At 53.9% G+C, this 70388-nt stretch overlaps 3 protein-coding genes and 1 long non-coding RNA gene across 4 annotated transcripts in view; all 4 read left to right on the top strand.

Annotated features, from left to right (window-relative positions):
- LOC146756034 (hydroxysteroid dehydrogenase-like protein 2) overlaps positions 1–26 on the top strand; it is an 11818-nt gene extending 11792 nt beyond the window's left edge. Inside the window, exon 8 of the mRNA XM_085524774.1 lies at positions 1–26. This exon is cut by the window's left edge and continues 285 nt beyond it. The gene's annotated coding sequence lies outside the window, so the exon portion shown is untranslated.
- Positions 27–13108: 13082 nt separating this feature from the next.
- Positions 13109–15678, top strand: LOC146756035 (uncharacterized). The gene is made up of 3 exons (XR_014937684.1): positions 13109–13463; positions 14012–14142; positions 15559–15678. It is a non-coding gene; the product is annotated as an uncharacterized LOC146756035 (long non-coding RNA).
- Positions 15679–15875: 197 nt separating this feature from the next.
- On the top strand, positions 15876–19048 carry LOC146756036 (uncharacterized). The gene is made up of 5 exons (XM_085524998.1): positions 15876–16027; positions 16792–16884; positions 17018–17128; positions 17441–17588; positions 17878–19048. The coding sequence occupies exons 2-5, from the start codon at positions 16857–16859 to the stop codon at positions 18926–18928; spliced, it is 1338 nt and encodes a 445-aa protein (XP_085381124.1). The 5' UTR covers positions 15876–16027; positions 16792–16856; the 3' UTR covers positions 18929–19048.
- Positions 19049–50798: 31750 nt separating this feature from the next.
- Positions 50799–52449, top strand: LOC146756037 (uncharacterized). The gene is made up of 2 exons (XM_085524999.1): positions 50799–50989; positions 51279–52449. The coding sequence occupies exons 1-2, from the start codon at positions 50931–50933 to the stop codon at positions 52327–52329; spliced, it is 1110 nt and encodes a 369-aa protein (XP_085381125.1). The 5' UTR covers positions 50799–50930; the 3' UTR covers positions 52330–52449.
- Positions 52450–70388: the final 17939 nt, after the last annotated feature.

The following is a 70388-nucleotide window of genomic DNA, read 5'->3' on the forward strand; positions in this document are numbered from 1 at the left end:
GATTAAACAATTCCTTCTTGAGAATACTTCTATTATGTAACTGGTGTTTTCCTTTCTTACACTCCTTTGGAGCAATGCAACACACCTGAAGTGGGTTTTCTTTTACATATTTGCTTGCATGCGTGCATGTCCCATAAGAAGTCTGGGAGGAGCAAATATCACCTTGCAGATCTTCACACAAACACACCCCCAGCCCAGACTGCCACAAACAAGGTAATCCCTCCCACAGCACCTGCGTGCAGCACCAGAAGGTTTAAACTACAACATGTTTACAGGCACATCACCTTCCCTCTTTAGCATGGAAAGAATGGAAACTCATGAGAAAAAGCACAAATGCTCTCTAAGGGGACAAGAGCACAGATCCTCCTCCTGGTTCAAGAGCACGTGCAAAGCCAGAGGTAGCAACCTCACAGTGTTGCCAACAGAACTGCTCAAAATGTAGGGCATTTTACTCCTAAGTATGTAGAGAATATTTCAAGACTTAGAATTTATTTTCTAACTCGTGCAATGGTCAAATAGTTTATAGTCTTCAAAGCCTGTGCTCAAACAAAATTATTTGTGCTGTAAAGGTTCCATCCCTGTTGAATTCTGGTAATAATACAGAGAATGTTGAATTCACTTATGCACTCTGCAGTCCCAGCGCCATGAAAAACATGAACGAACTTTCCTTTTGAGGTGACAGCTTGCCTGTGGCTGTGTGGTTGTTCCCACACTTGGCTACATTATGCAATACTGTATGTGTAATGCTGGTTGCAGCAGTGCAATCAGGAAGTATGCCTTAGGATTGCCAGGGCTGTTACATCTGGAAGGAGATGTAAGCAGATGTGGCTTGTTCTCATCTAGATAACATGAAGAGTATTGAGGGGATAGTGCAAGAAAAAGAATCTTTCAAAAGCAGTCAAACAAGTGCTTTGCTGCATGACCTGAAAGGGTGATGGTACCAGATTGTCTTGGTGTGAGCACATGGTAAGATTTTTGTGTTAATAACTAAAGACCGTTAGATACGCTGCTGTTCTCTGAGCTGAATAAACATCAGCTGGCGGTACCTCATGTATGAGCAGAGGATGGGTGAGAAGGTGGTGTGTTTGGAAACTGGGGGTGGCTGGGATCTAGAAGATGCAGAGTGAGCTGACAAAAGGTAAAGGTTGAAAACAAAATGGGAAAAGAGTTTTGCCAGTTCCTCAGCCGGTGACCCTCCTGAGAACTGAGAGTGGGGAAAAATTAATCAGATGAAATTCCAGCTCCCTCCCTTGAAGACTGACAACGATTTTAGAGGCACATGTTCATGTTGGACTACACCTCTTTTCCCCTATGAATAAAAAACCTTGCTGCCTCAAAAAACAGGGCACCTTACCCTTCTTTGATCCAGTCTTGCTCAGATCTGGAGGAGCTGGAGAGAGCTGCAGCATAAGTATTCACATATAGTAGTACTTTTAAGCACAACCTGTAGGTGACAGCAGGGCAGCAGCACCTCCAGTGCTGTGGGCTGCTCATGGGTGTGTTGCTCAATTCTATGCAGCTGGGAGCTGCTTGCAAAATGCTGAATGTGCTGTGACCAGCACAGTACAGAGCTTTTACTCTATCTCACTTTCTGCCTTCCCTCGGAATAATGCACCTACTCTATCACAATTGCATTTGTGTAAAAATGAATATTTGAAACCCTGTTCTTTTGGTTACTCAGCTGATCTCCATTCCCTTGTTAGCAGTCCTGTGTTTTTTTATGGCTTGCACCATCATTAGTCATCTGCCTGTGCTATAAGATTCTCCTTTATCTCTCGTTTGCCTACGCCATATTCCAGCATTTCCAGGAAAAGCTCAGGGTATTGAAATATCCTTGAGTGGTCTAAGTATTCTTTCAGAATATAGGAGGAAGGAATGTGCTTTAAGCACCCGCATCTAAGTAGCTTCTGCTACACTCATAAATTAGATCTAATCCAAGACCTGTGAATAACAGCTCCCCTCTGCTTTATAGTTTAGCTGTTCTTTTGGAAACCTTAATTGTGAGTATTGTGTGAGAAACAATTGATGCAATTACATTTGCTGGAAAGAATAACGACTGTCACTTCCTTTGGAACAAGAGGAAGTACACCATTTTGTGCTTTTTCTGTCTAATACAACAGCACATGTGAGATAACTAGTGACTAGATCTAAGGGAAGACATGTAATATGTTCTCTCCACAAGTAATTCAGCTTCAGCAGATCCACTGCAGTTACATTTTCTAAGGTACCTCAAACGAGATCAAGGCTTGGCTTTTCAAAAGATGCGTTTGCATGTGGGAGGGAACCTCTGAATGTTGTGCAATGAGCTGCAGCCTCTCTTTAGCCCCTAAATTAATGAAGATCCATGTAAGTATGTTCAGCACACAATCAAAGTGCTGCCAAAACAGTCCCATTTAATGCAATTATCAGCTACTTTGCACTGTCCATGCTTTCCCTTTGTTGGCACCTACAACACAATGCTGTCACAAGGGGAGCACGCAGGCACACAGCCCTTGGCAGCCCTTCTACATGATGCTGGGCAGAGGTGAAAATACAAAGAGGCTCAGTGAGGCAGGCACAGAGTGCCAGTGTCAGGTGCTCAGGTGGGGCTATGGGCATTCTGGGGACCTTCCCTGCCCAGAAAGTGTCTTTTTTGGCTCAGTGAGAGTGTTTTGAAGGCCCTCCAGGAAAGCATGATTTGGGAGTGGAAGATTGGTATGTCATGCTGGTCACACATCCATCCTAGTGCAGAACAGAGAGCATTCATTCACACTCCTACTACTGCTCCTTTAAGCTCTCCTACAGTCTGCAGTTCTGATATACCAGCAGTCAGCAAAGAAATCATAGCTTCTTCCTACTCATTTGTCTCTAGCAGTCAAATAAAACCATTTGTGTCAAACCTTTCTCTCTGTAGCACCTGCTTTGGCCTGGAGGCGTCTCCCTCAGACTCACAGATAAGCATGCTGGCCCTGAAGGATTCCAAACCATGGCTCTCACCACAGCTCCCCTCTCCCCAAGTTGAAACATACCTTTTTACAGTTATAAACTGCATGTAAAGATCATCATACTCGAATAGAATGCACATGTTTTGACTTAGCCAAATGGAACTGTGTGGTAATAGTTACTTGCAAAGAGTTTGCTCTGCTCTCCAAGCCATTTTGAAAGCTGTGTGCCTTGAAGGCCAACTGCTCTGATTTTAATGCCTCTTTTATCCATATTTCTGTGCCTAATTCAGTCATACTGCAAAAGTGAAGGTAGTTACATGGATTTACAGCACCTTTGGGTCTCAGCAGCAGCCTGGAGACACGAAGCACATGTGCTTGGAGACTCATACTGCCCAAGTGCTCTTTTCTTCACCAAAGGTCCTCTTCCTCAGTTAGAAGGTGCCATGGTGGAGCTGCAGGATCCTTCTTCGGGGAGATTTGATCACCAGAGTGAGGAGATGATTATACAGAATTTGTCCACATGGGTGTGTGTGCATGATGACACTAAGCTGAGTGGTGCAGTTGAAGGAATGCCATTCAGAGGGACCTTGACAGGCTTGAAAGGTGGGCCTGAGTGAACCTAATGAGGTTCAACACGGCAAAGTGCAAGGTTTTGCACTTAGGTTGGAAGAACCCCAGGCACCTGTACAGGCTGGGAGGAGTGGTCCTTGAGAGCAGCTCGGCAGAGAAGGACCTGGGGGTCCTGATGGATGAGAAACTTAACATGAGCCAGCAGTGCGCTCTGGCAGCCCGGAAAGCAAATGGGATCCTGGGCTCCATCAGGAGAGGGGTGGTCAGCAGGGATAGGGAGGTGATCGTCCCTCTCTACTCTGCTCTTGTGAGGCCCCATCTGTTGTACCGTGTCCAGGTGTGGAGCCCTCAGTACAAAAAAGACATGGAGCTGTTGGAAGGGGCCCAGAGGAGGGTCACGAAGATGATCAGGGGGCTGGAGCACCTCCCCTATGAGGACAGGCTGAGGGAGTTGGGTTTGTTCAGCCTGGAGAAGAGAAGGTTGCGGGGTGACCTCATTGCAGCCTTTCAGTACCTGAAGGGAACTTACTGCCAGGAGGGGAGTAAACTCTTGGAAAGGGCTGATAATAGCAGGACTAGAGGAAACTGATTTATGTTGAAAGAGGGAAGATTTAGGTTGGATGTTAGGGGGAAAGTTGTTTACTAGGAGAGTGGTTAGGCCCTGGAACGGGCTGCCCAGGGAGGTTGTGGATGCCCCGTCCTTGGGGGTGTTCAGGGCCAGGTTGGACAGGGCCCTGGGCAACCTGATCTAGTAAAGGTGTATGTTTGGTGGCCCTGCCAGGCAGGGGGGTTTGTTCTTCATGATCCATGAGGTCCCTTCCAACCTGGGTCATTCTGTGATTCTGCGATTCTGTGATTCTGTGATCTAATCCCCATCAGCCACACAGCAGCTCCAGCCCCATAGATCTGACCCATATCAGCACCACAGCAGCTCCAGCCCCATAGATCCGACCCACATCTACCCCAGAGCAGCTCCTGTCCCACAGATCTGCCCCACAGCAGCTCCAGCCCCATAGATCTGACCCATATCAGCACCACAGCTGTTCCTGCCCCATAGATCTGACCCACATCTGACACACAGCAGCTCCTGCCAAATTGATCTGACCCACATCAGCACGACAGCAGCACCTCTCCCATAGATCTGACCAACGACTGCCCCACAGCAGCAACTGCCCCATAGATCTGACCCACATCTGCCCTACAGCAGCTCCTGTCTCATAGATCTTAAACACATCAGCACCACAGCAGCTCCTGCCCAATAGATCTGACCCTCATCAGCCACACAACAGCTCCTGCCCCATAGATCTGACCCACATCAGCCCCACAGCATCTCCTGCCCCATAGATCCGACCCACATCTGCCCCTTAGGAGCTCCAACCCCATAGATCTGACCGACAGCTGCTCCTGCCACATAGATCTGACCCACATCTGCCCCAGAACAGCTCCAGTCCCATTGATCTGACCCACATCGGACCCACAACAGCTCCTGCCCCATAGATCAGACCCACATCTACCCCACAGCAGCTCCTGCCCCATATATCTTACCAACATCAGCGCCATAGCATCTCCTGCCCCATAGATCTGACACACATCACCCACACAGCAGCTCCAGTCCCATTGATCTGACCCACATCTACCCCACAGCAGCTCCTGCCCCATAGATCTCAACCACATGAGCCACACAGCAGCTCCTGTCCCACAGATCTGACCCACATCAGCTCCACAGCAGCTCCTTCCCTATAGATCTGACCCACATAAACCCACAGCAGCACCTGTTCCGTAGATTTGACACACATCATCCCCACAACTGCTCCTGCCCCAAAGATCTGATATACATGTGCCCCACAGGAGCTCCTGCCCCATAGATCTGACCCACATCTGCCCCACAGCAGCTCCTGCCCCATAGATCTGACCCACAGCAGCTCCTGCCCCATAGATCTGACCAACATGTGCCCCAGAGCAGCTCCTGCCCCATAGACCTAACCCACATCAGCCGCACAGCAGCTCCTGGTCTATAGATCTAACCCACATGTGCACCACAGGAGCTCCTGCCCCATAGATCTGACCCACATCTGCACTACAGCAGCTCCTGCCCCATAGATCTCACTCACATGTGCCTCAGAGCAGATACTGCCCAATAGATCTGACCCACAACTACCCCACAGCAGCTCCTGCCCCATACATCTGACCCAAATCTGCACTATAGCAGCTCCTGCCCCATACATCTGACTCACATATGCCCCACAGCTACTCCTGCCCCATAGATCTGACCAACATCTACCCCACAGCAGCTCCTGCCCCATAGATCTCACTCACATGTGCCCCAGAGCAGATCCTGCCCCATAGATCTGACCCACAACTACCCCACAGCAGCTCCTGCCCCATAGATCTGACCCAAATCAGCCCCACACCAGCTCCTGCCCCATAGATCTGACCCACATCAGCCCCACACCAGCACCTGCCCCATTGATCTGACCCACACCAGCCCCACAGCAGCTCCTGCCCCATAGATATGACACACACCTGCCCCACAGCAGCTCCTTCCCTATAGATCTGACCCACATAAGCCCCACAGCAGCACCTGTTCCGCAGATCTGACCCACATCAGCCCCACAGCAGCTCCTGCCCCATAGATATGACCCACCTCAGCCCCTGCCTCATAGATCTGACCCACATGTGCCCCTTAGCAGCTTTTGCCCCATAGATCTGACCCACAGCAGCTCCTAACTCATAGATCTGACCCACATATGACCCACAGCAGATCCTGCCCCATAGATCTGACCCACAGCAGCTCCTGCCCCATAGATCTGACCAACATCAGCTCCACAGCAGCACCTACCCCATAGATCTGACCCACATCTGCCCCACAGCAGCTCCTGCCACATAGATCTACAGACATGTGCCCCACAACAGCTCCTGCCCCAAAGATCTGATACCCATGTGCCCCACAACAGCTCCTGCCCAATAGATCTGACCCACATCTGCCCCACAGCAGCTCCTGTCTCATAGATCCTAACCACATCAGCACCACAGCAGCTCCTGCCCCATAGATCTGACCCTCATCAGACCCACAGTAGCTCGTTTCCATAGATCTGACCCACATCTGCCCCACATGAGCTCCTGCCCTATAGATCTGACCCACTGAAGCCCCACAGCAGCTCCTGTTCAAAATCTCTCACCCACATCTGTCACATAGCAGTTCCTGACCCATAGTTCTGAACCAAATCATCTCCACAGCAGCTCCTGCCCCATAGATCTGAACCACATCTGCCCCACAGCAGCTCCTGACCCATAGATCTGACCCACATCTGCCCCACAGCAGCTCCTGACCCATAGATCTGACACACATCAGCGCCACAGCAGCTCCTGCCCCATAGATCTGACCCACATCAGCCACACAGCAGCTCCTGCCCCATAGATCAGACCCACATCTATCCCACAGTAGCTCCTGCCCCATAGATCTGACCCACTTCAGCCCCACAGCAGCTCCTGCCCCATAGATCTGACCCATATCAGCACCACATCAGCTCCTGTCCCATAGATCTGACCCACATCAGTCCCACAGCAGCTCCTGCCCCATTGATCTGACTCACTTGTGCCCCACAGCAGCTCCAGTCCCATAGATCTTAACCACAGCAGCTCCTGCCCCATAGATCTGATGCACATCAGCCCCACAGCAGCTCCTGTCCTATAGATCTGACGCACAGCCGCTCCTGCCCCATAGATCTCACCCACATCTGCCTTACAGCAGCTCCTTCCCCATAGATCTGACGCATATCAGCCCCACATCAGCTCCTGTCCCATAGATCTGTCCCACAGCAGCTCCTGCCCCATAGATCAGATTCACATCTCCCCATAGCAGCTCCTGCCCCATACATCTGACTCAAATATACTCGACAGCAGCTTCTGCCCCATTGATCTGCCCCACAGCATCTCCTGCTCCATTGATATGAGCCATATCTACCCCACAGCAATTCCTGGCCCATAGATGTGACCCTCATCAGCCTCACAGCAGCTCCTGCCCCATAGATCTGACCCACATAAGCCCCTCTGCAGCTCCTGCCCCAGAGATCTCACCCAAATCATCTCTACAGCAGCTCCTGCCCCATAGATCTGACATACATGTGCCCCACAGCAGCTGCTGCTTCATAGATCTGTCCCACATCTGCCCCACAGGAGCTCCTGCCCTATAGATCTGATCCACATAAGCCCCACAGCAGCTCCTGTTCAGTATGTCTCACCCACATCTGCCCCATAGCAGCTCCTGCCTCATAGATCTGAGCCACATCATCCCCACAGCAGCTCCTGCCCCATAGATATGACCCACAGCAGCCCCACAGCAGCTTATGTCCCATAGATCTGACCCATATGTGCCCCACAGCAACTCCTGCCCCATAGATCTGACCCTCAGCAGCTCCTGCCCCATAGATCAGACCCACATCTGCCCCACAGCATCTCCTGCCTCATAGATCTGACCCACATGTGCCCCACAGCAGCTCCTGCCTTATAGATCTGAACCACATGTGCCCCACAGCAGCTCCTCCCCCTTAGATCTGTCCCACAGCAGCTTCTGACACATAGATCTGACCCTCATCATCCCCACAACAGCTCCTGCCCCATAGATCTGACCCACATCTGCCCCACAGCAGCTCCTGCCTCATAGATCTGACCTACACACTACATCCGGATCTCACTACAGCCTCCCTTCAGGAAGTTAGAGAGAGCAATGAGGTCTCCCCTGAGCCTCCTCTTCTCCAGGCTGAACAATCCCAGCTCCCTCAGCCTCAACTCATACGGCCTGTGCTCCAGACCCCTCACCTGCTTTGTTGCCCTCCTCTGAACGCGTTCCGGGGCCTCCATGTCTTCCTTGCGCTGAGGGGCCCAAAACTGAACACAGCACTCGAGCTGCGGCCTCATCAGTGCTGAGAACAGGGGGACAATCACCTCTCTGCTCCTGCTGGCAACACTGTTTCTGATGCAGGCCAGGATGCAGTTGGCCTTCTTAATATACAGCAAAGGAATCTCCTGAAAAGGAAACCAGAATATCTGGCAACATGAAACAAAGTTCTGATTCATAAAAGACTTGCAGCAAGGCCTGAATCTCTTGTGTAATCTGCTCTTGATTTATCCCATTAGCACTAGGTGGAATGCAGAAGCTTCCTGAGACGTGATAATCAAAACCTAGTCCAATGCCTTTAAAAAAGCCTTTAAGAGATTACTCCTCCTTGGCTGTTTAAAATAAACTTAGGTAATACAAAATGTTGGAAAATTTTTGGACAGCTCCCCAGGGCCGGGCTTTGGAAGGCCGTATTGACGAGAGTCAATCAAGCTCCGGCTGCAGGCGTATATGTGTGTGCCAGTTCTTTAACACAGTAGAAATCACAACTTGCTGCGTGATCAAAATTCTGCATGTGCTACTCCTGAACCCCAATTACTTCCAACGGTGTTAAATTACCCCTTGATCTCAAAGCTGAACAAAACAACAAAATGCCACACCAATACTGAATACATAAAAACAAACAACTCCTTGGGCCTCAAGGGGAGGATGATGCACAGGCCACGGCTGCCAGCGTGCAGCTGGGCTTCCCAGGGCAAACAGCAGCACACGGTGCATCAGAAGCTGAAAGAACCCTCAGGGAAGAGAGGCCAACTCAAGGGGCTGAGCACGGGACACCCTTCTTCCTGCCGGGCTGCTTCCCCTCCTCTGGTTTCTTTCTGTCAGTCCTCAGAGAGCAAGGAGATGCTCACAGCCTGTCACCAGCACTTACGGGTTGGCTGAAAGGCCACAGGTTGGGAAGACCAACAAGGAAACGGGGGAAAACCTGCACCATGTCAAGGGAGAGACGTGAAGCCGACCGCTTCATCGCCCTGTGATTGCCAGCCTGAGCGAGGGACGTTCTGACCAGCTACTGAAAGAGGCAGCACCAGGTTTAGAAAGTTCGCTTCAATTTTATTGCGTACAAGAAGATTTGGCTTGTATTTATTACCCCGCCCACACCCTAAAATGAAGCCCCAGTGCCCAGGATTTCCGCTTAGCAATCAGTCACTCAGCCTCCAGTCAGACCCAAGGAGAAGCCAAACCCCAGGGCTACGTCACCTCCTCCCTCTCCAGTCCCAGCCAGCCCTATTTCAACCTAACCCTACACTAGGCCTGGACCTCAAGAGACACACCCTGAAGGAACGCAGCGTCTCCAGCTCTTGCCGTGCACCAAGTCCTGCACAGGTGAAGCCCTCTTTGCTTCTAACGCAGCACAAGTCCTTCCTGTCCAGTTCACTTCCATCATCTCCACCGTCCATGACAGGGGAAGCACGGCTGTGCCGGTAAACTGGACCGTTGAGTCAGCAGCTTTTGGTGCCACCTCCGAGAAAGCGCTGCAGGTGGTTCTGCTGTCCTTTGTAGCTTCTTGCTCAGGCCATCATCGTTGCTTTCTGCTTTCCTTCTCGGCTTTCTTCCTCAGCTGAGCAGCGCTTGCCTTGCCTCAGCTTTCTTCACTCTCTCCCAAGTCTCAGTCCCCAAACTCTCCGTGTCATACAAGAATCAATTCGGAAACGCTCAGGGAACCTTCTCAGCTAACAACTGATTGGCGGCTCGCTTTGGGAGCTCAAGTCACCCTGCTGGGCACGTTGGGCTGCCAGAACTGGGAACCGCCTTCCTGACAGTCGGGCACACAAGAAACTCCACCCCTGTCTCGTTCCCCAAATCCCACACAAACCAGAGCCTAAAGCCCTTTCCTGCAAGGCGGTCCCTGCACGGGCGGGAGGACCCTGTGCCTGGCAGCTCATAGGGAGCAGCAGTAGCCACAGGATAAGACTGAGCTGGCACCTCCAGGCTGCTGGCAACAGTTACAGATGGTTCCCTCCCACCCAGTTGCCCGTGCCTTTCTCCTATCCCATGAGAGCACCACTTACTGCCTTTGGGAACTTGGAAACTGGCAGCATGATGGCCAGCACAGAGAAGCTGCAAAACGGCTCCGTAGAAGAGTCTGTGGCGCAGCATGTTCTTCATTAGCATGGGCTCAGGGATCTCAGGTGGCCAGAAATGCAGTTCAGCAGCCATAGCACAGACAGCCTGCTGCTCTACTGCTCTCATGGGGGCTGCCTGCTGTGAGGGGGGAAAAAGAGGCATCTTTTTGTGTGCCCCCGTGGCGCAGGTGGTAGGAATGCTGCATTGCAACACCGGGGCCCGGGTGTTCGAATCCCCCTGTGGTGCAAGTGGTAGAAGTGCCACCCTGTAGCACAGAGGCTGGAATCCCGGGGGTTCGACTCGATGATCTCTAAGGTCCCTTCCAACCCGCACGAGACTATTACTATTACTATTACTATTATTACTCTCAGGCACTGTGATGGAGTTACTTCCTGCTAGAAACATTTCCAGGCTGACTTAGAGAAGTGCTCTGAAGCTTGGTCACCTTGGGTACCGACCTAAGAACAAAGAGGGACAACAAACTTGCATTTCAATTGCCCTTTAGCGCCCGCCTCGGAGAAGAGCCCTCAGCCTTCAGTATTGCTGCACTTACAGGTGAGGGGAAGAGAAGCAAGAGGACGGGTGGGTGTCAAAGAAGGGAAAATTTACCAGGCAAGAATAAACCTATCCCTGAGCTCCATCACACACATGTGAATACTGCCTTACTAATATGAACAATAACATCATTCACACAGCTAAATTTACTCACATTCACGTACCTGGTTGTGGACATGTTCGAGGCCTCGCTGCTGCTGTGCTGTTCAGCGCCGGCCACAGCAATAAAGCGTGCAGAAAGCCCATCTGTTGCAGACAGAGGAGTGAGCCGTGCTTAACCAACACTGCTTCAGTGCACGCTTAAAGTAAGACACACCTACCTTGCGCTGGCCATGCAGGAAGCTCGTGACGCAGCTCCAGACTGCTCTCCTGAGGCCCAGCTTCATTTCACGGCCACTCACGCTCTGCTGCTGGACATTCTGCAACGGAAAAGCCACCGGATGCAAATCCCATCCCTCGCAGATGGCATCAGACCTCCGCTCTCATGGCAGTCGCACTCACGGCTCCGGGGGAGAAAGCAAACGTGTGCTTACCGAGCGAGCGCTGTTTGCTGCCAGCTGCTGGTAGGAACCCACGCCTAACCCTACAGTACCAACAGTAACCTATGCCTAACTCTACTATGGGAACAACAATCTACTCCTAACACTAAAGAATGAAGAGGAACAAACTCCTAACAGGAAAACACCAACTACTAACACTAAACCTACTCCTAACCTACTCCTAACACTAAAAAATGAACAATAAGCAATGCCTAACTCAAAAACACAAACAATAACCTATGCCTAACTCAAAAACACTAACAACAACCTACACCTAACTCTAAAACTAAACTAAACCCAAAAACCAACTATAGAAACAGGGACTGGAACAAACAGGGTAAAGATGGGACTGGGGGCCCACAGAATGTGGCTGCAGAATAGGCCCAAAGGAGGAACAGATGTTACAAAAATGCCACCCACCTAATGCAGGGGGCGGGGGCTGTGCAGCGGGTAAGGAGCTCAGCTCCTGGACCAGCCACGGTGGAGCTGTGACCATGACAGCGTGGGGCCTGACACGGTGGTGTGGTGCCAGGCCAGCTATGCCATGGGTGGATCCACCTCCATGGGCTCCTCTGGAGGTGGATCCACCTCCATGGGCTCATCTGGAGGGGGATCCACCTCCATTCGCTCATCTGGAGGTGGATCCACCTCCATAGGCTCCACATGGGTGGTGGTCACGGGGCTGGTCCAGGCATGATGGAATATGGCTCTCTTACCCATCCTCTGCCTGGTGGTCATGGCGGGCCCCCTCCTCCTTCTCACTCCTAGGGCCCCCAGCTCCATCCTCCCGCCTGAAACAGGGAAAACTTCTACCCTAGCCCTCTTAGCTGCCGACATGGCTGCTAACTGCCACAACTGTCAGAGGCGAGTGCGTTGCGCGCGGCAGCGGTGACCAAGGTGACGTGGAGAGGGTTCTAAAATGGCGGCCGCACTGCTGGCACTGGTGTTCCACATAGGATGAGGAGGGGGCTGGTAATAGCAGGACAAGGGGAAACTGATTTAAGTTGAAAGAGGGAAGATTTAGGTTGGATGTTAGGGGGAAAGTTGTTTACTAGCAGAGTGGTTAGGCCCTGGAACGGGCTGCCCAGGGAGGTTGTGGATGCCCCGTCCTTGGGGGTGTTCAGGGCCAGGTTGGACAAGGCCCTGGGCAACCTGATCTAGTAAAGGTGTATGTTTGGTGGCCCTGCCAGGCAGGGGGGTTTGTTCTTCATGATCCATGAGGTCCCTTCCAACCTGGGTCATTCTGTGACTCTGTGATACTGGTGTGTGGCTGTTTGTCCCAGCGCGCTGACCTTTTGTCTTCAGGTTCACCAACAAGACTGTAACTGATTTATGGAGGAGGCAAGTGATGGGTGCTACCGTGTGACAATCAACATCACTTTGTGGACATTTGAAAGCACCTTCCTCCAGAGCTGTTCACCTCCAGAAGAGGGTGCTCAGAAGTGTTTACTGGCAGAAGATCTGGCAGCTGCCCCCCCCCCCAACAGGCCCCAGCCCGGCCTGAGCCACGTGACAGTGACAGGAAGTGCTTCCTGCAGGCGGCGGAGAGCACTTCCGGGCCATGGCGGCCATGAGCGGGGCCGGGAGGAGCGGGCTCTGTGCTGCGAACGGGGTCGGGCCTCGGTGCGGGGGCACGGAGGGGCTGTCGGGGGAGGAGCTCGCGGCGCTGCCGGCACCCAGAGGCGGCTCCCGGGCGGCTCCACGGTCTCGCTGTGCTGCGGAGTCACCCGGCCGGCCCCAAAAGCCTGGAGGCAGAGCCTGAGCCGGCCCCGGCCCGGATCGTGTGATGCGGCTCCGGCCGTGCTGGGCTGTGCGGCACCAAGAGGAAGACGTCCGTTCGTTTGCCGGCCGCTCGCTGGCTGTAAGATCCGGGTGGCGCCGAGGCCCGGTTAAGAAACGGCGTGGATGAAGGTTTGTACGGATGGAGTGGGTCTGGATTGCAGTGAGCGGGACGAGTCCGGGCTGCGGTTTGGCGTGGTTGTGTTGGTTGCTTTGAAGGGCTGCCGTCATAGGGCGGAGGGAGAGGGAGAGGGAGGGAGCTTTGAACAGTGAGGGCAGTCAGGAGCACGTCGCGTTTCTGCCTGCTGTGTTGGCGCTGCCGTAAGTCTTTGGGTCCCCAGGGAGGCTCTCCCTGGGGGTGTCCCGATTGGAAGGCAGGATTCAATCCCGCCGCAGCCCGTCCATGGCAGGCAGACGCTTCTCTCCTCTGCTCATGGGACTCAGCAGTGCCAGGGGTTTCACAGCGCGTGTTGCAGTGGCTGGCAGCCTCCGTGTGTTTTTCTGTTGCAAACAGGATCCCATGGTGGAGCCGAACTAGAAGCAGACGTTGGTGTCTTGTGGCAGGAGCAAGGGCAGTGGAAGCGCTGCCCAATGCCGGGCGGTGGTGACTGCTATGAGAGCAGGGGTCTGATACCATCTGTGTGGGATGGGATTTGCATCCGATGGCTTTTCCGTTGCAGAATGTCCAGCAGCAGAGCGTGAGTGGCTGTGAAATGAAGCTGGGCTTCAGGAGCGCCGCCTGGAGCTGCGTCACGAGCACCTTGTGTGTGTGCTGGCCATCATGCTGCCAGTTTCCAAGTTCCCAGAGGCAGTAAGTGGTGCTCTCATGGGCTGAGAGAAAGGCACGGGCAACTGGCTGGGAGGGAACTGTCAAATACAAGATACGAAATGCTAAAGTATTGATGCTACAGATAAAGCTCAGTTTGCATTTTTGTTAGAGTCTGTGACAACAAATACAATGTCCCTGAAGAAATGGCTTTTTTGGCCATTAAAAGACAAAATGCAATCTTTTGATTTGCACAAAGCAGTAAAAACAACACTGGAGCGATTTTCTTTATCCTTTGACAGAGTCTCTGGGTCTTTAATGTCCCTTCCCACCCAAACCATTCCACAATAATATATTTCCACAATGTAAATGTGAAAATATCTGCCATGGTCTCCTGCTGCTCTAGATGACTGGGAATCCTCAGCGTCCATAACAAGCCCAGGGGGAGCCTGGTCCTTGCGGTGGAACAGATCTACCCAGTGGGACACGCTCCCAGTAATTCTTCCCCAGCAGCCTGGCACTCACCCACTAAGGGGTGCCACAAGCACCCACTCTATGCAGCCCTGCTGCACAGGAGGAGCAGCCCGTGGGGAGGCCCAGCCAGCAGCCTGGGGATGTGAGGTCACTATGCCCTGCCACATTGCTGCCTTGTGCCACAAGATCACAATGCCCAGCTGCGTGCTCTAGGTGTTCTGTGCCCCAGTAGCAGCACTCGTTGTGGCTGTAGCAGTGGTGATAGCAGCATGGCACGAGTACTGGGGGCCACGGCCCCCACCTGCCTTGCCGTCCTCCTACTGATAGCCATGTGTTGTCAGGAGACTTGTGCTGCTCCAGGGCGAGCAGCAGGAGCAGGTGGGTGGGCAGAGATGGAGTAAAAAATAAGCGGAAATGAGAGTGAGAAGCCCAGGTTCTGGTTCCAGTGGCTCTGTGCCTTATAGCCCTTAGGCTGCCTTCGATAGGGGCGGGGGGATATTGGAAAAGGGGGACAGGCAGCACCACAGGAGCTGGGCAAGGGCATGAGGAAGCCCTGTGCTCCCACGGCTCTGCCGCTGGCTGGGTGGAGCATGCTCTTCATCCTGGGGGTGTCCCAGGGGAGAACGTGGAAGGTGTGTGCTGGGAAAAGCATGAGCATTTCTGCTCCAGCTGCCTGATGCTCCCCATAGAAAAATCCTGGTTCCCAACAGAGACCCCCAGCTGTAGCCCAGTGTGTTTCAGGCACCTTTTCTTTGTATGCTCTTCCACGTGGTCCCGGAGGGGTGCTGCATGTGGCCAGGAGGGAGCATTTGTAAAGCTGCCGAGTGCTAGGCTCCAGGTCACCCTGGCCCCTCTATAGCTTTGGCCATCAAGGCCTGAGTCTCCCATTCTGTTACCTGTCCCCTTCCCTGGCCCCTTCCCTGTCACTAAGGGAGAGGAAGATCACAGCATGCAATGGGAACAACCCTCTTCTGTTCTTTCTTCTAGATGATGACATTGGTACTCCTTCCTCAGATGACTGGAAGGAGACTGCTTTTGTGCCTCAGGGGAAACTCCGAGGTAAGTTGTGAGTGTCTGTTTCCTTGGAAGTCGAAAAATTAGTGCTATAATAGCTTATTTGGGTACGTAAGGCTCTCCAAAGGTCTTTCAAGTCTCTTTGTGCTTTGAAGGTCGTACACAGATCAGTCATTAGTATTTCTTTACTTGGAGAATTGTCACATTTCAGTGGGAAGGCGGCCCTTGCCAGTCTTTGCTCCTATTCCTTTGCTGTTTGGGCCATGTCATTCCCTGACCTGCAGCCAGTCCTCACAGGTCACTGCAGGAAAAAAAACAAGGCAGACCCCAGTGCGCAGTGGAAGCTCTCCTCACCAGTGTCTGATCACTCTTGTGCCTGCACGCCCCTCTGGTGCATTTCAAAAGCAAAGTCGCGTCCCTGAGCCTGGGGTGGATGCCAGAGGTAAGTCACCAGTCTTCATCTCATGATCTTTGCTCATATTTGGCTGTGGAGGTTCAGGGGGGGTTCATCTTTTCACTGCCTGGTGATTTATTCCCCATGAGAAGCTTGGGTAGTCACTGTTTCTTGGGTGCTGCATGCTCCCAGCATCCCATTGACTTTGTCTCCATACATCAGAGATCTCCCCACTAAAAAAACCTTGAGGGGCCAAATGTTCTTCTATGCCTTCTCTGAAGATTGTTTAACATGGCCTGGAGAGAGTATCTGGAAAGCTGCTGAGTGCCAGCCAACTGCCCACCTGGCTTCTCTGCAGCTTTGCAACTTTTGACCCAGGTCTGAGTGCCATGTCATCACCTGAGCCCCTTCCAGTCACTGCAGGTCCCTAAGGAAGAGAGAAATTACAGCATACCATGTCATGAGATTTTACTTCCTTTGAGAGATGCCAGCTCACAGTCCTAATGTCAGCCAGGCGCGTCTGCAGGTGTGAGTGAGAATGCACACCTGTGTGTGTGTGCCCTGCCCTCGCACAATGCCCTGGTCCCATTCAGTGATGCCGTTATGCGTTTAGGTAAGCTGCAGTGTGTGGTGAAAAGTTCTCATTCTTTGGTTGCAGAAGTGCCTCCAGGGAAGGCCGTGCTAAATCCTTAGTTGTGCTGGAACCCCACAGGCATCCCAGGGGTGGCTGTTGTCGTTACTGACTTCACTGAAAAGACCGTTCAGTTTAATACCTTGTTTGTCTGAAAGTTATCTTAATGCTTTCTGTTTAGGTCCTGAGAAACAGAAAGAGGCCCTGGAAACAGGAAAATATCTGCAGACACTGCCCCCTCTGCTAATGAAAATCATGAAGGACAAAGCACGTGGTAGGTGTATTTCCGTCTGTTCCCTGAAAGGCTTGTGAAACTGAATTTCTAGAAATACATGTGGAGAAACTGCACCATCTTCCTGATGAGAAGCAGTTACTTACAGTCCCACTCCCTTACCTCCTTTCTAAAGAGACAGGTGGAGCACCTATGCGCTGGCTTGCATTTTGGAATGGCAGAGTTCGCACACTGACTGTCCCCCTGAGAGTATTAGAGGCCATGCACACAACAACTGTCACTCCAGGTAAGGGCCGCTCATAGAGCTCCGTGGCCATGGTTAGAGGTTGCTCCCCTCCCACAGCAGCCAGTTCCCAGGGACTTAGGAACTTTGTCCTTTTGGGAACTAGGCCACCAGAACCACATTCAGCAGATAAGGAGAGGAAACAGGACCCTCCATAGTACCTCCTGTGCACAGACCCTGCATTCCAGAGCTTGCTGTGCTTCCCCTGAGCCACCAGGCACAACAGCAGCCCAGAGCGGGATCCTTCCTGTGGTTGTTCTTGTCCACGTCACTCAAAGCAGCAGCTGGTGAAACAGATCCACATTGTTTTTCCAGGTGCGGATGGTGAGGAACACGCAAATGCCGCAGACAATAATTTTATCAAGAAGTACTGCCTGGGATTTGGTGAGGCTATCTTCGTTACCATGCTGATGGCAATGTTTTCGTGCTATCGTCTTGTCCGACAACGGAGGCAGATAAACCAGTGAGTTCTTGATCACCCCCAACCCCATCCTGCCCCCTCTCTTTACTATAGGGATCCTGTGAGCAAGGAGGCATTTCTAGTTAAAGCAGCATAGAGAAGCCAGTTAGTTGTTGCCTAACACTGTCTGAGATTGACACTGTCAGACATTTAACTGGTCTCGCCATTCCTGCTGCATGTTCTTACTGCTGGGCCTGAGACAGGCCGGGAGCTGAGGGTGGCTCTATCATGCACTGTGAGGAAGGAGAGCAGGGGGTTCTCCTGTGCCCTCAGCACGTTTCTCTCCCTGCAGGCGCCTTGCTGAAGATGCTGCAGTCCAGCATATTGCCCGCAGCAACCTCATGCTTGGACAAACAGCTTGCTCGCCTCAGTGCGCCGCACAGAAAAGACGTGGCACAAACAACCGGTGCCTGTGCAGTGACAATCTGCCCACCAGCCGCAGAGCATCACCAGAGCGGCCCCTGCCAGGCCTGACGGCTGTCGGGCTCAGCTGCCCCCAGTGCAGCCCCCGTAGCCCACCAGCCCAGGCTCCGTGGCCCCTGGGAAGTACATCATGCCCAGTGGCCCCTATCCACCTTGAGCATCAACACCTCTTTCAGGGGACAGGAGGGACCCACCTGGTTTGGAAGCTTGCAGTCATCGGCTGGCACCCAAACAGCAGCACCCTGGCATCAACACCACCCTCCTGTCCCCCACCACCATCCTTCAGGGGTTGGCAGTGGCTCCCTCAAAGTGTCACCCGCAGGCAGCCACTGCCTCAGGGAAGCTTGAGAGGCCTGTCAGCCTCCAGCACCATCTCTGCCCTCACCCTCCCCTCCACCATCCATCAGGGGATGGAAGCGACCCCAGCAGAGTATAGACCTGGGGACATCATCCAACAGACGGACGACCATTGCCTGGGGGAAGCCAACTGGCCCAGCAGCCCCCTGTCCCCCCCAGGAACTGTCACCAACTTTCCTTCACCATCCTTCAGGAGGTTGGAGCAGCCCCCACAGGGTGGCAGTTTGAGGGCATCATCCGACACCCAGAAAACTACAGCCAGGGGAAAGCATACCAGGCCCCACAGCTCCCAGCCCCCCACAGCACCAACTCTGCCCTCCCGCTCCTCTCCTCCATCCTTCAGGATGTGGGAGTGCCCCCCCCCACAGGGTCGGCATGGGGGCAACACCTGTAAAACCTCTGCCTGGAAAAAGTATGACAGGCCCAGCAGCCCCAAGATCCCCCCAGCACCACCTCTCTCTTCATGCTCCTCTCCACCATTGGTCAGGGGGTGGGAGCATCATCACTGGTCAACACAACAGGGGGTTCTTTCTTTAACATCCTTATTACACCTTCCGAACTGAGTATAACTTTTCTACAAAAATTCTCAGCACCACAGATGATCATATTCAAAACATCTATGACTATATGGAATATAGATATTGTAAATTAATTCAATAAAATTCAACAACAAAACAAAATAACCAAGAAGCTGCTTCCTTCAAAAGGCAGAGTATTCTGACGAGGAGAAAACAGCAATACTAACATCACGTCACAGCGTTGCCATCAGGGCTCAAGCTAAGGCAGCCAGCTGACCAGGGCAGAACTTGTGTTAGATGCTGCTCAGTGACAACACCCATAATGAAGTAGCAAGGATGTGAAGTGTAGGAGACTACTTGCGCTTATCACATTCTGTCTGCTGTAACAGCACTACTCAAAGATTTCTAATCGGGCCAAGATGTTTGTGAAGCAGCAGTTTGTTCATTAGTGCCATCATGGCCGCACACCCCTACTGACTGTTGGGCAGGGCTGCAGTGGAGAACGCCCTCCACACACAGTCCTGGGCAGGCAAGGGCTGTCGCTGCACAGTGCCACACGCTCCTTGCCATCTGCACACACGTGGGCTGGCTTTGCACTGCCAGGCACATCGTCTCGCCTGGGCACTGCAGGTCCTCGCTTGGTGGTATGCAGAGACAGCGGGGCCAACAGATGAAGTTATCTGTGTTGTGTGCAATACTTGTATGACTTGGGAGCTGACAATCCTTGTGGTTCTCTGTCCTGCTCCAATTTATAGGAAGGAGAGGAGTTCCATACGTGTATGGCTGAGCATGGTTCAAATGTTGGAGGACGGACGCTATTACGATTTAGGGTGATTAGGAAGGGAAGGCGGGCAATAGAAAAGACAGGAAAAAGAATCAAGGAGTCTTTATAGGAAGCAAGAGGGAGAGAGAGTCACCACCATGGATCTGACGTGTTTAGTAGTTCAGTCATTGATCTTCAGTAGTGGTGGGTCATCAGGAGTTGTTGTTCCGCTGACGATGACTGTGACCACGGCAACAGTTTCCAATGATAGTATAAACTTACAAATAAGTCCAACGTGGTTCAGTCAGCTCTCCTTGGTGTGACAGCTCAAATCCAAAATGGTTGAGTCAGCTCTCCTTGGAATGGCAGCTTCTGGCTCTGGGATTTCATCTGGACCTTGCAAGCAGACAAGAGGAAGCAGGGACGCCCACCTGCTTCTTGTTCTTCACCGGACACGATGGTATCATTCCCCAGTTTTCCCATACCAAGCTGGAGCCAGATCTTCTGCCAGTAAACACTTCTGAGCACCCTCTTCTGGAGGTGAACAGCTCTGGAGGAAGGTGCTTTCAAATGTCCACAAAGTGATGTTGATTGTCACACAGTAGCACCCATCACTTGCCTCCTCCATAAATCAGTTACAGTCTTGTTGGTGAACCTGAAGACAAAACGTCATCACGCTGGGACAAACAGCCACACACCAGTATCACAGAGTCACAGAATGACCCAGGTTGGAAGGGACCTCATGGATCATGAAGAACAAACCCCCCTGCCTGGCAGGGCCACCAAACATACACCTTTACTAGATCAGGTTGCCCAGGGCCTTGTCCAACCTGGCCCTGAACACCCCCAAGGACGGGGCATCCACAACCTCCCTGGGCAGCCCGTTCCAGGGCCTAACCACTCTGCTAGTAAACAACTTTCCCCCAAACATCCAACCTAAATCTTCCCTCTTTCAACTTAAATCAGTTTCCCCTTGTCCTGCTATTACCAGCCCCCTCCTCATCCTATGTGGAACACCAGTGCCAGCAGTGCGGCTGCCATTTTAGAACCCTCTCCACGTCACCTTGGTCACCGCTGCCGCGCGCAACGCACTCGCCTCTGACAGCTGTGGCAGTTAGCAGCCATGTCGGCAGCTAAGAGGGCTAGGGTAGAAGTTTTCCCTGTTTCAGGCGGGAGGATGGAGCTGGGGGCCCTAGGAGTGAGAAGGAGGAGGGGGCCCGCCATGACCACCAGGCAGCTGGGTCAGATCTCTGAGGCAGGGGCTGAGGTGGGTCATATCTATGGGGCAGGAGCTGCTGTGGGGCTGATGTGTGTCAGATCTACAGAACAGGTGCTGCTGTGGGGCTTATGTGGGTCAGATCTATAGGGAAGGAGCTGCTGTGGGGCAGGTGTGTGTCATATCTGTGCGGCAGGAGCTGCTGTGGGGCTGGTGTGGGTCAGATCAATGGGGCAGGAGCTGGTGTGGGGCTGATGTGGGTCATATCTATGGGGCAGGAGCTGCTGTGGGGTATATGTGGGTCAGATCTATGGGGCAGGATCTGCTCTGGGGCACATGTGAGTGAGATCTATGGGGCAGGAGCTGCTGTGGGGTAGATGTTGGTCAGATCTATGGGGCAGGTGTAGCTGTGGGGCATATGTGTGTCAGATGTATGCGGCAGGAGCTCCTGTAGTGCAGATGTGGGTCAGATCTATGGGGCAGGAGCTGCTGTGGGGTAGTTGTGGGTCAGATCTATGGGGCAGTATCTGCTCTGGGGCACATGTGAGTGGGATCTATGGGGCAGGAGCTGCTGTAGTGCAGATGTGGGTCAGATCTATGGGGCAGGAGCTGCTGTGGGGCAGATCTATGGGACAGGAGGTACTGTGGTGCACATGTTGGTCAGATGTATGGGGCAGGAGCCGCTGTGTGTCAGATCTACTGGGCTGGAGCTGCTGTGGGGCTGATGTGGGTCAGATCTATGGGGCAGGAGCTCCTGTGGGGCACATGTATATCAGATCTTTGGGGCAGGAGCAGTTGTGGGGATGATGTGTGTCAGATCTACGGAACAGGTGCTGCTCTGGGTCTTATGTGGGTCAGATCTATAGGGAAGGAGCTGCTGTGGAGCTGATGTTGGTTAGATCTATGGGGCAGGAGCTGCTGTGGGGCCTATGTGGGTCAGATCTGTGGGACAGGAGCTGCTGTGTGGCTCATGTGGTTGAGATCTATGGGGCAGGAGCTGCTGTGGGGAAGACGTGGGTCAGATCTATGGGGCAGGAGCTGCTGTGGGGAAGACGTGGGTAAGATCTATGGGGCAGGAGCTGCTGTGGGGGTGCTGTGTGTCAGATCTATGGGGCAGGAGCTCCTGTGGGGCACATGTATATCAGATCTTTGGGGCAGGAGCAGTTGTGGGGATGATGTGTGTCAGATCTACGGAACAGGTGCTGCTCTGGGTCTTATGTGGGTCAGATCTATAGGGAAGGAGCTGCTGTAGGGCGCATGTGGGTCAGATCTATGGGGCAGGAGATGCTGTGGGGCAGATGTGGGTAAGATCTGTGGGACAGGAGCTGCTGTGTGGCTCATGTGGTTGACATCTATGGGGCAGGAGCTGCTGTGGGGAAGACGTGGGTCAGATCTATGGGGCAGGAGCTGCTGTGGGGAAGACGTGGGTCAGATCTATGGGGCAGGAGCTGCTGTGGGGAAGACGTGGGTCAGATATATGGTGCAGGAGCTTCTGTGGGGTAGATGTGGGTCAGATCTATGGGACTGGAGCTGCTGTGGGTCTGATGGGGGTTAGATCTATGGGGCAGGAGCTGCTGTGGGGGTGATGTGTGTCAGATCTATGGGGCAGGAGATGCTATGGCGCTGATGTTGGTAAGATATATGGGGCAGGAGCTGCTGTGGGGTAGATGTGGGTCTGATCTATGGGGCAGGAGATGTTGTGGGTCCGATGTGGGTCAGATCTATGGGGCGGGAGCTGCTGTGTGGCTGACGTGGGTCTGATCTATGGGGCAGGAGCTTCTTTGGGGCTGATGTGGGTCAGATCTATGGGGCGGGAGCTGTTCTGGGGCAGATGTGGGTCAGATCTATGTGGCAGGAGCAGCTGTCGGTCAGATCTATGGGGTTGGAGCTCCTAAGGGGCAGATGTGGGTCGGATTTATGGGGCAGGAGATGCTGTGGGGCTGATGTGGGTCAGATCTATGGGGCAGGAGCTGTTGTGTGGCTGATGAGGGTCAGATCTATTGGGCAGGAGCTGCTGTGGTGCTGATGTGTTCAAGATCTATGAGACAGGAGCTGCTGTGGGGCACATGTTGGTCAGATCTATGGGGCAGGAGCTGTTGTGGGGCACATGGGTATCAGATCTTTGGGGCAGGAGCTGTTGTGGGGCATATGTCGGTAGATCTATGTGGCAGGAGCTGATGTGGGGCAGATGTGGGTCAGATCTATGAGGTAGGTGCTGCTGTGGAGCTGGTGTTGGTCAGATCTGTGGGGCAGGAGCTGCTGTGTTGCTGCTGAGGGTCAGATGTATGGGGCAGGAGCTGCTATGGGGCCTATGTGGGTCAGATCTGTGGGACAGGAGCTGCTGTGGGGCTCATGTGGTTGAGATCTATGGGGCAGGCATTGCTGTGGATCTTATATGGGTCAGATATATAAGGCAGGAGCTGCTATGGGGCAGATGTGGGTCAGATCTTTGGGGCAGCAGCTGCTGTGGAGCAGATCTGGGTAAGATCTCTGTCGCAGGAGCTGCTCTGGGGCAGACGTGGCACATATCTATGGGGCAAAATCTGCTGTGGGGCTGATGTGGGCCAGATCTATGGGGTAGGAGCTGCTGTGGGGCTGATGTGGGTCAGATCAATGGGGCAGGAGCTGCTGTGTGGCTGATGAGGTTCAAATCTACGGGACAGGAGCTGCTGTGGGGCTCAGGGGGGACAGATCTATGAGGCAGGAGCTGCTGTGGGTCTGATCTATGGGTCAGGAGCTGCTGTGGGGCTGATGAGGGTCAGATCTATGGGGCAGGATCTGCGGTGGGGCTGATGTGGGTCTGATCTATGGGCAGGAGCTGCTGTGGGGCAGATGTGGGTCAGATCTATGGGGCAGGAGCTGCTGTGGGGCAGATGTGGGTCAGATCTATGGGGTATGGGCTGCTGTGGAGCTGATGTTGGTAAGATCTATGGGGCAGATGCTGCTGTGGGGTATATGTGGGTCATATCTGTGGGTCAGGTGCTGCTGTGTTTCTGCTGAGGGTCAGATCTATGGGGCAGAAGATGCTGTGGGGATGATGAGGGTCACATCTATGGAGCAGGAGCTGCTGTGTGGTAGATCTATGGGGCAGGAGCTGTTGTGAGGCTGATGAGGGTCTGATCTGTAAGGCAGGAGCTGCAGTGGGGCATATGTGTGTCAGATTTATTGGGCAGGAGCTGCTGTAGGGCGCATGTGGGTCAGATCTATGGGGCAGGAGATGCTGTGGGGCAGATGTGGGTAAGATCTATCGGGCAGGAGCTGCTGTGGGGCTGAAGTGTGTCAGATCTATGGGGCAGGAGCTACTGTGGGGCAGATGTTGGTCTGATCTATGGGGCAGGAGCTGCTGTGGGTCTGATCTATGGGTCAGGAGCTGCTGTGGGGCTGATGAGGGTCAGATCTATGGGGCAGGATCTGCGGTGGGGCTGATGTGGGTCTGATCTATGGGCAGGAGCTGCTGTGGGGCAGATGTGGGTCAGATCTATGGGGCAGGAGCTGCTTTGGGGCAGATGTGGGTCAGATCTATGGGGTATGTGCTGCTGTGGAGCTGATGTTGGTAAGATCTATGGGGCAGATGCTGCTGTGGGGTATATGTGGGTCATATCTGTGGGGCAGGTGCTGCTGTGTTTCTGCTGAGGGTCAGATCTATGGGGCAGAAGATGCTGTGGGGATGATGAGGGTCACATCTATGGAGCAGGAGCTGCTGTGTGGTAGATCTATGGGGCAGGAGCTGTTGTGAGGCTGATGAGGGTCTGATCTGTAAGGCAGGAGCTGCAGTGGGGCATATGTGTGTCAGATTTATTGGGCAGGAGCTGCTGTAGGGCGCATGTGGGTCAGATCTATGGGGCAGGAGATGCTGTGGGGCAGATGTGGGTAAGATCTATCGGGCAGGAGCTGCTGTGGGGCTGAAGTGTGTCAGATCTATGGGGCAGGAGCTACTGTGGGGCAGATGTTGGTCTGATCTATGGGGCAGGAGCTGCTGTGGGGCTGATGAAGGTCAGATCTATGGCGCAGGAGCTGCTGTCGGGCTGATGTGGGTCAGATCTATGGGGCAGGAGCTGCTGTGGGGCTGATGAGGGTCAGATCTATGGGGCAGGAGCTGCTGTGGGGCACATGTGGGTCAGATGTATGGGGCAGGAGCTGCTGTGGTGCTGATGGTGTTCTGATCTATGAGACAGGAGCTGCTGTGGGGCAGATGTGGTTCAGATTTTTAGGGCAGAAGGCTCTGTGGGGCAGATGTGCGTCAGATCGATGGGGCAGAAGATGCTCTGGGGCTGATGGGCTTCAGATCTATGGGGCAGAAGATACTCTGGGGCTAATGTGGGTCAGATCTATGGTGTAGGAGCTGCTGTGGGGCACATGTTGGTCAGATCTATGGGGCAGGAGCTGCTGTGGGGCTGATTGGGGTAAGATCTGTGTGGCAGGAGTAGCTGTGGGCAGATGTGGGTCAGATCTATGGGGCAGGAGCTGCTGTGGGGCAGATGTGGGTCAGATCTATGTGGCAGGAGCTGCTGTGGGGCAGATCTCTTGGACAGGAGCTGCTCTGGGGCACATTTTGGTCAGATCTATGGGGCAGGAGCTGCTGTGGGGCAGATGTGGGTCAGATCTATGTGGCAGGAGCTGCTGTGGGGCAGATCTCTTGGACAGGAGCTGCTCTGGGGCACATTTTGGTCAGATCTATGGGGCAGGAGCTGCTGTGGTGTAGATGTGGGTCAGATCTATGGGACTGGATCTGCTGTGGGTCTGATGGGGCTAGATCTATGGGGCAGGAGCTGCTGTGGGGGTGATGTGGGTCCGATCTATGGGGCAGGAGCTGCTGTTTGGCTGATGTGGGTCTGATCTATGGGGCAGGAGCTTCTTTGGGGCTGATGTGCGTCAGATCTATGGGGCAGGAGCTGCTGTGCGTCTGATGTGGGTCAGATCTATGTGGAGAATGTTTATGCAGAATGGCTTCATGAGAAAGGACATGAAGAGATTCCACTAGTTAAATTGTAAAAGAATGAACGTGATTAAAGACAAAGACGGTCTATCCTAGGGCCGATCACGGGCTAAGCAGCTATGGAGAAATCAGGATGTGAAAAGACGGGGTATGTAGCTAAAGATGAAATATGTATCTAGAGGCAAGGATGGCCTGAGGGAAAAGCAAGATGTGTAGCAAGGTGTAGACAGAGCTGCAAAGAAAAAGTATCCATAAGACTAACCACAAAGGTCAGATGAAGTAATGTTTAACCCACCTATCCTGAGCTTAACTTTTCCAATATACATGAACTTATTACTGATTGTATAAATGAGATGCTGTAACACCTAATAAACGAGACTTGTTGACCATGATAGCATGAGACTTGGCTCCCGCGGTTTCTTCCAACAAAGCTGTGTTACAGAAAGGCAGAATTTCTATACGTCCTTATCAAACTAGTTTTTTCTTCTTTTAGTTTGACTCCTGACTTTAACTTTGAAATCAGACAAAGACCTTACAGTAGCAGACGTATCTGATGAAGAATTCACCATTTGTTTACTGTTACAGCATGAAATGATTTGTAAAATGAGTACAGAGCAGGTAAAGAACATCTACCATGTGAAATCAAGGATCATCCATTCCTGCCCTAAACACACACTTATTCACCGAAAAAATTCTCCCTCTACATATCCAAAAGCTGATTTTAACAGAAATCAGAGCATAGACAGAAACACACAATCAAAATTAAAATGTTTCTTTGTGAGTCATTATGAAGTTAATAAAACATTTAATAAACACAGTGAGTCCGAGCTTCAGAGATGCTTTGTGTTTTTATTTATTTATCTAGCCGGAAGAATGTACACACACATTTCCTTGGACTGTGGTATTGAGAGATACATTAAAGCAATCAAGCTGAAGTATAACAGAAGTATATCTAAAGCACCTTTCTTGAAGGACGGCAGGATCACTGAGGATAAGATAATACAGAGCCATAAATGAGAAGGATCAGAAGGACCAACCAAGCTGTATAGCATTTCAGAGTGTAGCTGGTTCTTAGAAGAACGAATGACTCTATGGTTCTATGATTCTGTGACTTAAGGTTGGAAAAGACCACTGAAGGTCATCTAGTTCAACCATCAACCCACTCCCAGCATGCCCACTATGTCCCTCAGAGCCACATCTACACGTTTCTTGGACGTCTGCAGGGATGGTGATTCCACCATCACCCTGGGCAAACCTTTCCAATACCTAATGACTATTTTTGAGAAGTTGTTTCTCCGAACATCCAGTAGAACCTCTCCTGGCACAACTCTAAGCCACTCCCTCTTGTCCTGTCACTAGTTACACACAAAAAGAGGTTGAACCTCACCTCACCACAACCCCCCTTCAGGAAGTTGTAGAGAGCAATGAGGTCTCCCCCCAAGCCTCCTCTTCGCCGGACTAAATACCCCCAGCTTCCTCAGCTGCTCCTCACAATACTTATGCTCCAGACCCCACATCAGCCTCATTACCATTCTATGAACATGTGCCAGGGTCTTTCTTGTAGTGAGGGGGCCCAAAAATGAACACAGTACTCAAGTCACAGCTTCACCAGTGCCAAGTACTGAGAGATTATCACCTCCCTGTTCCTGCTGGCAACACTATTTCTGATACAAGCCAGGCCTTCTAGGCTACCAGGCACACTGCTGGCTCACATTCATCTGGCTGTCAACGAACACCACCAGAATCTAGATTCTAGCCACAAGCCTGCAAAATGGAGTGGCATGATATTGTGATCAAAGTGCAGTAGCTGGCACTTGACTTTATTGAAGTTTATACAATTGCCTTCAGCCCATTGATCCAGCCAATTCAGATCCCTCTGTAAGGCCTTCCTACTCTCAGGCAAATCAACACTTCCTTCCAGCGAGGAGTCATCTGCAAACTCACTGAGGATACACTCAATCCCCCCATCCAGATCATCAATAAAGATATTAAACAGGACCTACCCCTATACTGACGCCTGGGGAAAAAAAAAAAAAAAGTCAATTAATGAAGCTGGGAAACAGCACAACATTAGGCACCTCTTTGTATTCTAAGTGAGACAAGAAAGAATATTTTCCACTTTAAATTCACAGTATGTAATTAGCAACAGGATAATAGTTATCTATAAATACCTACAAAATCCTTTTACTGAAGGCTTGTTTTGTTCTGGAGACAAACCATCTGTGCATTCCACTCAGAATCTGTATTTACAAATGCTCTGACTTATGTCATTGATATCAGATCAAAAGAACCACAACCTAAAAACTGCTAACAAAGATAACAACCAGCTTAAGTCAATCTGCATATACTAAAAGTTTAACTCTCACTGGGTTAGTAGAAAAAAACTACAGTACTGGAATGTAGAGGATTTTACAGACACTTTACACCTGTGTTTTTAACTGTGTATCTGAAGCCCAGGCTGCCCAGCAAAGCCACCAGGTGGCACGAACACATAGTACCAGAGGTGCTTTCTCTCACCATCCCTCAGCAAAGGCACTGCCCCAAAACAAATTGTGCGATCAACCTACCAAATGACAGAAGCACAAAATCATTTATCTGAAATGAATCTGAAAATATCTGGCAAACCAATACCCTTCATAAAAAGAGGAAGAGATGATTAACAAAAAAAATACATTCTATTTCCTCACAATTATTGGGTTCAACTTCAGGCATCTTTTTATTCACTCAACATATCCTTTAAAAATCAGGTCACAGTAGCAGCCCCTGTTTTGTTACACAAGATGAAGAGCAGTCATGCCCTGCCCGGCATTAGAGTTCTCATCACCTGTTAACTCATCTGCGAGCTCATATGCAGCAATAATGTATAGATCAATCAGGAAATTAAAAAACAAATAAAAAACCAGCAGGATGCCATAAATGTTGTAATGATTCAGCAACAGGAGATAGTATTTAACTATTTGTGGCATTCGACTCTCTAAGACAAGATCAAACCATTTCAGAAACAATAAATGTCAAAAACCCTCTCAAATCTGTATCAAAGAGCATCAAGACCTCCAAAACATTGTACCCTAGAGCTTAAACTCTCAGGAAAGAAGATGACATATACATACAAGAAAATACTTTAAGGCTGTCAGAGAGAAGGCACCTACTACATTAAAGCATTGCAACTCGATCCTTGCAACACTGCAGTACTTGCAGTCTTTACAGTTAGCTGAATTCCATTTCTAGACCACCAGAAGAGCAGTAGAACAGGTGCCATTTGTAAACAGCGAGCTCTTCAGGAGTACAAGATGGATATTAACACTACCCAGCAAATGCATGCCTTGGGCAACAAATACATGAGCTCTACTTCACAGCGTCAATTGATGTGATATCTAAAGTATTCATAAATAATATCCACATATACTATTGGTTCCATTTAAATCTAATCAGAACTTGGTACAGTGTATATTAAGAGTAATTGCAAAAACGGCTTTCAAGTTAAATTTTTCAATACATGGTCCTTCTACAAGGAATATAATGATTGCACCCAAAAAATTCAAATAGCATATCCATGCATCATTTAGATTGCTAAGAGGGATTATTAACTCTATTGACAAATGAAATGGTTGTGACAAAAGACAGAAAGTACTGATCACAAAAGAACATTACGTGCGTGAAAACAGAGGACACTCAAAGTCCATGACGTGTTAAATCACCACTAAGATCATCACGTCCATCTATCAGAGACAAACATGAACTTTTATTGAATACTACACGCCATACGTGTTTTGCATGTGTGTAATGGCCAGGGAGACCTGAGGGGGATCATGGGATCACATGGCTGAGGCCCCGCTCTCGTAGGAAACACCCATGCCAAGCACATGAGATGTGGGGAAGGGAGAGGGCAGCGGCACTGGGAAAAGCCCAGAAACTTGAGCTGGGGCTGGAGCACGTGCTGCGGGTGAGGACGGCTCACTGTGATGAGCCAGCAGTGGACTGCGGCATCGCTGTGAGACGGGCAGTGATGCACCCAAGCGAAGGTCAAGCGAAGGTGATGCCCAGCAGCTTGGCCAAGCCATGGTTGGAGACATCACCAGGCAACAACGGATTGTGACCCGATAGGCCGCACCGGCTTTGATGCGGGCGCAGCAGCTCAGCCCAGCAGTTCGTGCCTGGCCTCCGACCGAGCGTGTGTGCGAGGACTGGAGTGTGGACAGGGCGAGCTTTGGTGCTGGAAAGTGCTCTGGGTGCTGTTAGCACAGCTCCCAGCGGCCTTCTCAGAGCCATTTGTTCTTTCCCCGAGCCTGCCGGGAGCAGGCAGACGGGACATCCTAGAGAAAAAAGCGTGTGCAGCAGCACAGGTAGGTGGCACAGAGACTGGCAGCGGGGGGGCACAACTTGAGGGACCCTTCCCAGGCCGGAGTCTGACTAATGTCTCTTGTCCTCTTCCAGCGTGTCACCTGCTGCTGCTGCTGCTGCAGCGTTAGTGCTGGGGAGCACGTTACCATCTCCCGCTCCCACTGGCCCACCGCAACTGGTGGAAGGATGGAGGCAGAGTTTGAGACCCGCTGCCCCGTGTGCCTGGAGAACTGGGACAGCGCAGCATACGCCATGCCTTGCTGCCACCAGTTCTGCTTCCGCTGCATCCAGCGGTGGACAAGCACCAGGCCCCAATGTCCGCTGTGCAAACGGGATGTGAAGACCATCATTCACTCCGTGCAAGCGGACGACAACTACAAGGAGGTGGAGGTCAGACCAGCTGCACAGGCATCCGTTGCTACACGGAGACCCGCACTCCACCACGCAGCCCGGCCATGGCCTGCAGTGCCCACGCATCCTCTGGGCGGCCTCTCCCCTGCCACCTGGGCTTCCCTCTTCAGGGAGCAGCCGGCCCTGCTGCGGCCCCTGCGGTCCTGGCTGCGCCAGAACCTGCACCGCATCCTGGGCACCGAGGGGCCACAGGCAAATATCCTGGTTGACAGTGTCATCTGGGCCCTGCTCCTCGTAGGCTTGGCAGAGGGGATCCTGATAGAAATGCTGGATCCTGACCTGCACGGCCACACGGTGACCTTTGTGAGGCACTTCATCGCCTTTGCGGTGCGGAGGTGCAGCCGGGTGGCAGGCCGCTTCCTGGGCCTCAACATCCCCCCTGCTCCTGGGGCACAAGAGGCCACAGCAGCAGAGCCCAGAGCTGCCACACCAGAGGAGCCACCTGTCCCTGGCTCAGCACCCTCCAGCAGCCCTGCCAGCTCCAACAGGGACGAAATGCTGGGCAAGGCAACACAAGAGGTTCGTGGGCATCCCAGCCGCCCACACGGCAACCCTGCAACTGTCACCACAGAGCAGGCAGCGCCTCAGGAGGAGCCAGGAGAGCCTGTGGCAGGGCCCTCCGGCACCAGCCCACCTGAGGGGACCCGGCGAGCCCCGAAGAGGAAGGCCGGCGACTCACAGGCCTCAGCACCATCAAAGAAGAGGCCACCCCGCCGGCAGCAATAGAAGAGCCCATGGGGCAGCTGAGGAGGCTGGGGCCAGGCAGCACCCGGGACACACACTGGCCCCAACGGACCCTTGTCATCACCGTCCAATTCAACCTCAAATAGAAAACAGAAAGATTGCAAACAATAAATTAGCATTGAAAAAAACTGAAAAACAAAGTGTTGGTATTGAGTGTTGGTATTGATAACAGCACAGCTGTTGACGCTTCCCCATCCTTGACGCTCTCTCCCCTTTTTCCTACTGCCGTGCAACTGCTGCCACTGTTGCATTCCAGACACGAACCCCACGGGCTTCAGAGAGGGCAATGGCAAATCTCTGCTCCTGGGGACCAACATGCACAGGCCGTGCTACAGCTGGGGTCAGCCAGCTGGAGCAGAACCACCAGTCCTGCTGGACACCAGGCTGAACCTGCAAGGAACCCACCCGGGCTGCCTTGCCGAACGCTGTCCTGGGCTGCGTGAGGCCAGGTGCCACCCGTGGGTGAAGGGCGGTTATCCCGCCCTCTGCTCAGCCCTGAGGAGGTCACAGCTGGAGCGCTGGGACCGCAGCTGGGCTACCCAGCACAGGGGATAACAACACACTTCTTCCCATTACGAGTGGACCGTTCGCTTCTACCACTCCAGATCCGCAGCCCATCCCTGTACAACCGCTCTTAAGTAGGGACCTATACACTTCCTTCTTTGCAGGCATTTGAAATGTCTCTACAGAAGACAAAACCAGACAAAAATCTTTCCGTGCCTATCCACACCACGTTCCTAAGACAACACAGCTGGTTCTTAAACACGGTAGTACGTACCCTTGGTTTACTGCACATCTGGTGAACAGAAAGTTCTCCAGCCTCACTACGGAATAAAGAACTCCACCGTCATTCCCATGCTCCCTATGAAGCATACTGAGCTCCAACACTCACTCACTCAGTCCCTCACTCAATCTTCCCCCTGCTAATGTTCTTCCATCTAATTCCACCTCACATCACAACACAAGCTGTCACAGCCTGGTGTACAGTCTCATCAAAGGGAACGCTGCTTGTTTGCCATCAGAATTCATTCAAAAATGAAACAATTCAACAACCATCAACCACTACTTCTCATATTACCTACAGGCAACAATGCCTGAAGAACTGGAGTGTCAGATGGCATGCAAAACATTAGAAGTTGGCTCGTAGGAATGAAAGAATTTCATGAGACTACGGGGCTAATGACACAAGGAGCGCCATAGACATCAAAGATAACCACTGGAAGAACCGATGGGATTAATAACTCTTTTGACAAATGAAATGGATGCGACAAAAGACAGAAATTACTAATCACAAAAGAACTTGACGTGCGTGAAAACAGAGGACACTCAAAGTCCATGACGTGTTAAATCGCCACTAAGATCATCATGTCCATCTATCAGAGACAAACATGAACTTTTATTGAATACTACACGCCATACGTGTTTTGCATGTGTGTAATGGCCAGGGAGACCTGTCAGATCTATGGGGCAGGAGCTACTGTGGGGCAGATGTGCATCAGATCTATGGGGCAGGAGATGCTGTGGGGATGATATGGGTCAGACCTATGGAGCAGGAGCAGCTGTGGAGATGATGAGGGTCAGAACTATGTGGTAGGAGAAGATGTGGGAACATGTGGGTCAGATCTATGGGGCAGTTGCTGCTGTGGGGCTAATTGGGGTAAGATCTATGGGGCAGGAGCTCTTGTGGGTCAGATCTACGGAGGAGGAGCTGCTTTGGGGCTGATGTTGGTCAGATCTATGGGGCAGGAGCTGCTGTGGGGCACATGTGTATCAGATTATTGGGGCAGGAGCTGTTGTGGTGCACATGTGGGTCAGATCTATGGGGCAGGAGCTGCAGTGGGGCAGATGTAGGTCAGATCTATGGGGAGGGAGCTGCTGTGGGGCTGATTGGCGTCAGATCTATGGGGCAGCAGCTGTTGTGAGGCTGATGAGGGTCTGATCTGTAAGGCAGGAGCTGCAGTGGGGCAGATATGGTTCATATCTATGGGCAAGGAGCTGCTGTGGCACAGATCTATGGGGCAGAAGATGCAGTGGGGCAGATGTGCATCGGATTTATGGGGCAGGAGCTGCTGTGTGGCTGATGTGGTTCAGATCTATGGGGCAGGAGCTCATGTGGGGCTGATATGGGTCAGATCTACGGAGCAGGAGCAGCTTTGGTGCAGATGAGAGTCAGATCTATGGGGTAGGAGCTGCTGTGGGTCAGATCTATGGGGCAGGAGCAACTGTGGAGATGATGTGGGTCAGAACTATGTGGTAGGAGATGATGTGAGACAATGTGGGTCAGATCTATGTGGCAGGAGCTGCTGTGGAGCTGATGCGGGTCCGATCTATGGGGCAGCAGCTGCTGTAGGGCTGATTGTGGTCAGATCTATTGGGCAGGAGGTGCTCTGGGGCATATGTGTGTCAGATCTATGGGGCAGGAGCTGCTGTGGGGCACATGTGGGTCAGATATACGGGGCAGGAGTTGCTGTGGGGTAGATGTGGGTCAGATCTATGGGGCAGGTGCTGCTGTGGGGATGTTGTGGCTCAGATCTATGGGGCAGGAGCTGCTGTGGGGCATATATGGGTGAGATATATGGGGCAGGAGCTGCAGTGGGGCAGATGTAGGTCAGATCTATGGGGAGGGAGCTGCTGTGGGGCTGATTGGCGTCAGATCTATGAGGCAGGAGCTGTTGTGAGGCTGATGAGGGTCTGATCTGTAAGGCAGGAGCTGCAGTGGGGCAGATATGGTTCATATCTATGGGCAAGGAGCTTCTGTGGCACAGATCTATGGGGCAGAAGATGCAGTGGGGCAGATGTGCATCAGATTTATGGGGCAGGAGCTGCTGTGTGGCTGATGTGGTTCAGATCTATGGGGCAGGAGCTCATGTGGGGCTGATATGGGTCAGATCTACGGAGCAGGAGCAGCTTTAGTGCAGATGAGAGTCAGATCTATGGGGTAGGAGCTGCTGTGGGTCAGATCTATGGGGCAGGAGCAACTGTGGAGATGATGTGGGTCAGAACTATGTGGTAGGAGATGATGTGAGACAATGTGGGTCAGATCTATGTGGCAGGAGCTGCTGTGGAGCTGATGCGGGTCCGATCTATGGGGCAGCAGCTGCTGTAGGGCTGATTGTGGTCAGATCTATTGGGCAGGAGGTGCTCTGGGGCATATGTGTGTCAGATCTATGGGGCAGGAGCTGCTGTGGGGCACATGTGGGTCAGATATACGGGGCAGGAGTTGCTGTGGGGTAGATGTGGGTCAGATCTATGGGGCAGGTGCTGCTGTGGGGATGTTGTGGCTCAGATCTATGGGGCAGGAGCTGCTGTGGGGCATATATGGGTGAGATATATGGGGCATGAGCTGCTACGGGGATGATTGCGCTAAGATCAATAGGGCAGGAGCTGCTGTGAGGCAGATGTGGGTCAGATTTATTGGGAAGGATCTGCTGTGGGGTAGAGGTGGGTCAGATCAATGGGGCAGAAGCTGCTGTGGGGCAGAGGTGGGTCTGATCTATTGGGCAGGAGCTGCTGTGGGGCTGCTGTGGGTCAGATCTACGGAGCAGGAGCTGCTCTGGGGCACATGTGGTTCAGGTCTGTGGGGCAGGTGCTGCTGTGGGGAAGATGTGGGTCAGATCTATGGGGCAGGAGCTGATGTGGGTCAGATCTGCAAGGCAGGAGCTGCTATGGGGCACATGTGTATCAGATCTATGGGGCAGGAGCTGCTGTGGGGCAGATGTAGGTCAGATCCATGGGTCAGGAACTGCTGTGGAGCTGATGTGGGTCAGATCTATGGGGCAGGAGCTGCTGTGGTGCTGCTTGGAGTCAGATCTATGGACAGGAGCTGCTTTGGTGCACATGTGGGTCAGATCTATGGGGCAGGAGCTGCTGTGTGGCTGATATGGGTCAGATCTATGTGGCACGCGCTGCTGTGGGGTAGATGTGGCTCAGATCTATGGGGCAGGAATTGCTGTGTGGATGATGTGGCTCAGATCTATGGGGCAGGAGCTGCTATGGGGCAGATGTGGGTCATATCTATGGGGCAGGAGCTGCAGTTGGGATGATTGCGGTAAGATCTATAGGGCAGGAGCTGCTGTGAGGCAGATGTGGGTCAGATCTATTGGGAAGGATCTGCTGTGGGGTAGAGGTGGGTCACATCAATGAGGCAGGAGCTGCTGTGGGCAGATGTGGGTCTGATCTATGGGGCAGAAGCTGCTGTGGGTCAGATCTATGGGGCAGGAGTTGCTGTGGGGCACATGTGGGTCGGATCTATGGGTCAGGAGCTGCTGTGGGGTAGATGTGGGTCAGATCTATGGTACAGAAGCAGCTTTGGGGATGATGTGGCTAAGATATATGGGGCAGGAGCTGCTATGGGGCAGATGTGGGTGAGATATATGGGGCAGGATCTGATCTGGGAATGATTGCGGTAAGATCTATAGGGCAGGAGCTGCTGTGGGGTAGAGGTGGGTCAGATCAATGGTGCAGGACCTATGTGGGGCAGAGGGGGTTCTTATCTATTGGGCAGGAGCTGCTGTGGGGAACATGTGGGTCAGGTCTATAAGGCAGGTGCTGCTGTGGGGCTAATTGGGGTAAGATCTATGGGGTAGGAGCTGATGTGGGTCAGATCTATGGGGCAGGAGCTGCTGCGGGGCTGATGTGGGTCAGATCTATGGGGTAGAAGCTGCTATGGGGCACATGTGTATCAGATCTATGGGGCAGTAGCTGTTGTGGGGCACATGTGGGTAAGATCTATGGGCCTGGAGCTGCTGTGGGGCAGATGTGGGTCAGATCTATGCGGCAGGATCTGCTGTGGGGCTGATTGGAATCAGATCTATGGGACAGGAGCTGCTGTGGTGCACATGGGGGTCAGATCTATGGGGCAGGAGCTGCTCTACGGTATATGTGGGTCAGATCTATGGGGCAGGAGCTGCTGTGGGGCTGATTTGGGTCAGATCTATGGCGCAGGAGCTGCTGTGGGTCAGATCTATGGGGCAGGAGCTGCTGTGGAGATGATGTGGGTCAGAACTATGTGGTAGGAGATGATGTGGGACAATGTGGGTCAGATCCATGGGGCAGGAACTGCTGTGTGGCTGCTAAGGGTCACATCTATGGGGCAGGAGCTGCTGTGGGGCACATGTGGTTCAGATCTATGGGGCAGGAGCTGCTGTGGAGCTGATGTGGGTCAGATCTATGGGGCAGGAGCTGCTGTAGGGCTGATTGGGGTCAGATCTATGGGGCAGGAGATGATGTGGGGCACATTTGTGTCAGATCTATGGGGCAGGAGTTGCTGTGGGGCACATGTGGGTTAGATCCAAGGGGGAGGCGCTGCTGTGGGGTATATGTGGGTCAGATCTATGGGGCAGGAGCTGCTATGGGGCAGATTTGGGTCAGGTATCTGGGGCAGGAGCTGCTGTGGGGCTGATTGCGGTAAGATCTATAGGGCAGGAGCTGCTGTGAGGCAGATGTGGGTCAGATCTATTGGGAAGGATCTGCTGTGGGGTAGAGGTGGGTCAGATCTATGGGGCAGAAGATGCTGTGGGGTGATGTGGGTCAGATCTATGGGGAGTAGCTGCTGTGGGGCAGATGTGGGTCAGATCTATGAGGCACGAGGTGCTGTGGGGCTGATGGGGGTCAGATCTATGGGGCAGGAGGTGCTGTGGGGCTGATGTGCTTCTGATCTGTTGGGCAGGAGCTGCTCTGGGGCATATGTGTGTCAGATCTATGGGGGTGGAACTGCTGTGGGGCACTTGTGGGTCAAATCTTAGGGGCAGGAAATTCTGTGGGTCAGATGTAGGTCAGATCTTAGGGGCAGGAAATTCTGTGGGGCAGATCTCTGGGACAGGATCTGCTGTGGGTCAGATCCATGGGGTAGGAGCTGCTGTGGGGTAGAGGTGGGTCAGATCTATGGGCAGAAGTCTGCTGTGGTGAAGATGGTGGTCAGATCTATGGGGCAGAAGATGCTGTGGGGCTGATGGGGGTAACTTCTATTGGGCAGGAGCTGCTCTGGGGCATATGTGGGTCAGATCTATGGGGCAGGAGCTTCTGTGGGGTAGATGTGGGTCATATCTTTGGGACAGGAGTTGCTGTGGGTCAGATCTATGTGGCAATAGCTGCTGTGGGACTGATATGGGTCAGATCTATGGGGGAGGAGCTGCTGTGGGGCAGATGTGATTCAGATCTATGTGGCAGGAGCTGCTGTGGGGCTGATGTGGGTCAGATCTATGGGACAGGAGCTGCTGTGTGGCTGATGTGGGTCAGATCTATGGGGCAGGTGCTGCTGTGTGTCAGATCTATGGGGAAGGAGTTGCTGTGGGACAGATCTATGGGACAGGAGAGTCTCTGGGGCTGATGTGGGTCACATCTATGGGGCAGGAGCTGCTGTGGGGTAGATGTGGGTCAGATCTATGGGCCAGGAGCCGCTTTGGGGATTATGGGGGTTAGATCATTTCGGTAGGAGCTGCTGTGGGTCAGATATATGGGGCAGGAGATGCAGTGGGGCAGTAGTGGGTCAGATCTATTGAGAAGGATCTGCTGTGGGGTAGATGTGGGTCAGATATATGGGGCAGGAGCTGCTGTGGGGTAGATGTGGGTCAGATATATGGGGCAGGAGCTGCTGTGGGGCAGATGTGGGTCTGATCTATGGGGCAGGAGATGTTGTGGGTCAGATCTATGGGGCAGAAGCTGCTCTGGGGCTGATTTGGGTCAGTTTTTTGGGAAAGGTGCTGCTTCGGGGCTGATGTGGGTCAGATCTATGGGGCAGGTGGTGCTGTTGGTCTCATTGGTGTAAGATCTATGGGGCAGGAGCTGCTGTGGACTGATGTGGGTCAGATCTATTTGTCAGGAGCTTCTCTGTGGCACATGTGGGTCAGATCTATGGGGAGGGAGCAGCTGTGGGACTGATGGGGTTTAGATCAATTGAGCAGGAGCTGCTGTCGGTCAGAACTATGGGGCAGGAGCTGCTGTGAGGCAGAGGTGGGTCAGATCTATGGGTCACGAGCTGCTGTGGGTCAGATCTATGGGGCAGGAGCTGCTGTGGGACAAATGTGGTTCAGATTTATGGGTAGGTGTAGCTGTGGGGCTCATGTGGGTCAGATCTATGGGGCAGGAGCTGGTGTGGGGCTGATTTGGGTCAGATCTATGGGGCAGGAGCTGCTGTGGGGCAGATCTATGGACAGGCTCTGCTCTGGGGCACATCTGGGTAAGATCTATGGGGCAGCAGCTGCTGTGGGGTAGATGTGGGTCAGATCTATGGGGCAGGACCTGCTGTGGGGCAGATGTAGGTCAGATCTATGGGGCAGGAGCTCTTGTGGGACTGATGAGGGTCAGACCTCTAAGGCTGGAGCTGATGTGGGTCAGATCTATGTGTCAGGAGCTGATGTGGGTCAGATCTATGGGGCAGAAGCTGTTGTGTTGCAGATGAGGGTCAGATCTATGTGGTAGGAGCTGCTGTGGGGCTGATGTGGGTCAGATCTGTAGGGCAGGAGCTGCTGTGGTGTAGACGTGGGTAAGATCTATGTGGCAGGAGCTGCTGTCGGGCTGATGTGGGTCAGATCTATGGGGCAGGAGCTGCTGTGTGTCAGATATATGGGGCAGGAGAAGCTGTGGGTCAGATCTATGGGGCAGGAGCTGCTGTGGGGCACATGTGGTTCATATCTATTGGGAAGGAGCTGCTGTGGGGCAGATGTGGGTCATATCAATGGGGTAGCTGTTGCTGTGGGTTAGATCTATGGGGCAGAAGCTCCTTTCGGGCATATGTGAGTCAGATGTATAGCAATACCTGGCCCATAGATGTGACCCTCATCAGCCTCACAGCAGCTCCTGCCCCATAGATCTGACCAACATCAGCCCCACAGCAGCTCCTGCCCCATAGATCTGAACCACATCTGACCAACAGCAGCTCCTGCCCCATAGATCTGACTCACATATGCCCGACAGCAGCTTCTGCCCCATAGATCTAACCCACAGCATCTCCTTCCCCATTGATATGACCCTCATCAGACCCACAGCTGCTCCAGCCCAATAGATATGACCCACATATACCCCTCAGCAGGTTATGCCCCATAGATCTGACCCACATGTGCCCCACAGCAACTCCTGCCCCATAGATCTGACCCACAGCAGCTCCTGCCCCATAGATCAGACCCACATCTGCCCCACAGCAACTCCTGCCCCATAGATCTGACCCACATGTGCACCACAGCAGCTCCTGCCCCATCGATCTGACCCACATGTGCCCCACAACAGCTCCTGCCCCATAGATCTGATACACATGTGCCCCATAGCAGCTCCTGCCCCATAGATCTGACCCACAGCAACCCCACAGCAGCTCCTGCCCCGTAGATCTGACCCACAGCAGCTCCTGCCTCAATAGATCATACCCCAATTAGCCCCACAGCAGAACCTGTCCCATAGACCTGACCCACATGTGCCCCACAGCTGCTCCTGCTCCATAGATCTGACCCTCATCAGCCCCACAGCAGCTCCTGCCCAATAGATCAGTCCCACCTCTACCCCACAGCAGATCCTTCCCAATAGATCTGACCCACATCTGCCTCACAGCAGCTCCTGCCCTATAGATCTTACCGCAATCAGCCCCACAGCATTTCCTGCCCCATAGATCTGACCCACATGTGCCCCACAGCAGCTCCTGCCCCATAGATCTGACACACATATACCCCAGAGCTGGTCCTGCACAATAGATCTGACCAACATCTACCCCACAGCAGCTCCTGCCCCATAGATCTTACCAACATCAGCGCCATAGCATCTCCTGCCCCATAGATCTGACACACAGCAGCTCCTGCCCCATAGATCTGACCCACATCTGCACTACAGCAGCTCCTGCCCCATAGATCTCACTCACATGTGCCCCAGAGCAGATACTGCCCGATAGGTCTGACCCACAACTACCCCACAGCAGCTCCTGCCCCATAGATCTGACCCACATCTGCACTACAGCAGCTCCTGCCCCATAGATCTGACTCACATATGCCCCACAGCTACTCCTGCCCCATAGATCTGACCAACATCTACCCCACAGCAGCTCCTGCCCCATAGATCTCACTCACATGTGCCCCAGAGCAGATCCTGCCCCATAGATCAGACCCACAACTACCCCACAGCAGCTCCTGCCCCATAGATCTGACCCAAATCAGCCCCACACCAGCTCCTGCCCCATAGATCTGACCCACATCAGCCCCACACCAGCACCTGCCCCATTGATCTGACCCACACCAGCCCCACAGCAGCTCCTGCCCCATAGATATGACACACACCTGCCCCACAGCAGCTCCTTCCCTAAAGATCTGACCCACATAAGCCCCACAGCAGGACCTGTTCCGTAGATCTGACGCACAGCCACTCCTGCCCCATATATCTGACCCATATCAGATCCACAGCAACGCCTGCCCCATAGATCTCAACCACATGAGCCCCACAGCAGCTCCTGTCCCACAGATCTTACCCACATGTGCCCCACAGCAGCTCCTGCCCCATAGGTCTGACCCACATCAGCCACACAGCAGCTCCCGCCCCACAGATCTGACCAACACCAGCCCCACAGCAGCTCCTGCCCCATAGATCCGACCCACATCTGCCCCTTAGGAGCTCCAACCCCATAGATCTGACCGACAGCTGCTCCTGCCACATAGATCTCACCTACATCTGCTCCAGAACAGCTCCCGCCCCATAGATCTGACCCACATCAGCCCCAAAGAAGCTCGTGCCCCATAGATCAGACCCACATCAGCCACACAGCAGCTCCCGCCCCATAGATCTGACCCACATCGGACCCACCACAGCTCTTGCCCCATAGATCAGACCCACATCTACCCCACAGCAGCTCCTGCCCCATATATCTTACCAACATCACCCCCACAGCAGCTCCTGCCCCATAGATCTGACCCACGTCTTCCCCACAGCAGCTCCTGCCCCATAGATCTAGCCCGCATCAGACCCACAGCAGCTCCAGTCCCATAGATCTGACCCACATCATCCCCACAACAGCTCCTGCCCCATAGATCTGACCCACATCTGCCCCACAGCAGCTCCTGCCTCATAGATCTGACCTACACACTACATCCGGATCTCACTACAGCCTCCCTTCTGGAAGTTAGAGAGAGCAATGAGGTCTCCCCTGAGCCTCTTCTTCTCCAGGCTGAACAATCCCAGCTCCCTCAGCCTCAACTCATACGGCCTGTGCTCCAGACCCCTCACCAGCTTTGTTGCCCTCCTCTGAACGCGTTCCGGGGCCTCCATGTCTTCCTTGCACTGAGGGGCCCAAAACTGAACACAGCACTCGAGCTGCGGCCTCATCAGTGCTGAGAACAGGGGGACAATCACCTCTCTGCTCCTGCTGGCAACACTGTTTCTGATGCAGGCCAGGATGCCCTTGGCCTTCTTAATATACAGCAAAGGAATCTCCTGAAAAGGAAACCAGAATATCTGGCAACATGAAACAAAGTTCTGATTCATAAAAGACTTGCAGCAAGGCCTGAATCTCTTGTGTAATCTGCTCTTGATTTATCCCATTAGCACTAGGTGGAATGCAGAAGCTTCCTGAGACGTGATAATCAAAACCTAGTCCAATGCCTTTAAAAAAGCCTTTAAGAGATTACTCCTCCTTGGCTGTTTAAAATAAACTTAGGTAATACAAAATGTTGGAAAATTTTTGGACAGCTCCCCAGGGCCGGGCTTTGGAAGGCCGTATTGACGAGAGTCAATCAAGCTCCTGCTGCAGGCGTATATGTGTGTGCCAGTTCTTCAACACAGTAGAAATCACAACTTGCTGCGTGATCAAAATTCTGCATGTGCTACTCCTGAACCCCAATTACTTCCAACGGTGTTAAATTACCCCTTGATCTCAAAGCTGAACAAAACAACAAAATGCCACACCAATACTGAATACATAAAAACAAACAACTCCTTGGGCCTCAAGGGGAGGATGATGCACAGGCCACGGCTGCCAGCGTGCAGCTGGGCTTCCCAGGGCAAACAGCAGCACACGGTGCATCAGAAGCTGAAAGAACCCTCAGGGAAGAGAGGCCAACTCAAGGGGCTGAGCACGGGACACCCTTCTTCCTGCCGGGCTGCTTCCCCTCCTCTGGTTTCTTTCTGTCAGTCCTCAGAGAGCAAGGAGATGCTCACAGCCTGTCACCAGCACTTACGGGTTGGCTGAAAGGCCACAGGTTGGGAAGACCAACAAGGAAACGGGGGAAAACCTGCACCATGTCAAGGGAGAGACGTGAAGCCGACCGCTTCATCACCCTGTGATTGCCAGCCCGAGCGAGGGACGTTCTGACCAGCTACTGAAAGAGGCAGCACCAGGTTTAGAAAGTTCGCTTCAATTTTATTGCGTACAAGAAGATTTGGCTTGTATTTATTACCCCGCCCACACCCCAAAATGAAGCCCCAGTGCCCAGGATTGCCGCTTAGCAATCAGTCACTCAGCCTCCAGTCAGACCCAAGGAGAAGCCAAACCCCAGGGCTACGTCACCTCCTCCCTCTCCAGTCCCAGCCAGCCCTATTTCAACCTAACCCTACACTAGGCCTGGACCTCACGAGACACACCCTGAAGGAACGCAGCGTCTCCAGCTCTTGCCATACACCAAGTCCTGCACAGGTGAAGCCCTCTTTGCTTCTAACGCAGCACAAGTCCTTCCTGTCCAGTTCACTTCCATCATCTCCACCGTCCATGACAGGGAAATCACGGCTGTGCCGGTAAACTGGACCGTTGAGTCAGCAGCTTTTGGTGCCACCTCCGAGAAAGCGCTGCAGGTGGTTCTGCTGTCCTTTGTAGCTTCTTGCTCAGGCCATCATCGTTGCTTTCTGCTTTCCTTCTCGGCTTTCTTCCTCAGCTGAGCAGCGCTTGCCTTGCCTCAGCTTTCTTCACTCTCTCCCAAGTCTCAGTCCCCAAACTCTCCGAGTCCTACAAGAATCAATTCGGAAACGCTCAGGGAACCTTCTCAGCTAACAACTGGTTGGCGGCTCGCTTTGGGAGCTCAAGTCACCCTGCTGGGCACGTTGGGCTGCCAGAACTGGGAACCGCCTTCCTGACAGTCGGGCACACAAGAAACTCCACCCCTGTCTCGTTCCCCAAATCCCACACAAACCAGAGCCTAAAGCCCTTTCCTGCAAGGCGGTCCCTGCACGGGCGGGAGGACCCTGTGCCTGGCAGCTCATAGGGAGCAGCAGTAGCCACAGGATAAGACTGAGCTGGCACCTCCAGGCTGCTGGCAACAGTTACAGATGGTTCCCTCCCACCCAGTTGCCCGTGCCTTTCTCCTATCCCATGAGAGCACCACTTACTGCCTTTGGGAACTTGGAAACTGGCAGCATGATGGCCAGCACAGAGAAGCTGCAAAACGGCTCTGTAGAAGAGTCTGTGGCGCAGCATGTTCTTCATTAGCATGGGCTCAGGGATCTCAGGTGGCCAGAAATGCAGTTCAGCAGCCATAGCACAGACAGCCTGCTGCTCTACTGCTCTCATGGGGGCTGCCTGCTGTGAGGGGGGAAAAAGAGGCATCTTTTTGTGTGCCCCCGTGGCGCAGGTGGTAGGAATGCTGCATTGCAACACCGGGGCCCGGGTGTTCGAATCCCCCTGTGGTGCAAGTGGTAGAAGTGCCACCCTGTAGCACAGAGGCTGGAATCCCGGGGGTTCGACTCGATGATCTCTAAGGTCCCTTCCAACCCGCACGAGACTATTACTATTACTATTACTATTACTATTACTATTACTATTACTATTACTATTACTATTACTATTACTATTACTATTACTATTACTCTCAGTCACTGTGATGGAGTTACTTTCTGCTAGAAACATTTCCAGGCTGACTTAGAGAAGTGCTCTGAAGCTTGGTCACCTTGGGCTACCGACCCAAGAACAAAGAGGGACAACAAACTTGCATTTCAATTGCCCTTTAGCGCCCGCCTCGGAGAAGAGCCCTCAGCCTTCAGTATTGCTGCACTTACAGGTGAGGGGAAGAGAAGCAAGAGGACGGGTGGGTGTCAAAGAAGGGAAAATTTACCAGGCAAGAATAAACCTATCCCTGAGCTCCATCACACACATGTGAATACTGCCTTACTAATATGAACAATAACATCATTCACACAGCTAAATTTACTCAAATTCACGTACCTGGTTGTGGACATGTTCGAGGCCTCGCTGCTGCTGTGCTGTTCAACGCCGGCCACAGCAATAAAGCGTGCAGAAAGCCCATCTATTGCAGACAGAGGTGTGAGCCGTGCTTAACCAACACTGCTTCAGCGCACGCTTAAAGTAAGGCACACCTACCTTGCACTGGCCATGCAGGAAGCTCGTGACGCAGCTCCAGACTTCTCTCCTGAGGCCCAGCTTCATTTCACGGCCACTCACGCTCTGCTGCTGGACATTCTGCAACGGAAAAGCCACCGGATGCAAATCCCATCCCTCGCAGATGGCATCAGACCTCCGCTCTCATGGCAGTCGCACTCACGGCTCCGGGGGAGAAAGCAGACGTGTGCTTACCGAGCGAGCGCTGTTTGCTGCCAGCTGCTGGTAGGAACCCACGCCTAACCCTACAGTACCAACAGTAACCTATGCCTAACTCTACTATGGGAACAACAATCTACTCCTAACACTAAAGAATGAAGAGGAACAAACTCCTAACAGGAAAACACCAACTACTAACACTAAACCTACTCCTAACCTACTCCTAACACTAAAAAATGAACAATAAGCAATGCCTAACTCAAAAACACAAACAATAACCTATGCCTAACTCAAAAACACTAACAACAACCTACACCTAACTCTAAAACTAAACTAAACCCAAAAACCAACTATAGAAACAGGGACTGGAACAAACAGGGTAAAGATGGGACTGGGGGCCCACAGAATGTGGCTGCAGAATAGGCCCAAAGGAGGAACAGATGATACAAAAATGCCACCCAGCTAATGCAGGGGGCGGGGGCCGTGCAGCGGGTAAGGAGCTCAGCGCCTGGACCAGCCACGGTGGAGCTGTGACCATGCCAGCGCGGGGCCTGGCACGGTGGTGTGGTGCCAGGCCAGCTATGCCGCGGGCGGATCCACCTCCATGGGCTCCTCTGCAGGTGGATCCACCTCCATGGGCTCCTCTGCAGGTGGATCCACCTCCATTCGCTCATCTGGAGGTGGATCCACCTCCATAGGCTCCACATGGGTGGTGGTCACGGGGCTGGTCCAGGCATGATGGAATATGGCTCTCTTACCCATCCTCTGCCTGGTGGTCATGGCGGGCCCCCTCCTCCTTCTCACTCCTAGGGCCCCCAGCTCCATCCTCCCGCCTGAAACAGGGAAAACTTCTACCCTAGCCCTCTTAGCTGCCGACATGGCTGCTAACTGCCACAGCTGTCAGAGGCAAGTGCGTTGCGCGCGGCAGCGGTGACCAAGGTGACGTGGAGAGGGTTCTAAAATGGCGGCCGCACTGCTGGCACTGGTGTTCCACATAGGATGAGGAGGGGGCTGGTAATAGCAGGACAAGGGGAAACTGATTGAAGTTGAAAGAGGGAAGATTTAGGTTGGATGTTAGGGGGAAAGTTGTTTACTAGGAGAGTGGTTAGGCCCTGGAACGGGCTGCCCAGGGAGGTTGTGGATGCCCCGTCCTTGGGGGTGTTCAGGGCCAGGTTGGACAGGGCCCTGGGCAACCTGATCTAGTAAAGGTGTATGTTTGGTGGCCCTGCCAGGCAGGGGGGTTTGTTCTTCATGATCCATGAGGTCCCTTCCAACCTGGGTCATTCTGTGACTCTGTGATACTGGTGTGTGGCTGTTTGTCCCAGCGCGCTGACCTTTTGTCTTCAGGTTCACCAACAAGACTGTAACTGATTTATGGAGGAGGCAAGTGATGGGTGCTACCGTGTGACAATCAACATCACTTTGTGGACATTTGAAAGCACCTTCCTCCAGAGCTGTTCACCTCCAGAAGAGGGTGCTCAGAAGTGTTTACTGGCAGAAGATCTGGCAGCTGCCCCCCCCCCCCAACAGGCCCCAGCCCGGCCTGAGCCACGTGACAGTGACAGGAAGTGCTTCTTGCAGGCGGCGGAGAGCACTTCCGGGCCATGGCGGCCATGAGCGGGGCCGGGAGGAGCGGGCTCTGTGCTGCGAATGGGGTCGGGCCTCGGTGCAGGGGCACGGAGGGGCTGTCGGGGGAGGAGCTCGCAGCGCTGCCGGCACCCAGAGGCGGCTCCCGGGTGGCTCCACGGTCTCGCTGTGCTGCGGAGTCACCTGGCCGGCCCCAAAAGCCTGGAGGCAGAGCCTGAGCCGGCCCCGGCCCGGATCGTGTGGTGCGGCTCCGGCCGTGCTGGGCTGTGCGGCACCAAGAGGAAGACGTCCGTTCGTTTGCCGGCCGCTCGCTGGCTGTAAGATCCGGGTGGCGCCGAGGCCCGCTTAAGAAACGGCGTGGATGAAGGTTTGTACGGATGGAGTGGGTCTGGATTGCAGTGAGCGGGACGAGTCCGGGCTGCGGTTTGGCGTGGTTGTGTTGGTTGCTTTGAAGGGCTGCCGTCATAGGGCGGAGGGAGGGAGAGGGAGAGGGAGGGATGAACAGGGAAGCAGAAAACAGATGCTCTGCTGGAATTCAGAATAAAGGGGGGCTAAAAGGGGGATAGTTAAAGTAGTTTACAGAAAATGATTTAGTTAGAATAACAAGGAATGGAGACAGTGGGTCTGGAAGAGCAGGAAGGATGAAGATTAAGGAGTGAGAACTCCCTGAGACACCTGGCGAGAAGGGGATTAGGTGTTGCAACTCCTCTTTTGATATTTGCATCTCCCTGACAAGATGGGCGATAACAAGAGGGGGTCTGCATGATAAAGAATGTGTATTAGAATTAAGGGATGCATGTTAGAATTACGGGAAATCATTGACTATGCATGAGGTGTACCTATATCTGTATCACGGTTTTACAAGTTGGTGTGCAAGTTTGGAGGAGCTATCCCCCTTGCACCCAGCGCTGGAATAAAACATACCTGCTTTATAACCCATCTCTGGATTATAGAGTTTGATTCCGCAAGTCAGGGAGCTTTGAACAGTGCGGGCAGTCAGGAGCACGTCGCGTTTCTGCCTGCTGTGTTGGCGCTGCCGTAAGTCTTTGGGTCCCCAGGGAGGCTCTCCCTGGGGGTGTCCCGATTGGAAGGCAGGATTCAATCCCGCCGCAGCCCGTCCATGGCAGGCAGACGCTTCTCTCCTCTGCTCATGGGACTCAGCAGTGCCAGGGGTTTCACAGCGCGTGTTGCAGTGGCTGGCAGCCTCCGTGTGTTTTTCTGTTGCAAACAGGATCCCATGGTGGAGCCGAACTAGAAGCAGACGTTGGTGTCTTGTGGCAGGAGCAAGGGCAGTGGAAGCGCTGTCCAATGCCGGGCGGTGGTGACTGCCATGAGAGCAGGGGTCTGATACCATCTGTGAGGGATGGGATTTGCATCCGGTGGCTTTTCCGTTGCAGAATGTCCAGCAGCAGAGCGTGAGTGGCCGTGAAATGAAGCTGGGCCTCAGGAGAGCCGCCTGGAGCTGCGTCACGAGCACCTTGTGTGTGTGCTGGCCATCATGCTGCCAGTTTCCAAGTTCCCAGAGGCAGTAAGTGGTGCTCTCATGGGCTGAGAGAAAGGCACGGGCAACTGGCTGGGAGGGAACTGTCAAATACAAGATACGAAATACTAAAGTATTGATGCTACAGATAAAGCTCAGTTTGCATTTTTGTTAGTCTGTGACAACAAATACAATGTCCCTGAAGAAATGGCTTTTTTGGCCATTAAAAGACAAAATGCAATCTTTTGATTTGCACAAAGCAGTAAAAACAACACTGGAGCGATTTTCTTTATCCTTTGACAGAGTCTCTGGGTCTTTAATGTCCCTTCCCACCCAAACCATTCCACAATAATATATTTCCACAATGTAAATGTGAAAATATCTGCCATGGTCTCCTGCTGCTCTAGATGACTGGGAATCCTCAGCGTCCATAACAAGCCCAGGGGGAGCCTGGTCCTTGCGGTGGAACAGATCTACCCAGTGGGACACGCTCCCAGTAATTCTTCCCCAGCAGCCTGGCACTCACCCACTAAGGGGTGCCACAAGCACCCACTCTATGCAGCCCTGCGTCACAGGAGGAGCAGCCCGTGGGGAGGCCCAGCCAGCAGCCTGGGGATGTGAGGTCACTATGCCCTGCCACATTGCTGCCTTGTGCCACAAGATCACAATGCCCAGCTGCGTGCTCTAGGTGTTCTGTGCCCCAATAGCAGCACTCGCTGTGGCTATAGCAGTGGTGGTAGCAGCATGGCACGAGTACTGGGGGCCACGGCCCCCACCTGCCTTGCCGTCCTCCTACTGATAGCCATGTGTTGTCAGGAGACTTGTGCTGCTCCAGGGCGAGCAGCAGGAGCAGGTGGGTGGGCAGAGATGGGGTAAAAAATAAGCGGAAATGAGAGTGAGAAGCCCAGGTTCTTGTTCCAGTGGCTCTGTGCCTTATAGCTCTAAGGCTGCCTTCGATGGGGGGGGGGGGTATTGGAAAAGGGGGACAGGCAGCACCACAGGAGCTGGGCAAGGGCATGAGGAAGCCCTGTGCTCCCACGGCTCTGCCGCTGGCTGGGTGGAGCATGCTCTTCATCCTGGGGGTGTCCCAGGGGAGAACGTGGAAGGTGTGTGCTGGGAAAAGCATGAGCATTTCTGCTCCAGCTGCCTGATGCTCCCCATAGAAAAATCCTGGTTCCCAACAGAGACCCCCAGCTGTAGCCCAGTGTGTTTCAGGCACCTTTTCTTTGTATGCTCTTCCACGCGGTCCTGGAGGGGTGCTGCATGTGGCCAGGAGGGAGCATTTGTAAAGCTGCCGAGTGCTAGGCTCCAGGTCACCCTGGCCCCTCTATAGCTTTGGCAATCAAGGCCTGAGTCTCCCATCCCATTACCTGTCCCCTTCCCTGGCCCCTTCCCTGTCACTAAGGGAGAGGAAGATCACAGCATGCAATGGGAACATCCCTCTTCTGTTCTTTTTTCTAGATGATGACATTGGTACTTCTTCCTCAGATGACTGGAAGGAGACTGCTTTTGTGCCTCAGGGGAAACTCCGAGGTAAGTTGTGAGTGTCTGTTTCCTTGGAAGTCGAAAAATTAGTGCTATAATAGCTTATTTGGGTACGTAAGGCTCTCCAAAGGTCTTTCAAGTCTCTTTGTGCTTTGAAGGTCGTACACAGATCAGTCATTAGTATTTCTTTACTTGGAGAATTGTCACATTTCAGTGGGAAGGCGGCCCTTGCCAGTCATTGCTCCTATTCCTTTGCTGTTTGGGCCATGTCATTCCCTGACCTGCAGCCAGTCCTCACAGGTCACTGCAGGAAAAAAAACAAGGCAGACCCCAGTGCACAGCGGAAGCTCTCCTCACCTGTGTCTGATCACTCTTGTGCCTGCAGGCCCCTTTGGTGCATTTCGAAAGCAAAGTCGCGTCCCTGAGCCTGGGGTGGATGCCAGACGTAAGTCACCAGTCTTCATCTCATGATCTTTGCTCATATTTGGTTGTGGAAGTTCAGGAGGGGTTCATCTTTTCACTGCCTGGTGATTTCTTCTCCATGAGAAGCTTGGGTAGTCACTGTTTCTTGGGTGCTGCATGCTCCCAGCATCCCATTGACTTTGTCTACATACATCAGAGATCTCCCCACTAAAAAAACCTTGAGGGGCCAAATGTTCTTCTATGCCTTCTCTGAAGATTGTTTTACATGGCCTGGAGAGAGTATCTGGAAAGCTGCTGAGTGCCAGCCAACTGCCCACCTGGCTTCTCTGCAGCTTTGCAACTTTTGACCCAGGTCTGAGTGCCATGTCATCACCTGAGCCCCTTCCAGTCACTGCAGGTCCCTAAGGAAGAGAGAAATTACAGCATACCATGTCATGAGATTTTACTTCCTTTGAGAGATGCCAGCTCACAGTCCTAATGTCAGCCAGGCGCGTCTGCAGGTGTGAGTGAGAATGCACACCTGTGTGTGTGTCTGCTAATGAAAATCATGAAGGACAAAGCACGTGGTAGGTGTATTTCCGTCTGTTCCCTGAAAGGCTTGTGAAACTGAATTTCTAGAAATACATGTGGAGAAACTGCACCATCTTCCTGATGAGAAGCAGTTACTTACAGTCCCACTCCCTTACCTCCTTTCTAAAGAGACAGGTGGAGCACCTATGCGCTGGCTTGCATTTTGGAACGGCAGAGTTCGCACACTGACTGTCCCCCTGAGAGTAATAGAGGCCATGCACACAACAACTGTCACTCCAGGTAAGGGCCGCTCATAGAGCTCCGTGGCCATGGTTAGAGGTTGCTCCCCTCCCACAGCAGCCAGTTCCCAGGGACTTAGGAACTTTGTCCTTTTGGGAACTAGGCCACCAGAACCACATTCAGCAGATAAGGAGAGGAAACAGGACCCTCCATAGTACCTCCTGTGCACAGACCCTGCATTCCAGAGCTTGCTGTGCTTCCCCTGAGCCACCAGGCACAACAGCAGCCCGGAGCGGGATCCTTCCTGTGGTTGTTCTTGTCCACGTCACTCAAAGCAGCAGCTGGTGAAACAGATCCACATTGTTTTTCCAGGTGCGGATGGTGAGGAACACGCAAATGCCGCAGACAATAATTTTATCAAGAAGTACTGCCTGGGATTTGGTGTGGCTATCTTCGTTACCATGCTGATGGCAATGTTTTCGTGCTATCGTCTTGTCCGACAACGGAGGCAGATAAACCAGTGAGTTCTTGTTCACCCCCAACCCCATCCTGCCCCCTCTCTTTACTATAGGGATCCTGTGAGCAAGGAGGCATTTCTAGTTAAAGCAGCATAGAGAAGCCAGTTAGTTGTTGCCTAACACTGTCTGAGATTGACACTGTCAGACATTTAACTGGCCTCGCCATTCCTGCTGCATGTTCTTACTGCTGGGCCTGAGACAGGCCGGGAGCTGAGGGTGGCTCTATCATGCACTGTGAGGAAGGAGAGCAGGGGGTTCTCCTGTGCCCTCAGCACGTTTCTCTCCCTGCAGGCGCCTTGCTGAAGATGCTGCAGTCCAGCATATTGCCCGCAGCAACCTCACGCTTGGACAAACAGCTTGCTCGCCTCAGTGCGCCGCACAGAAAAGACGTGGCACAAACAACTGGTGCCTGTGCAGTGACAATCTGCCCACCAGCCGCAGAGCATCACCAGAGCGGCCCCTGCCAGGCCTGACGGCTGTCGGGCTCAGCTGCCCCCAGTGCAGCCCCCATAGCCCACCAGCCCAGGCTCCGTGGCCCCTGGGAAGTACATCATGCCCAGTGGCCCCTATCCACCTTGAGCATCAACACCTCTTTCAGGGGACAGGAGGGACCCACCTGGTTTGGAAGCTTGCAGTCATCGGCTGGCACCCAAACAGCAGCACCCTGGCATCAACACCACCCTCCCGTCCCCCACCACCATTCTTCAGGGGTTGGCAGTGGCTCCCTCAAAGTGTCACCCGCAGGCAGCCACTGCCTCAGGGAAGCTTGAGAGGCCTGTCAGCCTCCAGCACCATCTCTGCCCTCACTCTCCCCTCCACCATCCATCAGGGGATGGAAGCGACCCCAGCAGAGTATAGACCTGGGGACATCATCCAAGAGACGGACGACCATTGCCTGGGGGAAGCCAACTGGCCCAGCAGCCCCCTGTCCCCCCCAGGAACTGTCACCAACTTTCCTTCACCATCCTTCAGGAGGTTGGAGCAGCCCCCACAGGGTGGCAGTTTGAGGGCATCATCCGACACCCAGAAAACTACAGCCAGGGGAAAGCATACCAGGCCCCACAGCTCCCAGCCCCCCACAGCACCAACTCTGCCCTCCCGCTCCTCTCCTCCATCCTTCAGGATGTGGGAGTGCCCCCCCCCACAGGGTCGGCATGGGGGCAACACCTGTAAAACCTCTGCCTGGAAAAAGTATGACAGGCCCAGCAGCCCCAAGATCCCCCCAGCACCACCTCTCTCTTCATGCTCCTCTCCACCATTGGTCAGGGGGTGGGAGCATCATCACTGGTCAACACAACAGGGGGTTCTTTCTTTAACATCCTTATTACACCTTCCGAACTGAGTATACCTTTTCTACAAAAATTCTCAGCACCACAGATGATCATATTCAAAACATCTATGACTATATGGAATATAGATATTGTAAATTAATTCAATAAAATTCAACAACAAAACAAAATAACCAAGAAGCTGCTTCCTTCAAAAGGCAGAGTATTCTGACGAGGAGAAAACAGCAATACTAACATCACGTCACAGCGTTGCCATCAGGGCTCAAGCTAAGGCAGCCAGCTGACCAGGGCAGAACTTGTGTTAGATGCTGCTCAATGACAACACCCATAATGAAGTAGCAAGGATGTGAAGTGTAGGAGACTACTTGCGCTTATCACATTCTGTCTGCTGTAACAGCACTACTCAAAGATTTCTAATCGGGCCAAGATGTTTGTGAAGCAGCAGTTTGTTCATTACTGCCATCATGGCCGCACACCCCTACTGACCGTTGGGCAGGGCTGCAGTGGAGAACGCCCTCCACACGCAGTCCTGGGCAGGCAAGGGCTGTCGCTGCACAGTGCCACACGCTCCTTGCCATCTGCACACACGTGGGCTGGCTTTGCACTGCCAGGCACATCGTCTCGCCTGGGCACTGCAGGTCCTCGCTTGGTGGTATGCAGAGACAGCGGGGCCAACAGATGAAGTTATCTGTGTTGTGTGCAATACTTGCATGACTTGGGAGCTGACAATCCTTGTGGTTCTCTGTCCTGCTCCAATTTATAGGAAGGAGAGGAGGTCCATACGTGTATGCCTGAGCATGGTTCAAATGTTGGAGGACGGACGCTATTACGATTTAGGGTGATTAGGAAGGGAAGGCGGGCAATAGAAAAGACAGGAAAAAGAATCAAGGAGTCTTTATAGGAAGCAAGAGGGAGAGAGAGTCACCACCATGGATCTGACGTGTTTAGTAGTTCAGTCATTGATCTTCAGTAGTGGTGGGTCATCAGGAGTTGTTGTTCCGCTGACGATGACTGTGACCACGGCAACAGTTTCCAATGATAGTATAAACTTACAAATAAGTCCAACGTGGTTCAGTCAGCTCTCCTTGGTGTGACAGCTCAAATCCAAAATGGTTGAGTAAGCTCTCCTTGGAATGGCAGCTTCTGGCTCTGGGATCTCATCTGGACCTTGCCAGCAGACAAGAGGGAGCAGGGACGCCCACCTGCTTCTTGTTCTTCACCGGACACGATGGTATCATTCCCCAGTTTTTCCATACCAAGCTGGAGCCAGATCTTCTGCCAGTAAACACTTCTGAGCACCCTCTTCTGGAGGTGAACAGCTCTGGAGGAAGGTGCTTTCAAATGTCCACAATGTGATGTTGATTGTCACACAGTAGCACCCATCACTTGCCTCCTCCATAAATCAGTTACAGTCTTGTTGGTGAACCTGAAGACAAAAGGTCAGCGCGCTGGGACAAACAGCCACACACCAGTATCACAGAGTCACAGAATGACCCAGGTTGGAAGGGACCTCATGGATCATGAAGAACAAACCCCCCTGCCTGGCAGGGCCACCAAACATACACCTTTACTAGATCAGGTTGCCCAGGGCCCTGTCCAACCTGGCCCTGAACACCCCCAAGGACGGGGCATCCACAACCTCCCTGGGCAGCCCATTCCAGGGCCTAACCACTCTCCTAGTAAACAACTTTCCCCTTAACATCCAACCTAAATCTTCCCTCTTTCAACTTCAATCAGTTTCCCCTTGTCCTGATATTACCAGCCCCCTCCTCATCCTATGTGGAACACCAGTGCCAGCAGTGCGGCCGCCATTTTAGAACCCTCTCCACGTCACCTTGGTCACCGCTGCCGCGCGCAACGCACTCGCCTCTGACAGCTGTGGCAGTTAGCAGCCATGTCGGCAGCTAAGAGGGCTAGGGTAGAAGTTTTCCCTGTTTCAGGCGGGAGGATGGAGCTGGGGGCCCTAGGAGTGAGAAGGAGGAGGGGGCCCGCCATGACCACCAGGCAGAGGAGCCCCCCTGCAAAGGGGCACATGTGGGTCAGATCTATGGGGCAGGAGCTCCTGTGGGGCACATGTATATCAGATCTTTGGGGCAGGAGCAGTTGTGGGGATGATGTGTGTCACATCTACGGAACAGGTGCTGCTGTGGGTCTTATGTGGGTCAGATCTATAGGGAAGGAGCTGCTGTGGAGCTGATGTTGGTTAGATCTATGGGGCAGGAGCTGCTGTGGGGCAGATGTGGGTCAGATCTGTGGGACAGGAGCTGCTGTGTGGCTCATGTGGTTGAGATCTATGGGGCAGGAGCTGCTGTGGGGAAGACGTGGGTAAGATCTATGGGGCAGGAGCTGCTGTGGGGGCTATGTGGGTCAGATCTATGGGACAGGAGCTGCTGTGGGGCTCATGTGGTTGAGATCTATGGGGCAGGCGTTGCTGTGGTGCTGATGTGGGTCAGATATATGGGGCAGGAACTGCTGTGGTGCTGATGTGGGTAAGATATATGGGGCAGAAGCTGCTGTCGTGCTGATGTGGGTCAGATCTATGGGGCAGAAGCTGCTGTGGGGCAGATGTGGGTCTGATCTATGGGGCATGAGCTGCTGTGGGGCTGATGCGGGTCAGATCTATAGACCAGGAGCTGCTGTGCGGCTGATGTGGGTAAGGTCTATGGGGCAGGAGCTGCTCTGGGGCACATGTTGGTCAGATCTATGGGGCAGGAGATGCTGTGGGTCAGATCTACTGGGCAGGAGCTGCTGTGGGGAAGACGTGGGTCAGATCTATGGGGCAGGAGCTGCTGTGGGGAAGACGTGGGTAAGACCTATGGGGCAGGAGGTGCTGTGGGGAAGACGTGGGTCAGATCTATGGGGCAGGAGCTGCTGTGGGGGTGCTGTGTGTCAGATCTATGGGGCAGGAGCTTCTGTGGGATAGATGTGGGTCAGATCTATGGGACTGGAGCTGCTGTGGGTCTGATGGGGGCTAGATCTATGGGGCAGGAGCTGCTGTGGGGGTGATGTGTGTCAGATCTATGGGGCAGGAGATGCTATGGCGCTGATGTTGGTAAGATATATGGGGCAGGAGCTGCTGTGGGGTAGATGTGGGTCTGATCTATGGGGCAGGAGTTGCTGTGGGGCTGATGTGGGTCAGATCTATGGGGCAGGAGATGCTGTGGGGGCTATGTGGGTCAGATCTGTGGGGCGGGAGCTGCTGTGTGGCTGATGTGGGTCAGATCTATGGGGCAGGAGCTGCTGTGGGGCCTTTGTGGGTCAGATCTGTGGGACAGGAGCTGCTGTGGGGCAGATGTGGGTCAGATCTATGGGGCAGGAGCTGCAGTGGGGCAGATGTGAGTCAGATCTATGGGGCAGGAGCTGCTGTGTGGCTGATGTGGGTCAGATCTATGGGGCAGGAGCTGCTGTGGGGCACATGTGGGTCAGATCTATTGGGCAGGAGCTGCTTTGGGGCAGATGTGGGTCAGATCTATGGGGTAGGTGCTGCTGTGGGGTATATGTGGGTCAGATCTATGGGGCAGGAGCTGCTGTGGGGGTATATGTGGGTCAGATCTATGGGGCAGGAGCTGCTGTGGGGATAATGAGGGTCAGATCAATTGGGCAGGATCTGGTATGGGGCAGATGTGGGTCAGATCTATGGGGCAGGAGCTGCTGTGGGGCAGATGTGGGTCTGATCTATTGGGCAGGAGCTGCTGTGGGGCACATGGGTATCAGATCTTTGGGGCAGGAGCTGCTGTGGGGCACATGTCGGTAGATCTGTGTGGCAGGAGCTGCTGTGGGGCTGATGTTGGTCAGATCTATGGGGCAGGATCTGCTGTGGGGGCTATGTGGGTCAGATCTATGGGACAGGAGCTGCTGTGGGGCTCATGTGCTTGAGATCTATGGGGCAGGCGTTGCTGTGGTGTTGATGTGGGTCAGATATATGGGGCAGGAACTGCTGTGGTGCTGATGTGGGTCAGATATATGGGGCAGAAGCTGCTGTCGTGCTGATGTGGGTCAGATCTATGGGGCAGAAGCTGCTGTGGGGCAGATGTGGGTCTGATCTATGGGGCAGGAGCTGCTGTGGGGCTGTTGCGGGTCAGATCTATAGACCAGGAGCTGCTGTGCGGCTGATGTGGGTAAGGTCTATTTGGCAGGAGCTGCTCTGGGGCACATGTTGGTCAGATCTATGGGGCAGGAGCTGCTGTGGGTCAGATCTACTGGGCAGGAGCTGCTGTGGGGAAGATGTGGGTCAGATCTATGGGGCAGGAGCTGCTGTGGGGAAGACGTGGGTAAGATCTATGGGGCAGGAGCTGCTGTGGGGAAGACGTGGGTCAGATCTATGGGGCAGGAGCTGCTGTGGGGCTGCTGTGTGTCAGATCTATGGGGCAGGAGCTGCTGTGGGGGTGCTGTGTGTCAGATCTATGGGGCAGGAGCTTCTGTGGGATAGATGTGGGTCAGATCTATGGGACTGGAGCTGCTGTGGGCAGGTGTGTGTCATATCTATGGGGCAGGAGCTGCTGTGGGGCTGGTGTGGGTCAGATCAATGGGGCAGGAGCTGTTGTGGGGCTGATGTGGGTCAGATCTATTGGGCAGGAGCTGGTGTGGGGCAGATGTGGGTCAGATCTATGGGGCAGGAGCTACAGTGGGGCAGATGTGAGTCAGATCAATGAGGCAGGAGCTGCTGTGGGGATGATGAGGGTCATATCTATGGGGCAGGAGCTGCTGTGGGTCAGATGTATGGGGCAGGAGCTGCTGTGGGGCTGGTGTTGGTCAGATCTGTGGGGCGGGAGCTGCTGTGTTGCTGCTGAGGGTCAGATCTATGGGGCAGGAATTGCTGTGGGGCCTATGTGGGTCAGATCTGTGGGACAGGAGCTGCTGTGGGGCTCATGTGGTTGAGATCTATGGGGCAGGCATTGCTGTGGATTTGATATGGGTCAGATATATGGGGCAGGAGCTGCTATGGGTCAGATGTGGGTCAGATCTATGGGGCAGGAGCTGCAGTGGGGCAGATGTGGGTCAGATCTATAGGGCAGGAGCTGCTGTGGGGCACATGTGGGTCAGATCTATGGGGCAGGAGCTGCTTTGGGGCAGATGTGGGTCAGATCTATGGGGTAGGTGCTGCTGTGGAGCTGATGTTGGTAAGATCTATGGGGCAGAAGCTGCTGTGGGGTATATGTGGGTCATATCTGTGGGGCAGGTGCTGCTGTGGGTCAGATCTACTGGGCAGGAGCTGCTGTGGGGGATAAGTGGGTCAGTTCAATGGGGCAGGAGCTGCTGTGGGTCAGATCTACTGGGCAGGAGCTGCTGTGGGGCTGATGTGGGTCAGATCTATGGGGCAGGAGCTGCTGTGTGGCTCATGTGGTTGAGATCTATGGGGCAGGAGCTGCTGTGGGGAAGACGTGGGTCAGATCTATGGGGCAGGAGCTGCTGTGGGGGTGATGTGTGTCAGATCTATGGGGCAGGAGATGCTATGGCGCTGATGTTGGTAAGATATATGGGGCAGGAGCTGCTGTGGGGTAGATGTGGGTCTGATCTACAAGGCAGGAGCTGTTGTGGGTCCGATGTGGGTCAGATCTATGGGGCAGGAGCTGCTGTGGGTCACATCTATGGGACAGCAGGTGCTGTGGTGCACATGTGGGTCAGATCTATAGACCAGGAGCTGCTGTGCGGCTGATGTGGGTAAGGTCTATGGGGCAGGAGCTGCTCTGGGGCACATGTTGGTCAGATCTATGAGGCAGGAGCTGCTGTGGGGATTATGTGGTTGAGATCTATGGGACTGGAGCTGCTGTGGGGCTGGTGTTGGTCAGATCTGTGGGGCGGGAGCTGCTGTGTTGCTGCTGAGGGTCAGATCTATGGGGCAGGAGGTGTTCTGGGGAAGTTGTGGGTCAGATCTATGGGGAAGGAGATGCTGTGGGGCCTATGTGGGTAAGATCTGTGGGACAGGAGCTGCTGTGGGGCTCATGTGGTTGAGATCTATGGGGCAGGCATTGATGTGGATCTGATATGGGTCAGATCTATGGGGCAGGAGCTGCAGTGGGGCAGATGTGAGTCAGATCAATGGGGCAGGAGCTTCTGTGGGGATGATGAGGGTCAGATCTATGGGGCAGGAGGTGCTGTGGGGTAGATCTATGGGGCAGGAGCTGTTCTGAGGCTGATGATGGTCTGATCTATAAGGCAGGAGCTGCTGTGGGGTGCAAGTGGGTCAGATGTATGGGGCAGAAGCTGCTGTGTGGCTGATGTGGGTCAGATCTATGGGGCAGGAACTGCTGTGGGGCACATGTTGGTCAGATGTATGGGGCAGGAGCTGCTGTGTGGCTGATGTGGGTCAGATCTATGGGGCAGAAGCTGCTGTGGGGCTGATGTGGGTCAGATCTTTGGGCAGGAGCTGCTTTGGGGCAGATGTGGGTCAGATATATGGGGCAGGAGCTGCTGTGGGGCTGGTGTGGGTCAGATCAATGGGGCAGGAGCTGCTCTGGGGCACATGTTGGTCAGATCTATGGGGCAGGTGCTGCTGTGGGTCAGATCTACTGGGCAGGAGCTGCTGTGGGGCTGCTGTGGGTCAGATCTATGGGGCAGGAGCTCCTGTGGGGCACATGTATATCAAATCTTTGGGGCAGGAGCAGTTGATGGGATGATGTGTGTCAGATCTACGGAACAGGTGCTACTGTGGGTTTATGTGGGTCAGATCAATGGGGCAGGAGCTGCTGTGTGGCTGATGAGGTTCAAATCTACGGGACAGGAGCTGCTGTGGGGCTCAGGGGGGACAGATCTATGGGTCAGGAGCTGCTGTGGGGCTGATGAGGGTCAGAACTATGGGGCAGGAGATGTTGTGGGTCAGATCTATGGGGCAGGATCTGCTGTGGGTCATATGAGGGTCAGATCTATGAGTTAGGAGCTGCTGTGGGTCAGATCTATGGGGCAGGAGCTGCTAAGGGGCACATCTGGGTCAGATCTATGAGGCAGGGGCTGATGTTGGTCAGATCTATGGGGCAGGAGCTGCTGTGGGGCTGGTGTTGGTCAGATCTCTGGGGCAGGAGCTGCTGTTTTGCTGCTGAGGGTCAGATCTATGGGGCAGGAGCTGCTGTGGGGCCTATGTGGGTCAGATCTGTGGGACAGGAGCTGCTGTGGGGCTCATGTGGTTGAGATCTATGGGGCAGGCGTTGCTGTGGATCTGATATGGGTCAGATCTATGGGGCAGGAGCTGCTATGGGGCAGATGTGGGTCAGATCTATGGGGCAGGAGCTGCTGTGGGGCGCATGTGGGTCAGATGTATGGGGCAGGAGCTGCTGTGTGGCTGATGTGGGTCAGATCTATGGGGCAGGATCTGCGGTGGGGCTGATGTGGGTCTGATCTATGGGCAGGAGCTGCTGTGGGGCAGATGTGGGTGAGATCTATGGGGCAGGTGCTGCTGTGGAGCTGATGTTGGTAAGATCTATGGGGCAGGAGCTGCTGTGGGGTATATGTGGGTCATATCTGTGGGGCAGGTGCTGCTGTATTGCTGCTGAGGGTCAGATCTATGGGGCAGAAGATGCTGTGGGGTAGATCTATGGGGCAGGAGCTGTTGTGAGGCTGATGAGGGTCTGATCTGTAAGGCAGGAGCTGCAGTGGGGCGCATGTGGGTCAGATCAATGGGGCAGGAGCTGCTGTGGGTCAGATCTACTGGGCTGGAGCTGCTGTGGGGTGATGTGGGTCAGATCTATGGGGCAGGAGCTGCTGTGGGGCCTATGTTGGTCAGATCTGTGGGACAGGAGCTGCTGTGTGGCTCATGTGGTTGAGATCTATGGGGCAGAAGCTGCTGTGGGGAAGACGTGGGTCAGATCTATGGGGCAGGAGCTTCTGTGGGGTAGATGTGGGTCAGATCTATGGGACTGGAGCTGCTTTGGGTCTGATGGGGGCTAGATCTATGGGGCAGGAGCTGCTGTGGGGGTGGTGTGTCAGATCTGTGGGGCAGGAGATGCTATGGCGCTGATGTTGGTAAGATGTATGGGGCAGGAGCTTCTTTGGGGCTGATGTGGGTCAGATCTATGGGGCAGGAGCTGCTGTGGGGATAATGTGGGTCAGATCGATTGGGCAGGATCTGGTATGGGGCAGATGTTGGTCAGATCTATGGGGCAGAAGCTGCTGTGGGGCAGATGTGGGTCTGATCTATGGGGCAGGAGCTGCTGTGGGGCTGATTGGGATCAGATCTATGGGTCAGGAGCTGCTGTGTGGCTGATGTGGGTCTGATCTGTGGGGCAGGAGCTGCTGTGTTGCTGCTGAGGGTCAGATCTATGGGGCAGGAGCTGCTGTGGGGCCTATGTGGGTCAGATCTGTGGGACAGGAGCTGCTGTGGGGCTCATGTGGTTGAGATCTATGGGGCAGGCGTTGCTGTGGATCTGATATGGGTCAGATCTATGGGGCAGGAGCTGCTATGGGGCAGATGTGGGTCAGATCTATGGGGCAGGAGCTGCTGTGGGGCGCATGTGGGTCAGATGTATGGGGCAGGAGCTGCTGTGTGGCTGATGTGGGTCAGATCTATGGGGCAGGATCTGCTGTGGGGCAGATGTGGGTGAGATCTATGGGGCAGGTGCTGCTGTGGAGCTGATGTTGGTAAGATCTATGGGGCAGGAGCTGCTGTGGGGTATATGTGGGTCATATCTGTGGGGCAGGTGCTGCTGTATTGCTGCTGAGGGTCAGATCTATGGGGCAGAAGATGCTGTGGGGTAGATCTATGGGGCAGGAGCTGTTGTGAGGCTGATGAGGGTCTGATCTGTAAGGCAGGAGCTGCAGTGGGGCGCATGTGGGTCAGATCAATGGGGCAGGAGCTGCTGTGGGTCAGATCTACTGGGCTGGAGCTGCTGTGGGGTGATGTGGGTCAGATCTATGGGGCAGGAGCTGCTGTGGGGCCTATGTTGGTCAGATCTGTGGGACAGGAGCTGCTGTGTGGCTCATGTGGTTGAGATCTATGGGGCAGAAGCTGCTGTGGGGAAGACGTGGGTCAGATCTATGGGGCAGGAGCTTCTGTGGGGTAGATGTGGGTCAGATCTATGGGACTGGAGCTGCTTTGGGTCTGATGGGGGCTAGATCTATGGGGCAGGAGCTGCTGTGGGGGTGGTGTGTCAGATCTGTGGGGCAGGAGATGCTATGGCGCTGATGTTGGTAAGATGTATGGGGCAGGAGCTTCTTTGGGGCTGATGTGGGTCAGATCTATGGGGCAGGAGCTGCTGTGGGGATAATGTGGGTCAGATCGATTGGGCAGGATCTGGTATGGGGCAGATGTTGGTCAGATCTATGGGGCAGAAGCTGCTGTGGGGCAGATGTGGGTCTGATCTATGGGGCAGGAGCTGCTGTGGGGCTGATTGGGATCAGATCTATGGGTCAGGAGCTGCTGTGTGGCTGATGTGGGTCTGATCTGTGGGGCAGGAGCTGCTGTGTTGCTGCTGAGGGTCAGATCTATGGGGCAGGAGCTGCTGTGGGGCCTATGTGGGTCAGATCTGTGGGACAGGAGCTGCTGTGGGGCTCATGTGGTTGAGATCTATGGGGCAGGCGTTGCTGTGGATCTGATATGGGTCAGATCTATGGGGCAGGAGCTGCTATGGGGCAGATGTGGGTCAGATCTATGGGGCAGGAGCTGCTGTGGGGCGCATGTGGGTCAGATGTATGGGGCAGGAGCTGCTGTGTGGCTGATGTGGGTCAGATCTATGGGGCAGGATCTGCTGTGGGGCAGATGTGGGTGAGATCTATGGGGCAGGTGCTGCTGTGGAGCTGATGTTGGTAAGATCTATGGGGCAGGAGCTGCTGTGGGGTATATGTGGGTCATATCTGTGGGGCAGGTGCTGCTTTATTGCTGCTGAGGGTCAGATCTATGGGGCAGAAGATGCTGTGGGGTAGATCTATGGGGCAGGAGCTGTTGTGAGGCTGATGAGGGTCTGATCTGTAAGGCAGGAGCTGCAGTGGGGCGCATGTGGGTCAGATCAATGGGGCAGGAGCTGCTGTGGGTCAGATCTACTGGGCTGGAGCTGCTGTAGGGTGATGTGGGTCAGATCTATGGGGCAGGAGCTGCTGTGGGGCCTATGTTGGTCAGATCTGTGGGACAGGAGCTGCTGTGTGGCTCATGTGGTTGAGATCTATGGGGCAGAAGCTGCTGTGGGGAAGACGTGGGTCAGATCTATGGGGCAGGAGCTTCTGTGGGGTAGATGTGGGTCAGATCTATGGGACTGGAGCTGCTTTGGGTCTGATGGGGGCTAGATCTATGGGGCAGGAGCTGCTGTGGGGGTGATGTGTGTCAGATCTATGGGGCAGGAGATGCTATGGCGCTGATGTTGGTAAGATGTATGGGGCAGGAGCTTCTTTGCGGCTGATGTGGGTCAGATCTATGGGGCAGGAGCTGCTGTGGGGATAATGTGGGTCAGATCGATTGGGCAGGATCTGGTATGGGGCAGATGTTGGTCAGATCTATGGGGCAGAAGCTGCTGTGGGCAGATGTGGGTCTGATCTATGGGGCAGGAGCTGCTGTGGGGCTGATTGGGATCAGATCTATGGGTCAGGAGCTGCTGTGTGGCTGATGTGGGTCTGATCTATGGGGCAGGAACTTCTTTGGAGCTGATGTGGGTCAGATCTATGGGGCGGGAGCTGTTCTGGGGCAGATGTGGGTCAGATCTATGTGGCAGGAGCAGCTGTCAAACAGATCTATGGGGTTGGAGCTCTTAAGGGGCAGATGTTGGTCGGATCTATGGGGCAGGAGATGCTGTGGGGCTGATGTGGGTCAGATCTATGGGGCAGGAGCTGTTGTGTGGCTGATGAGGGTCAGATCTATTGGGCAGGAGCTGCTGTGGTGCTGATGTGTTTAAGATCTATGAGACAGGAGCTCCTGTGGGGCAGATGTGGGTCAGATCTATGGGGCAGAAGCTGCTGTGGGGCTGGTGTTGGTCAGATCTGTGGGGCAGGAGCTGCTGTGTTGCTGCTGAGGGTCAGATCTATGGGGCAGGAGCTGCTGTGGGGTAGTTGTGTGTCAGATCTATGGGGCAGAAGCTGCTATGTGGCACATGTGAGATCTATGGGGCAGGAGATGCTGTGGGGTAGATGTTGGTCAGATCTATGGGGCAGGGGTAGCTGTGGGGTAGTTGTGGGTCAGATCTATGGGGCAGTATCTGCTCTGGGGCACATGTGAGTTGGATCTATGGGGCAGGAGCTGCTGTAGTGCAGATGTGGGTCAGATCTATGAGGTAGGTGCTGCTGTGGAGCTGATGTTGGTCAGATCTATGGGGCAGGAGCTGCTGTGGAGCTGATGTTGGTCAGATCTTTGGGGCAGGAGCTGCTGTGTTGCTGCTGAGGGTCAGATCTATGGGGCAGGAGCTGCTATGGGGCAGATGTGGGTCAGATCTATGGGGCAGGAGCTGCTGTGGGGCGCATGTGGGTCAGATGTATGGGGCAGGAGCTGCTGTGTGGCTGATGTACTGGGCAGGAGCTGCTGTGGGGCAGATGTGGGTCAGATCTATGGGGCAGGAGCTGCTGTGGGTCACATCTATGGGACAGCAGGTGCTGTGGTGCACATGTGGGTCAGATCTATAGACCAGGAACTGCTGTGCGGCTGATGTGGGTAAGGTCTATGGGGCAGGAGCTGCTCTGGGGCACATGTTGGTCAGATCTATGGGGCAGGAGCTGCTGTGGGGCTGATTTGGGTCAGATCTATGGGGCAGGAGTTGCTGTGGGGCTGATGAGGGACAGATCTATGGGGCAGGAACTTCTGTGGGGCATATGTGGGTCAGATCTATTGGTCAGGAGCTGCTCTGGGACACATGTGGGTCAGATCTATAGGGCAGGAGCTGCTGTGGAACTGATGTGGGTCAGTTCTATGGGGCAGGAGCTGGTGTGGGGCTGATGTGGGTCAGATCTATGGGGCAGGAGCTGGTGTGGGGTAGATGTGGGTCAGATCTATGGGGCAGGAGCTACAGTGGGGCAGATGTGAGTCAGATCAATGGGGCAGGAGCTGCTGTGGGTCAGATGTATGGGGCAGGAGCTGCTGTGGGGCTGGTGTTGGTCAGATCTGTGGGGCGGGAGCTGCTGTGTTGCTGCTGAGGGTCAGATCTATGGGGCAGGAGCTGCTGTGGGGCCTATGTGGGTCAGATCTGTGGGACAGGAGCTGCTGTGGGGCTCATGTGGTTGAGATCTATGGGGCAGGCGTTGCTGTGGATCTGATATGGGTCAGATCTATGGGGCAGGAGCTGCTATGGGGCAGATGTGGGTCAGATCAATGGGGCAGGAGCTGCAGTGGGGCAGATGTGAGTCAGATCAATGGGGCAGGAGCTTCTGTGGGGATGATGTGTGTCAGATCTACGGAACAGGTGCTGCTGTGGGTCTTATGTGGGTCAGATCTATAGGGAAGGAGCTGCTGTGGAGCTGATGTTGGTTAGATCTATGGGGCAGGAGCTGCTGTGGGGCCTATGTGGTTGAGATCTATGGGGCAGGAGCTGCTGTGGGGCCTATGTGGTTGAGATCTATGGGGCAGGAGCTGCTGTGGAGGTGCTGTGTGTCAGATCTATGGGTCAGGAACTGTTGTGGAGCTGATGTGGGTAAGATCTATGGGGCAGGAGCTGCTGTGGTGCTGCTTGGCGTCAGATCTATGGACAGGAGCTGTTGTGTGGCTGATGAGGGTCAGATCTATGGGGCAGGAGCTGCTGTGTGGCTGATATGGGTCAGATCTATGTGGCACGCGCTGCTGTGGGGTAGATGTGGCTCAGATCTATGGGGCAGGAATTGCTGTGTGGATGATGTGGGTCAGATCTATGGGGCAGGAGCTGCTATGGGGCAGATGTGGGTCAGATCTATGGGGCAGGAGCTGCAGTGGGGATGATTGCGGTAAGATCTATAGGGCAGGAGCCGCTGTGAGGCAGATGTGGGTCAGATCTATTGGGAAGGATCTGCTGTGGGGTAGAGGTGGGTCACATCAATGAGGCAGGAGCTGCTGTGGGCAGATGTGGGTCTGATCTATGGGGCAGAAGCTGCTGTGGGTCAGATCTATGGGGCAGGAGTTGCTGTGGGGCACATGTGGGTCGGATCTATGGGTCAGGAGCTGCTGTGGGGTAGATGTGGGTCAGATCTATGGTACAGAAGCATCTTTGGGGATGATGTGGCTAAGATATATGGGGCAGGAGCTGCTATGGGGCAGATGTGGGTGAGATATATGGGGCAGGATCTGATCTGGGAATGATTGCGGTAAGATCTATAGGGCAGGAGCTGCTGTGAGGCAGATGTGGGTCAGATTTATTGGGAAGGATCTGCTGTGGGGTAGAGGTGGGTCAGATCAATGGGGCAGAAGCTGCTGTGGGGCAGAGGTGGGTCAGATCTACGGAGCAGGAGCTGCTCTGGGGCACATGTGGTTCAAGTCTGTGGGGCAGGTGCTGCTGTGGGGAAGATGTGGGTCAGATCTATGGGGCAGGAGCTGCTGTGGGGTAGAGGTGGGTCAGATCAATGGGGCAGGACCTATGTGGGGCAGAGGGGGTTCTTATCTATTGGGCAGGAGCTGCTCTGGGGAACATGTGGGTCAGGTCTATAAGGCAGGTGCTGCTGTGGGGCTAATTGGGGTAAGATCTATGGGGCAGGAGCTGGTGTGGGTCAGATATATGGGGCAGGAGCTGCTGCGGGGCTGATGTGGGTCAGATCTATGGGGTAGAAGCTGCTATGGGGCACATGTGTATCAGATCTATGGGGCAGTAGCTGTTGTGGGGCACATGTGGGTAAGATCTATGGGCCTGGAGCTGCTGTGGGGCAGATGTAGGTCAGATCAATAGGTCAGGAGCTGCTGTGGAGCTGATGTGGGTCAGATCTATGGGGCAGGATCTGCTGTGGGGCTGATTGGCATCAGATCTATGGGACAGGAGCTGCTGTGGTGCACATGTGGGTCAGATCTATGGGGCAGGAGCTGCTCTGCGGTATATGCGGGTCAGATCTATGGGGCAGGAGCTGCTGTGGGGCACATGTGGGTCATATCTATGGGGCAGGAGATGTAGTGGGGCGGATGTGGATCAGATCTATGGGGCAGGAGCTGCTTTGTGGCTGATTTGGGTCAGATCTATGGGGCAGGAGCTGCTGTGGGTCAGATCTATGGGGCAGGAGCTGCTGTGGAGATGATGTGGGTCAGAACTATGTGGTAGGAGATGATGTGGGACAATGTGGGTCAGATCTATGGGGCAGGAACTGCTGTGTGGCTGCTAAGGGTCACATCTATGGGGCAGGAGCTGCTGTGGGGCACATGTGGTTCAGATCTATGGGGCAGAAGCTGCTGTGGAGCTGATGTGGGTCAGATCTATGGGGCAGGAGCTGCTGTAGGGCTGATTGGGGTCAGATCTATGGGGCAGGAGATGATGTGGGGCACATTTGTGTCAGATCTTTGGGGCAGGAGTTGCTGTGGGGCACATGTGGGTCAGATCCAAGGGGGAGGCGCTGCTGTGGGGTAGATGTGGGTCAGATCTATGGGGCAGGAGCTGCTGTGGGGCTGATGTTTCAGATCTATGGGGCAGGAGCTTCTGTGCGTCAGATCTATGAGGTATGAGCTGCTGTGGGGCACATGTGGGTCAGATCTATTGGGCAGGAGCTGCTGTGGGGCTGATGTGGGTCATATCTATAGGGCAGGAGCTGCAGTGGGGCTGATGTGGGTCAGATCTATGGGGCAGGATCTGCTGTGGGTCAGATCTATGGGGCAGGAGCTGCTGTGGGGCACATGTGGGTAAGATCTATGGGGCAGGGGCTGCTGTGGGGCAGATGTCGGTCAGATCTATAGGTCAGGAGCTGCTGTGGCTGATGTGGGTCAGATCTATGGGGCAGGAGATGCTGTGAGTCAGATGTATGAGGCAGGAGCTGCTGTGGGGCTGATGTAGGTCAGATCTATGGTGCAGGAGCTGCTCTCAAGCAGATTTGGGACAGATCTATGGGGCAGGAGCTGCTGTTGGGCAGATGTGGGTCAGATCTATGTAGCAGGAGCTGCTGTGGGGCACATGTGGGTCAGATCTATGGGGCAGTAGATGCTGTGGTGCAGATGTGTTTCAGATCTATGGGGCAGGAGCTTCTGTGGGGTTGATGTGGGTCAGATCTATGGGGAAGAGCTGCTGTGGGGCAGATGTGGGTCAGATATATGGGGCAAGAGCTGCTGTGGTGCAGATGTGGGTCAGATCTATGGGGCAGGAGCTGCTGTGGGGCTGATACGGTTAAGATCTATGGGGCGGGAGATGCTATGGGGCTGATGAGGTTCAGATCTATGGGGCAGGAGCTGATATGGGGCTGATGTGGGGCTGATGTGGGTCAGATCTATAGGGAGGAGCTGCAGTGGGGCTGATGTGGATCAGATCTATGGGGCAGGATCTCCTGTTGGGCAGATGTGGGTCAGATCTATAGGGAAGGAGCTGCTGTGGGGTATATGTGCGTCAGCTCAATGGGGCAGGAGCTGCTGTGGGTCAGATCTATGGGGCAGGATCTGCTGTGGGTCAGATCTATGGGGCAGGAGCTGCTGTGGGGCACATGTGGGTCAGATCTATAGGGCAGGAACTGCTGTGGCTCTGCTGTCGGTCAGATCTTCGGAACAAGTGCTGCTGTGGGGCAGATGTGGGTCAGATCTACGGGTCAGGAGCTGCTGTGGGGCAGATGTGGGTCATATCAATGGGGCAGGAGATGTTGTGGGTTAGATCTATGGGGCAGAACCTGCTGTTGGGCATATGTGAGTTAGATCTATGGGGCAGGAGCTGATGTGTGGCTTATGTGGGTCTTTGTTTTTCAATTTTTTTCAATGTTAATTTATTGTTTGCAGTCTTTCTGTTTTCTATTTGAGGTTGAATTGGACGGTGATGACAAGGGTCCATTGGGGCCAGTGTGTGTCCCAGGTGCTGCCTGGCCCCAGCCTCCTCAGCTGCCCCATGGGCTCTTCTATTGCTGCCGGCGGGGTGGCCTCTTCTTTGATGGTGCTGAGGCCTGTGAGTCGCCGGCCTTCCTCTTCGGGGCTCGCCGGGTCCCCTCAGGTGGGCTGGTGCCGGAGGGCCCTGCCACAGGCTCTCCTGGCTCCTCCTGAGGCGCTGCCTGCTCTGTGGTGACAGTTGCAGGGTTGCCGTGTGGGCGGCTGGGATGCCTACGAACCTCTTGTGTTGCCCTGCCCAGCATTTCGTCCCTGTTGGAGCTGGCAGGGCTGCTGGAGGGTGCTGAGCCAGGGACAGGTGGCTCCTCTGGTGTGGCAGCTCTGGGCTCTGCTGCTGTGGCCTCCTGTGCCCCAGGAGCAGGGGGGATGTTGAGGCCCAGGAAGCGGCCTGCCACCCGGCTGCACCTCCGCACCGCAAAGGCGATGAAGTGCCTCACAAAGGTCACCGTGTGGCCGTGCAGGTCAGGATCCAGCATTTCTATCAGGATACCCTCTGCCAAGCCTACGAGGAGCAGGGCCCAGATGACACTGTCAACCAGGATATTTGCCTGTGGCCCCTCAGTGCCCAGGATGCGGTGCAGGTTCTGGCGCAGCCAGGACCGCAGGGGCCGCAGCAGGGCCGGCTGCTCCCTGAAGAGGGAAGCCCAGGTGGCAGGGGAGAGGCCGCCCAGAGGATGCGTGGGCACTGCAGGCCATGGCCGGGCTGCGTGGTGGAGTGCGGGTCTCCGTGTAGCAACGGATGCCTGTGCAGCTGGTCTGACCTCCACTTCCTTGTAGTTGTCGTCCGCTTGCACGGAGTGAATGATGGTCTTCACATCCCGTTTGCACAGCGGACACTGGGGCCTGGTGCTTGTCCACCGCTGGATGCAGCGGAAGCAGAACTGGTGGCAGCAAGGCATGGCGTATGCTGCGCTGTCCCAGTTCTCCAGGCACACGGGGCAGCGGGTCTCAAACTCTGCCTCCATCCTTCCACCAGTTGCGGTGGGCCAGTGGGAGCGGGAGATGGTAACGTGCTCCCCAGCACTAACGCTGCAGCAGCAGCAGCAGGTGACACGCTGGAAGAGGACAAGAGACATTAGTCAGACTCCGGCCTGGGAAGGGTCCCTCAAGTTGTGCCCCCCCGCTGCCAGTCTCTGTGCCGCCTACCTGTGCTGCTGCACACGCTTTTTTCTCTAGGATGTCCCGTCTGCCTGCTCCCGGCAGGCTCAGGGAAAGAACAAATGGCTCTGAGAAGGCCGCTGGGAGCTGTGCTAACAGCACCCAGAGCACTTTCCAGCACCAAAGCTCGCCCTGTCCACACTCCAGTCCTCGCACACACGCTCGGTCGGAGGCCAGGCACGAACTGCTGGGCTGAGCTGCTGCGCCCGCGTCAAAGCCGGCGTGGCCTATGGGGTCACAATCTGTTGTTGCCTGGTGATGTCTCCAACCATGGCTTGGCCAAGCTGCTGGGCGTCACCTTCGCTTGACCTTCGCTTGGGTACATCACTGCCCGTCTCACAGCGATGCCGCAGTCCACTGCTGGCTCATCACAGTGAGCCGTCCTCACCCGCAGCACGTGCTCCAGCCCCAGCTCAAGTTTCTGGGCTTTTCCCAGTGCCGCTGCCCTCTCCCTTCCCCACATCTCATGTGCTTGGCATGGGTGTTTCCTACGAGAGTGGGGCCTCAGCCATGTGATCCCATGATCCCCCTCAGGTCTCCCTGGCCATTACACACATGCAAAACACGTATGGCATGTAGTATTCAATAAAAGTTCATGTTTGTCTCTGATAGATGGACGTGATGATCTTAGTGGTGATTTAACACGCCATGGACTTTGAGTGTCCTCTGTTTTCACGCACGTAATGTTCTTGTGTGATCAGTACTTTCTGTCTTTTGTCGCATCCATTTCATTTGTCAAAAGAGTTATTAATCCCTCTGAGCAATCTAAGTGTTGCATGGATATGCTATTTGAATTTTTTGGGTGCAATCATTATATTCCTTGTAGAAGGACCATGTATTGAAAAATTTAACTTGAAAGCCGTTTTTGCAATTACTGTTAATATACACTGTACCAAGTTCTGATTAGATTTAAATGGAACCAATAGTATATGTGGATATTATTTATGAATACTTTAGATATCACATCAATTGACGCTGTGAAGTAGAGCTCATGTATTTGTTGCCCAAGGCATGCATTTGCTGGGTAGTGTTAATATCCATCTTGTACTCCTGAAGAGCTCGCTGTTTACAAATGGCACCTGTTCTACTGCT

Source organism: Coturnix japonica, chromosome 28 (genome assembly GCF_054131305.1).
Source record: "Coturnix japonica strain WE chromosome 28, WE-NBRP24, whole genome shotgun sequence".
NCBI lineage: Eukaryota > Metazoa > Chordata > Aves > Galliformes > Phasianidae > Coturnix > Coturnix japonica.

Coding starts and splice junctions, on each gene's coding strand:
- LOC146756036 (XM_085524998.1), top strand. CDS start 16,857: ATGAAAATCATGAAGGACAAAGCACGTG. Junction 16,885..17,017: donor CATGAAGGACAAAGCACGTG/GTAGGTGTATTT, acceptor TCCTTTCTAAAG/AGACAGGTGGAGCACCTATG. Junction 17,129..17,440: donor CACAACAACTGTCACTCCAG/GTAAGGGCCGCT, acceptor TTGTTTTTCCAG/GTGCGGATGGTGAGGAACAC.
- LOC146756037 (XM_085524999.1), top strand. CDS start 50,931: ATGCTGATGGCAATGTTTTCGTGCTATCGTCTTGTCCGACAACGGAGG. Junction 50,990..51,278: donor CAACGGAGGCAGATAAACCA/GTGAGTTCTTGT, acceptor CTCTCCCTGCAG/GCGCCTTGCTGAAGATGCTG.